Here is a 72,089-nt window from a genome sequence, read left to right on the forward strand (position 1 = left end):
TTTGCCAGTTTCTTCTGTTTCAAATGTAGGCAATAAACCAAAGGAGTTGTAGCAATACCTATGATTTGTCAACAGCAGAAATGATAGTATGATTGTGTATGACAGTATGATTGTTGCAGATTCCCAAAAAATATTGATTTCAGATATGACAGCTATTAGGTCTTTCAACGAGTTAATAGAGAAGCGCACATAGGATTATACCACATATCTATTTTATTTACATTTTGACAACTGTATAGAAATATAATTAGCTTCCATTATAATCTAAATCTTTTCCTTTGAATGATTACAACATTATTTTGAGAGCAAATCCTGTCTTAGTTGATTTGAGTTGCTATAACAAAACACCACAGGCTGGGTATCTTCAACAACAAACACTTATTCTGGATGCTGAAACATTCAAGATTAAGAAGCCAGTCAGCTCAGTGTCTGGAGAGAGAAAGGGGAGGGAGGGAAAGGGAAGGGAGGGGAAATACAAGCTAATGAGGGCACTAATCCCACTCATGAGGGCGCCATCCTCCTGACCTGATGATCTCCCAAAAACCCTACCTATACATATCATTAAATTGGGGGTTGGAGTTGAATTTGGAGAGACACAAATTTAGTCCCTAGAAAGTCCACAGGTCTCACTAATGCCAAAGAAATTTATGGAAAAGGGGGAAACTGCTTAAGACCTAGCCCCAAACCCATGAAGACTGTCCCCACCACAGATTCCTGCGACAACACTGGTACAGGGTCTTCCACTGTGACTCTCCAGGTGCTTTACCGACGTGAGCTCTTCTAGTGCCGTGGGGGGTAATAAATAACCACACACATGCCAAAGGCAAGAAACTCACATTTCTATGTGGCACAAAGGACGGAGCAGGGATGGAGGGACCACAGGTCTGGAGAGTGGGTCTCTGGAACCAAGCCCTCAGAGTCCGTTCTTCAGGAGCAAGTTGCCACCTCCAGCCCCACCTTACAAAGGGCCACCGATGTGTGCACAAAGGCAGGTTGTCGGGGTGCAGATGGAAGATCTCCTTCTCAGAGGCTAAGCCCACCCCGAAACACATCTCCTGCCAGGAGGAGCCTGCTATTCCAGACCAGCAGGTAGCTCTCTCATGCCTCTCGGGAAAAGATGAGGGAATTCTTTTGTGAACATAATTCCAAACTGGGTGAGAGATATTGTTAGCTACTCAATTCCCTACCCCTCACACTAATTAAACAAGCGCTCTGGGTTAATTAATTTGTAGGAAAGGACCATATTGCTGAGCGCTACATTTTTTCTGGGTTTCAACTGCTCTACTTCCCAAGTTGAAATTACTTTGCTGCAACTTTGCTCGCTTGCTTTCACCTTTCACGCCTAGTCTGTTTGCATGTTTTCCTTTTGCATTTTGGGGAAGGGGGGAGTTAAGAGGGGGGAGATAAAGAAAGGTTACTTGATTCTTTGAAGAGAGAAATCCTGCTCATGGATTTTCTGCATTTAATTCATTGGAGAGAAAAGAGCAATTGAGTGAACAGAACAGGAAAGACAAGAAAAGGCAAAAAGGACTTGCTCTCCTCCGAGTGGGGGCAGGACAGCAGCCCCCAATTTCCCCAGGGCAGGCGGCAGGGGACTTTTAAGCCCCGAGAGACCCTTCCAAGGTCAGGCCCCACCCCTCCTGACCAGCAAATTGGGTTACTGGTTTCAAATGGTTCAGAAGATACAAACATGAGCCTGAGCCAGAAACACGGCTGCCTCCTGGTGCCCACTGCCTGGGGCACTTTGATCAGAGGAATAAAAGCTGAGAACTAAGAAATCATTCTGAGCGGGAGCTGAGAGGGAGCGAGCTGATCAACCAGGGAAATACTCTTTGTAACGTGAGCTTGTATTTCTTCTTTCGTCTCTGGGCATGAAGACGGGAGGCGAAATACATGGTCATCGATAACTGTGCGGTAAACGCTCCAAATGCCTGGGTCAGCTCAAGGGCTGCGAAGCGCCATTACATCGGGGGCTGGGGTTTCAACACCAGAGTTCGGGGAGACACAAACATTTAGTCACTTTAGCCTGTGAAGGAGAAAACACCTGCCACTTGAGGGCAAGAGTTGAGTGAAGCCACATAGGCCTGTTGCTCCCCCTCACCGGGGAGCCCTCTGGAAACTTACCCTGACTTGGGCAGGGTAGCAACAGGTGAAGTCCCACAGTCAGAAATTGGGACTTCAGAACTCAGTTCAGTTCAGTTTAAGAAATAAAAGCTGTAGCACTTAATAAATGCTGGACGTGATGCTAGAGAAAATTGGGACCCCAAGCTGAAGAGACAGTAACTAGCTGAGAGGTGCTATATAGACTATCTTCAAAAAAGTCAAGGAAGGCAAAAAGCAGTAGGAATTATTAATGGGATGAATATTAATGGGAATTATTAATGGGAAGTCTTCGTAGCAGAGCTGAAATGTAAGATGGGTTTTGATGTATAAATAGGAGTTCATCGAGAAAACCTGAGATGAGAGTAATTGGCCATGTTGGAGAAAGAACACAGAGATGAGAAATTCCAAGTGTGTTCAGCAGTTAGGGTTGGTTTGTGATGTTTGGGGAAGGAGGGACTCATGATAGATGAAGCTGGGGTTCACGAAAGATCCATGTTCCGTCAAATTTGACTTCCTGGGGATTTTTATCCTGGTGGCATGGTTTTTTGTTCTTGTTTTTTAAAGGTTTATTTATTTATTTATACAAGAACCGGGGTACAGGCCAGATGCGCGGAGGGTGAGGGGATTCACCAGAGACAGAGTGGGGAACAGAAGAGGCAGATTGACTGAGATACACTGCTGAGGGGAGCAGCGGGTGAGACAGGAGAGGTCTGCCGCACCATGTGGGACCCTCACCAGCTGTCCAGGATTGAACTGGTGCTGCAGAGGCTGCGGACAGCTTCACAGCACTGCACTCAACTGCCTGCACCACCAGGGGAGAGTCCTAGAATGTCAGGTCTGAAGGATTCATGGAGATTAGCCCTCACCCCTCAGTAGCAGCCATGGCCCAAGCTCTCTGGTTGCCTGAATCTGCTGCTGCCTAAGCCTTGACCTTCCCCACCCTCTGCATCTAAAATGGGCAGACGTGGAAGGAGAAGAGGGAGATGTAAGGGCAGAAGGACTGAGGGCAGGTTTTGAGGGAGTCATCTACAGCCAGAAAGAAGAGGGGGAAAAAAATAATCTTAACTAGACTCCAGTCAGATGGAGGACGAGGAGGCAGTCAGTTCCCCTGTTCTGCCTGGACCCCTTTCTCCACCAAGTGAGCTCCAGTGTCATGACTTCCATGACCGGGTGACCAGCAGAGCCCAGAGCAGCCTCTGTCATCCACCCTGGCACCTGGCATGAGGCCAAGGCTCTCATGACAGGGACACAGGACAGGGATAGCACTCACCCACCTGAATGGCCATTGCTGGGATGCAACAAGCCAGGGCCCTAAACCAGCAAGACCCCCAAGACCCTGATGGCTCAGCCTCCCCAAGCTCCACCTGTGGATGTCCAGACCTGCCCTGGGCTTCCTGACAGCAGCGTGACTAGACACAGTCACCAAGGGCCCCCAAATCGCCCCTGGCTGGTTTTCTAGGAATAAAACACGTGCATGGCCTCTAGACTTGGCTGGCCCCAGCCTTCCTGCCCACGGTCCCCCTGGGTCGGTCTGATTTCCACCAGTCAAGTTCACACCAGACCCAGGCAGATTCTGGAAAGAAAAACTGGTGGTGGGTGCACTAGCGAGAAAGCGCGTGACGCGTCATCTGCAGGAACTCCCAGGTGATCAGGTTTCCGCTCCACCCTGAAAAGTCACACACGGGCAGAGCTGAGAAAGGAGAGGCTCAGGCCCTGCCCAAGGCCAGAAAAACAGCCCTGGGCGGAGGGAGATGGAGCTCAAGTTCAGGCCAGTGGTTCTTTCTCCACCCCACAGTCATGGCCCCAGGTGGCAGGCGGCTTCCTGCTCCCAGCAGTAAGGCAGGGAGATCACAGGCTCTGCCAGTTCTTCACTGCCTGAGGCTGTGTCTCCACACGCTGCAGCCCCAGCCCTCACTTCTTTCTCTCCCACACGCTGCCCCTCAACCCGCCAGGGAGTTCTACGTGGGCCTTGCTCTTGCCCTTCCTACACTTCCTCAGTGTCCAGCGGGAAGCATGCTCTGGCCTTGCCAGCTGACCCCTCTGCCTGGAACCTTCTGGGTCCCCAGCGGATTTGCCTCTTGCCCCCCTGTCATCTAGTCTGCGAATTGGGGTCTCCAGCTCCATCCTCCTTTGACTCTACCGCCTGCCTCTTCACAGGGCAAGAGAGGGCTGCTGATGGGGGGGTGCTCCACCACCCTAGGCTCGAGGGGCCCTCTGCTCTCAGACCTGAGATTGGCCAGAGGGGACCCTAAACCCTCCTCTCTCTCTTTTCTCCATTAATGTGTTTGATTTATATCTCCCCACTTCCCGCCCAACAAAAGTAAAAGCCACACTTGTGTTCCGGTCTACAGCTACATTCCATACCAGAACAGCAATCGGCCCACAGTACACGTATTTGTTGAACAAATGAATGACTGAAGGGGTGCATGAATGAAGGGGTGCTGTTACACAGCGTCCCTCTGTAGGCAGATTCTTTCCATGTGGGTCCTTGGAGAAGCCAGACCAGCTAGGAAGGATCCTTGACCCGGGGCTCTGGATATCTGGGGCCTGGGATGGGCAACTTGCCCTGTCTGCAAACTTAGTTTCCCTCTTCTACAAAGTTAGGGTCTGGGCGGTGCCCAGCTGCTGAGTCTCTCTGGGCCCATTTCCCGCCCCTACTCCTCACTCCTCCCACACGTTCCTCTATACCCACTGGCATCTCTCCTCGCACAGAGCAGTCACTGGCCCTGTCTTTCTGCCCCATAGGATGGGATCTGAGGAAGGCCCCGATCCAGAGTGGATCTGCCCGCACAAGGGCTCAGGGAAGCGTCCAGGACAAGCCCCCTAGCCTGTCCGCCGTATCTTCCCGCAGGATCAGACACGCTGCTATGGGATGGATGGTCTCTAAAATCTGGACTCGAGGTTTATGTTGCTATTCCCACTGTGGAGATCCAGTTTACTTGCCAGATCGAACTGAAGCTTTTCCCCAAAGAGCCCTGGCCTGGGAGAGCACCCCCAACCATCCGCCTGAGTGGCTGGGATCCAAGCTGAGTCTTGAAGAACAGGAAAGGATATGGCTTGGGAAGAAAAGGGGGACTGGCGGGGATATCAGTGGGCTGAAACGTGTGTGCAAGTCTCCAGGGAACCTCCTTTCTGAGTTGCAAGGTCCTGGGCTTGGGCTGCAGCGGCCCACAAGAAGGTCCAGATGGGCATCCAGAGGACAGTGCGGGGGGCTGGCACACACACCCGGTGGGAGAAAGAACACGGTGTGGAGGCTGAGAGCAGCTCAGCAAGAGAGCGAGGGCAGGAACAAGGCTCTGAACTAGACCTGGGGCCCCACCTGGCTATGGCACCACCTGCTGGCCAGGGAGCAGGCGCGTTTCTTAACATCCCTTCCTGTCTGAAAATGAGACTATTAAGAGCTACCCAGAGGGCCTCCCTGGTGGTGCAGGGTTTTAAGACATGACCTATGAAGCTATCAGCAGCCACTGCAGCATGAGTTCGATCCCCGGCCAGGGTGCAACCCACGTGGCGCTGGAGACCTCTCCTGACTCACCTGCTGCTCCCCTCAGCAGTGTATTTCAGTTAATCTACCTGTTCTGCTCCCCACTCTGTCTCTGGTGAATCCTCTCACCTCCCCCTACACCCCCCCACCCAGCTCTTATATGCATAAATAAATAAATAAATAAATCTTTAAAAAAAAAACAAAAGCTACTCATAGGCTTACTGTGAGTAAATATGACCTAGGCAGAGCCTGGGACAGAATGCATTCAATGAAGGCCAGCTGTGATTATCGTTATTATGTTATTCTTTTCCTCCTGAGCACTACTGCATCCCTAGAACCACCACCAACCAAGACACCAACACTCGGAGCCTCAACACATGTCCGCTGGCCTCCTCGTCCAGACAAAATGCCTCCCCTGAGCCCCATCTCTGGAAATGCTGCAGCTCTCTCAGAAGGTCTATGTTCCAGCCCCAGGGCAGCGGAGCCCCCAGGCCCCGTCTGAATTCCCTGTTATCCTGCCCATGACAAAGGACAAGGCAGCCCTGCATCCAAAGAAACCTGTGCACCCCACACAGGCAACACTCCCTGCACACACACTGGGGGATACTGACTAGCAGCTTTGGGAGTAGAAGGGCACATCTGCCACCCCCAGTGGGGATGCAAAGATTCCCAGACCCTTGGGCTCGGCTCTGATAGCACATTTCTTCCCTGCCTCCCAATTTGCCATCTCTTCCTTCTTTCCAGAAGCCAGATTAGAACCCTGTACCCTGGAGCATCAGTGTCCTGTCCAGAACAATCAAGAATCAGCCTCTTTGGGAGAGACCCACTAGCCATCTCCAGCCTCCAGTTAAGACAATGCTTTCAAATGCCAAAAAAAAAAAAAAGTCATGCAAATCAAGGCCAAATTGAAAATCTGTTCATCACTTCTCTTGGTGCCTAGGGTCCCCTGTTGGGGAGGTTTTAAATGGCTCGGCTCATCTGAAGCCAAGGAAAAGAGAGGAGACAGATGGAGCCATGCATTTTTACAGAGATTCTTAAGAACTGCCCTTGTGGAACCCCCTCTGCCCATCCAGGCTGTGGCGGGAACATCTCGCCCCATGACCTGCTCTTACTAAAAAGATTTCTCTTGCACCTGCCAGCCCAGGCATGTTTTGGGGGGCCTCTCTCACACAGCAGCCTTCAGGAGAGATGTTTCTCACACAACTGACTCAGAAAACTCACAGGCTTGCTTACTGGAAAGTAATCTTTGTGCCACACAATGGAAAACATGGGTTTTTAACAAGAAAATGTTCACTGGTAGAGGGACTTGTGATCAATTGAAATGAGATCACCCAAGAAGTGTAAAACCAGGAGTGAGACCAGACCTGCTCATCACACAGGAGTCCTGTCTCCACGGAAAGCTGGATTTAAAGAACCGTGGGTGTTCCCTTCCCAAGGGCTCCATAGACTGTCTTGTAGGCATTGAACTTGGCTTCAGAATGTGACTCCATGTCTGTGTTTCAAATACACATGAAGGAGTTATGGCCCTCAGAAGCTGCCCTTGGGACACCCACCTCTTTATTCACGGTAGTAATCAGCGTTCTCCAGAGAAATAGAATCAACAGGATGCAAGTAAATGCATAGAGAAATAAGATTTATTTTCAGGAATTGACTCATGAGGTACAAGAGGTGGACAAGTCTGAAATCTGAAGGCAGATGGATAATAAAGGGGGGAATGGTGTGATCCTGAGCCTGGACTCTGCAGGACAGCCTGCAGAAGCCTGAGTGGGCTCCTCTGCCACACTTGAGGAGATGCCAATCTTGTTAGGGGAACTTCAGTCTTTGCTGTTGAAGCCTTCAACTGGTCGAATGAGGCCCACCCACATGAAGGAGGGTAATCTGCTTTACTCAAAGTCTCATAATTCCATAACAACATCTAGCCTGGTGTTTGACCAAACAATTGGGCACCAAGCTAGGCATCACCTAGCCAGGATGGCACTAAGATCACCATCCTATGTGGCAAATCCTGTCCGTTCTCTGGCCATCCCACAATCTGCCCTTCTCCATCCTGTAACTCTGCTGGCACTGTGGGGACACCCAGTTCTGTGTTTATCAATCTGATTCCCCCTCTCGCAATGTAAAAGCACCTTTATCCCCTCCCTGGACTCTTCAAGTTCTTTCTTTACCTGCAAGACCCAACTATAGCTCCACTCCTGATGACTATTTCCTGCCCTTTTTTGAGTCACATGCGTCTCCCACAAGGACCCCTGAATCCCAGCTGTCCACAGCCAGATCCAGCCTTTGATCACCCACCTCCTGAACTCTGCCTTTTCCTGGCCTCATTTCTAAATGAGCAGAACAGCCCACGTGCTTCCACCTCCCACCTAGGGGAGGGCTTGGAAGATTGAAATGGAGGCAGACTCCCATATGGTGGGGTCTCGTTTTCAAGACAAGAATGATGATGGGGGGCCTCCCTGGTGGCACAAGGGGTTAAGCACCGCACTATGTAGCAATCCACACCCTCTGCAGCACAAGTTCGATCCTCGGCCGGCCAGAGAGAAACCCACATGCACAGACCTCTCCTGTCTCGCCCGCTGCTCCCCTCAGCAGTGGATCTCAGTCAATCTGCCTCTTCTGTTCCCCACTCTGTCTCTGGTGAATCCTCTCACCCCCTGCATCTCTGGCCTGTGCCCCAGCTCTTGTATGCATAAATAAATAAATCTTTACAAAAAAAAAAAAAAAGAATGATGATGGAGAGTTTGTATTAAAAAATAAAATCAAAACAAAAACAGGGAAAATGGAAAAACCTGTTGGAATTGAGCTTTAAACAAACCCGGAAGGGAGACAGGTTCAAGAAGGTGACCTCACTGAAGAGAAGTACATTGACTATCTCCCACCCGAGCTAATCTGTGAAAATGAGATGTTCTGGCCTCGCCACAGGAGCTGCTTCTGAAGTGAGATGGGGCTTCCAGCAGGCCTCGGGACCACATTAAGGGAGAACTGAGTGATTCACTCTACAGAGACCTCTCCAAACAGATGAGTTCAAAGTTCTGCTTTTAATCGATTCAGAGTATGATATCACGGGATAGCATTTCCTCCGCAGAGGAGGGCGGCATTGATTAGCAGATAGGAAGCACAGGAAGCCTTGAGGGACGAGGAACCCCCTTCCAGGGCACAGGGGCCGACGTCAGCTTTGAGAGGGGTGCTGACAGCTACTCTGCCGAGATAAAACACAATCCCACTTCAAGTCCCAACCCTGGAAGTCAGGAGGGCCAGGCTCCCTGCTGGGAGTCAGGCACCTTGCAGGAAGGAGGGACAAAGAGGGAGATATGAAAAGCCTGGGGTATTTCTGAAAGGCAGAGTATGGCAAATTCAATGTCTGCTTCATCTCCTTTAATTCATTAATACTGATTTATTAATACTGCTGAGCATGAGACAAGTGTGAACACTCAGTTTTAAGTGCTATGGACATAAAGGGTAGCCTTGAGTCCTGCCTGTAGGGGGCGCACATTCCAGCAGAGAAAAGACATTAAGCAAGTCAGTATAATGATTTCTTACCCAGAGAAATCAGATTGACCACATATAGTTTCTAAGAACCAAGTGATATCATGGAAGTGGAAGGCTTTTCTTTGTTGGGGTTGGCAAGGTGGTGTGTGCGGAGGGATGCACAATAACTGCTTGTCTATAAACAGAAGGCACCCAGGACAGCTTTGTTCTCTAGCCCTCCTGACTCCAGTCGACTTCCCCAGGCTGGGAAAAGCTGGCAGACTGGATTAGAACTCCCCCCGCTGTGATCCCTCCACCCCCATCACTGCCCATGGACTGTCTCATGCTGTACTGAAACTGTCTAGTCGCAAGTCCCACCTATAGAACAGGCAGGGGCTTGGGCACTCGTGCTTTTGCTTCCAGGGCTCACAGGGAACAGGGCACATAGTCGGCCACAGCCCTGTGTGCTGCCTGCGAATGCACGTTTAGAGAAACGTTGCTAATAATGATAGCTGGCATTGTTTGGGCAGCATTATGTGTCAGACACTGCTAAGCACTTGGCAAACATTGGTTCACTTAGACCCTACAATAATCTGAGTTTGGCATTATTTCCCCCATTGTGTAAGTAAGAGACCTGAAGTTCAGGTCAATGAAGCCATCTGCCCAAGGTCACACAGCTTGGGACCAGATTCAAACTCAGGACTTCCCTGGTCCCCAGAAGTGCTGGCCTGAAGCCCCTGGAGGAAAAGCCTGTTCTCTGCTCTAAATGTGCAAAGATGGGGGCTCGATTCACGCCAGATGTTAGGGGGGGGGGTGAAGGAGTTTTGGACACTCGGGACACATGCACAAGGAAGGCAGAAGGATTTGTATTGTCAGGATCTGAAGTTCCCAGAGATGGTGCCTCAGCCGATGGAGCCCTCTGTGAGGGGCTGCAGGCAGCTAGCAGACTCTAGGGGTTTTCTCCAGGAGGAAGAGAAAACCTAAAGCAGACCAGCGGAGGAAAGAAAGAGCCTCTGTTCAGTTCTTATCCTCTCTCAGGTTCATTCAGGATCCGCCCTAAAACTCAGGGTTGCTGCCTACAGGAAGCCCAAGCTGGTCTCTGACCCAGCTGGATCGGGGGCAGGACAGAGAGAGAGCTGGTCACAGTGAGGTCAAAGCACGAACTGGTAGAGGCGAGTAGCCTGGCACGAAAGTGGCAGGAGATTTACCTGCTGTCAGACACAAGCTTTAAGTGGGATGTGCTAAAACACCATAGATAGATCTGGCTGCGGAGTATGCTTCTCCTTAAAGAGCCACTCCAACCTACTGTACTCCCCTGTGGAAAATTAAGAGAGGAGTTGTCATCACCGAGAGAAAGAAAAGTAGCCTTCCCATTTCATCACAAAAACCCAGCAAGCCCACGGCAAATGGTCTTGATTCCTTCCTTCTACCTGATTGATACTGAAGTCATTGTTCACCCTGATGGTGTTCAATACATCACCAGGAGGAACGCCGTGCATCTCAGTATTTCACCCTCCTAAGCCTCCTAGAAAAATGGATGCTAATGAAGAGATCTTCCATGTTTTCCTAAGAAGGCTATCACCTCTGATAATACAGAGTGCTTCTGTGGATCAATAAAGGCAATAAATCAATGCAATTTATTAAATACAAAAAGCACTTTGCCAGGCAAGTGATCAGAAAGAGTTCAAAACAGCAGGTCACCTCACTCAGAGTGGGAAAAGGTGCCGGTGGCTACTTATTATGAACAAAGGCTCAACAAATACATCCAGAGAGATTTATAGCAAGGAACAGGGAAGCCCATAATCACCCATCTCAGTCCTGAGCAGAGCTCTCCCTGTGGGAATCCTCATCAGCACTCCTTAGACAGAATCCAGTTCACCATCCTCTCTACAGAAACACCCAGATTGGCTCCTGGGACAGAGCTCACAAATTCTCAGGTGAATGGGGAAAGTTCCACAGGGCAAAGAAAAGCACCTGGACAGAGAAGAAGGGGCAGCAAATAACTTTCCATCCAGGAGTCTGAGTGCCACCTCAGGAGAGCCCACATCCTACCCTGACCCTGACGTTTAGATGGAGCTGGTTTAACAATTTATTAGAGCAGGCAGGCCACTCGTGCTCACGTGCTCTGCAAGCAAGAGTTCCTAAAATAGTCACTGCATGGATGAGGATGACGTCATCCTTTCCCCAACAAAGGAAAGGCTGGGATTGCCATTTTCTCAGCCCAGCTTCAGCTCCATTCTTCTCTCTCTCCATTCTTATAGCTAAGCTAACTGAGGAGAGAAGGCAGGGTTTTCATGGGGCCATGGATCAGGCTTTAGAAACCCAGAGTCTGGAGGAGAATAAGATTCTCCCTAGGCAGAGAGGTTTTGTGACAAGTCTGACCTTCCATGTGATCCATCCTTTCCTCCATTCATCCATCCATCATTCCATCCACTCACCTTCCAATTCAACCATCTGTCCATCTACCCACCAACCCATCCATCCATCCACCAACTCATCCATCCATTCATCCATCCATACATCCATCCACCAATTTACCCATCCATCCCCTAAATAAATGCCAAGGATTCTACTATGTAGGAGGTTCTGTGGGCATACAGAGGGCTTCTCAAACATTCCAGACAGTAGACCAGTGGAAAAAGTAGAAATTATCTGAGCTCTGCAAGCAACTACACCTGGGTCCTCATCTGACTTCTGTGTCTCTCGGTAAATTATGAAACCTCTCAGTATCTCTGTGGCCAAACCTGGAAAACAGGAAAAACAATGCTTCCTACCAAAAAGATTCTTTGTAAGGACTAAATGAGATAGGGTGCATTTTTAAAAGGATGATAAAACATACTAGCCCTTGTATGTTTGATTGGAACAGGGACAAATTTTCATCTAAATTAATACCTATTTTATAAAAAATCGCTAAACGTCATACTCATAATTTCACATATATTACTACTTGCGATAAATCCAAAACTTAAGCTAAGTTAATACAGTTCATATGAGAAAGGTATTTGGAACACTGTTAATAAACAATTCCTATTCAAAATATTTAAAGAAATTCTACAAATCAAAATAAAGATTAAAAAATAGATGAAAGGGACCTCCCCGGTGGCGCAGCGGGTTGAGCGCCGCACTGTGAAGCTGTCTGCAGCCTTTGCAGTGAGGGTTCGATCCCTGGCCAGGGAGATTCCCACATAGCATGGCAGACCTCTCCTGCCGTGACCACTGCTCCCCTCAGCTGTGTCTTAGGTCCCTCTGCCTGTTCTTCTCCCCGCTCTGTCTCTGGTGAATCCTCTCACCCTCCCACGCCTCTGACCTATATCCCAGTTCTTGTATAAATAAATAAATCTTTTTAAAAAATAGATCAAAGTCTTGAGTAGGCATTCACAAAAGAAGATACTCAAATAACCAAAATGAAAAGATGCCTAATCTCACTAGTAATTAGGAATATGCAAATTAAGGCCACAATTAATATATTATATATTCATATTCATATAATAATATGAATAATATATTCCCAGGATGCCTGCATGAAAACAATGACATTACTAAGTGTTGGTAACCATAAAGAACAATGGGAACTTACAGAGTTGGGATCATAAAGTGGCACAAATATTGGAAAGCTTATTTTTGTCATGACCTACTACAGTTGAACACACCCCTATCTTATTCTCCAACAATTATACTGCTAAATATATAGTATACATAAATGTGCTTTAATAAGCATGTACAAAAATTCTCCTATGACCATTATTCATACAGCCCCAAAATGGAAGCAACACAAATGTCCATCAACAACGGGATAAATAAATAATGGTCTGTATTTGCATGATGGAATACTACACAGCAGTGAAAATGAATTACTCTTAGCTATATGCTCCCCTCATGCAAAGGACTAGCAAAATAACTGACACATAAATCACATCCATTTAGTGTTGGTTACTCTTATACAAATAACATTCATTCCTCTTGATTCCCTGTATTCTGCTCAGGGACCCCTGCCGTCTTTCATCATTTCTCTCCCAATTTGTTTTGTGATTGGGTCTGGAGACTCCTTCTTTGCCTTCAAATTTTGTGTCCCTATTTCAAGAATTCTAATGAAACATCGCCTACTTGGGGCCAAAGTGCTGCCGAAGATGCAATGACATAGCTGCTTGAAATATAAAACAAACAAACAAAACACACACACACACACACGCACACACACCAAAAAAAAAGAAATATAAAACAGACAGGCTGAGCTCTGTGATGTATTAACCACAGAGCACGAAGGGGGATTCTGCTTCACCTGGTGATGGCTGTCTCGGGGAGACCACCAAAGGTTTCCAGCTGAAGGATTGAGTTGTTGAAGTGCTTTCTCAGTTTCCTCCAGATCCTGCAGCAGCGTGAGCGCTGAGGGTGGCCAGATCACAAGTAAACCTGCTGTGAACAGCGAAGGAAGCCCGGGATGGGGCATGCAAATGCATTCAGAATGAAGCAGGGGAAAATGGCTCACAAACCTTAGGAAAAGGAAGAAGATGGTCCAGGGCTTGAGGATGTTGCCTGCAATAGACTTGAGTTGCCTCTGTTCCCAAGAAGCATTGCATTTGGACAGAGAATGGTCATCCACCAGCCCTCCGGAAAGCCTGGTAGATCTTTCATCTGAAGATTGTGATTATGTCTCTATCTGCACAATTTTTGGGGGTGCTAAATTTATATGTCATCATTGCAGCAGCCTGTTTAATTCTAACTAATGGGTGTATTCTTGTTAAGTGACATGCTGTTAGAAATCCTGGTTCCCCAACTGAGAATATCAGCGAAGATGCAAGAAGGAAGCAACTAAATTTAAGAAGACTAAACTCCTGCACTTGAGGCCCTGCTTGGTGGAGAGATTTCAGAAAGAAATACCCCCCCCCACACACAGGACACCTGTGTGGACAGCTCCAGCCTTTCAGCTGTGGGCACAGGACGTCCTATTTGTGAGCTGCCATTTCTGAAAGCTGGTTGACAGGGGCACAGCCCCCCTCTCCAGGCCTCCTACAGAGGATGTGATTTACCATGCACATTATTAATGAGCTTCATCCTAAAGTTATTCTGGCTGCATGTGGAGCTTAGAGGACTTGGGAACACAACTTGGCAGGCAAGAGAGGCTTTAAAATGCAGCACTTCCCCAGCCTGCTAAAGAAAAAAAAAAGTAATATCAAAGAAGAAATCAGAGTATGGGGGGTCAGTAGCAAAAATGGGTTGGGAAGAGTAAAATGGGGAAAAAACATTAAAAATAATTTTAAAGACATATCCATGCTCAGCTCCGTTTGTGTGCGGCTCTGCTCCTACTGCCTTGGGGCCTCTCTTGCATGGCTGTTTCTGCTCAACTCCTGCAGGTCTTTGGGGGTTACCCAAGGCATCTCCAAAAACTCTGCACTGACTTCTGTGAATCTTAGGGCTCTTTCCCTCCTGGACATTCCTTCTACCTTGTAGCCATTTGGCATTTCATTCACTTAATTATTCATCAAAGCAGGTATGGATTCCTTGCTGCGAAGTAATTGTGGCAGATGCAAGTCCTGGGTCTCAGAAAAGGCAGTTTTCCCTGTGGGTATCTTGTCTTTTTCAAGAGGCTGAGCTCTCAAGAGCAGCAAGCACAGTGGGTATGTGGCTACAGTGCCCAAGGCTGGCACATTTTGGGCCTCAGGGAGAAGCCCACTGGAGGACCAAATTGAACTCTGCGTGATGGAGAGGGGCCTTGCTGCCTCCTTCCCACTAACCCCTGGCAGGGTTGCCAATAGCATCAATGCCCATCTTCCCAGAGGGCAGCTGCGAACAGAAGGCCATTCTGTCAAGGGGAAGGCTCTTGGATGCTAACCCAGCTTCTGCTTGTATAAAAATAGAACCTGTAGCACGAAGTCCCTAACATCATCCTGCCCCTATTTTTTTAAAGATTTATGCATACAAGAATTGGGGTACAGGCCAGAGTTGTAGGGGGTGAGGATTCCCCAGAGACAAAGTGGGGAACAGAACAGGCAGATTGACAGAAATATGCTGCTAAAGGGAGCAGCAGGAGAGGCAGGAGAGGTCTGCTGCACCATGTGAGTAGCTCCCTGGCCAGGGATCGAACTCGTGCTACAGCGGCTGCAGCTAGCCTCATAGGCTGAGTCTTAACCCTTGTGCCACCTGGGAGGCCCCATCATCCTGCCCCTTAGACCTCCTATCTGGGGGACTCTGCATCCATAGAACAAAGACAGTGATGGTGAGGGGGGATGAGGAGAGAAGCTCTAGGTGGCTAACGACAGCTTTGAGCTGCATCAGAGAATAGACAGGCATCTGGGAACAGTTAAAGACTACAAAAGACACTGATGAATGGGAAACTTTGTGGGGAGATGGGAGGGAGGCAAAGGGGAGACCTGGGCTCTGCCCTGACCTCTGAAAGGAAAGACACAAAAGGCAGAGCCATGGAAGGTTAATCCATCCTTGACTTCTGCAGAAAGGAGAGTGTCTCATCATGAATCCAAGGAAGAGATCTGAAGCCCTATTCACAGTTGTTCCCAAAGGAGCAGGTGACATATAGTCCTGTCCCTGCGCAGTGCCTTCCACATAGAGCAGCCCATGCAGCTAAGGTCCACTCCATGGCAAAGTGTCGTATGCACTATACACTTGGACCCTCACTGTGCTGCTTTAAGTGCAGGAAAAACTGGCTTCAATATATTAAGGGTGAGTCCCGGAGGCACATGAAATATTAGGGAGGTCACCAGGTGGGACCTGCCCAGTTAGAGACACACAAAAAAGAGAAAATCCAGTCACATCTAAAGGTTCTCACAACCGGTAGGTGTGGTGTGGGAACATAATTCTGAGATGGTATCAACCTCTACCCCAATATCATAGATAATATTGGAAACCAACATCACCTCTATAAAAAATAGTGCAATTAAAAAATAAGATTCTCACAACCACGATTGTAATACTGCATTTACTAAAAGATTTCACATTAGTACGTGTGAAATTAGTTTTCCCCAATCAAAATATTTTCCAGAAGGTTCTGTGGCACAGCAATTACTCCTCAAGCTTCAATGAGAGGCAGGGTGAGTCAGCTGTCAGCTGTCCTGGGGTTTAAAGAAACTGATCCAGGCACAGCAGGTGCTCCAACAGCAGAGGCCAGAAGGCCCATTGCTCTGAGTCCATCTGAGCTCCTGGGGCCTCTTCTCTCAGGAGAATGAGCCAGGAGTTCTCCTGGATTCGAGTGAAGACAATGGCATCAGTCACTCCTTCACAAAGGAATGAAGTGGGATGTCCAGATACAGACTAAACTTCTCACCATCTCAACAGCCAGGCCAAGTTGGGAGATTCAGGATGATGAAAACTCTACTCTCCTGCAAGCTCCCGGCTATGCCCAGATTTCCACAGTCCCTGTTCCTGCACCAGGGAGGAGGGGGCAGCCAATCATGGGTTCCTATCACCAGGGTTTTCTGGCCAACGTGGCACCAACAGGGAGGCCTTGGACCTCAACTCTCATTCCTTCCTCAGTCACTGGGGGGATGTGGGAGGGGAACTTCCTTTCTTTGGAGGAAGCCCTGCTCCAAATCCCAGGAGTTAGTTACTTTCTCCAAGAGAATACTTTGGCAACCACATCACTGCCTCAGTTAAGTGCATCAGAATGAGAGCTGATGACCCACAGTGCATCTGTTTTGAGTCAGGATCTCCTAGCTACATTTGACAAATATCAACAACATGATAAACTTTTCTCTGCACAGACTCAAGCCTAGAGTCTTGCATCCAGCAAAAAGCACCGACCTCCCTTTTCTTGTATGAGAATCTTGATATGTGCCCAGCACCATGCTGTGTGCTAGAGGGGTTCACCCTTCTGTTCCACTCAGTCCCTGAATGGGGAGACAGCACAACAGTTTCTCTCACAGCACCTGCCCTCTGTCAACTTGTCCTCTTCTTTTCTGGAAAGGTTGCAGTCAGGGTTAAATAACAAGTGATTACAAAGTGCCTTTCTCATTGAAATGAGAATTAACATTAATGCAATTATATGTTGATGGCTTAGGTGTTCTGCTGAAATGGATCAACATTTAAACTCTATCACTTAACAAAAAGAAAACCTCCTCCAATGATTTCAACAGCCTGTCAAGAGGCAGAAATGTGCTGAGGGCTCTATTGGGTGTCATTTTTGCAAGACTGTTCTAAGAATTAGAGTATATGTGTGTGTGTGGGTGTGGAGGGGTGAAAAACACAGCTCTCCCAGTTGAAAATGTTTAGTCTCATAAAAGGTAAAGTTGATTTATTTTTATGAAATACTACAAATATGCTCTTAAAGTCACTGAATTCCTCTGTTACTACACACAAAATTATTGCTTTATGGAGCTTTTAGGACCTTCAAAATATAGCGTTGTAGCTAAAACAGGGCCATTCTCCCAAGCAACAGGATTGTAAATGGGATGTTTGAGACAGAAAGAATTCTTTCAGAACAACTGGAAGCAGTGGTCCATTTCTTGAAACCCAGATGGGGTGATTTGAGGGCAGAATAGCACAAGACTCTCCATTCAGACACACCTGTCTCCCCACGCAAGCCTCTCTGAATCAATGTCAGTTCATTGTCAAAACAAAGGGGCCCCTCAAGTCATAGGACTCTGGAGCGGGAGAGACCTCAGTGGTCATCAGGTCAGCCCACCCCTGCTCCTGCTAGGAAGATGCGGTCTAGAGCTGCATCCAGAAGCAGGCTACCTGTCCTTGATGGTATCTGAGGCCAACTCAAGGTCTCTGGCTGCTCACTTGGTACCTTATTCATAAGCCGTGTTGTGGAATGAATTGTATTCCCCTCCAAAGAAAAAAACTGTGTTGGAGTCCTAAACCCCGGTAACTTAGAATGTGACCTTCTTTAGTGATAATACAGATGCCATCAACTTAAAGTGAGGTCATTAGGGTAAGCCTGACCTGACCGCTGTATATACATAAAGGAGAAACTTGGGCTCAGAGGTAGCTACACATTGGGGGAGATTATGTGACGATCGGGGAGCAGACGACCATCGACAAGCCAAGGACAAAGACCTTGAACACGTTTTCCCACGCAGCCCTGAGGAGGGATCAACTCTGCCAAGACAATAGCTTCTGTTGTGTAAACCTCCCCGCTGTAGCTCTTTGTTATGGCAACCTTGGCATAGGAAAGCCCAATATCTGCTGCAGGGAGTGGCACGTACGTCTGTGAAAATGTGCTACTTTATTTCACTCTTCAAATGCTGTGAACATACCTTGACCTCTTTTAAAAAATGAGAGACACAATTTCTTCAGAAGTATCTTTTACAAATATTCATTTTTAAAAGACACGACCTTGGTCAAAGTTTTCGCCAACGACCCCATCAAGCAGATACGACTATCCACGCCACTTAGAGATGAGCACATTTAGACAGAGAGAGGTTGCCAAAACTGCCAAGGAGACACCATTTGTGAGTGGCGGAGCTGAATGCACACCTAACTTGGACTCCAGAGCACATGCTCCTGAGAAGCACGCTAAATAAGAGGTGGCGAGCTCCCCGTCACTAGCCATATTCAACAGAAGTTGGGAGGCAGCGTGAGAGATGTTGTCCAAAATCCCCTTCCTTTGAAGGAGAGGGGCCGTGAAGTAGCCTCTCTGGTGCCACCAATCTTGATGTGCCCGGAATGTACCATCCTTAATTACTGCTGGCCTGGGTAGTCCAGGGAACACTCGAAGAGGAAATAAGATAAGAAGTGAGTCAGGGTTGGCATAGACAGGAAGGACAGCAGCGGAGATGTCAGTAGACAGGAGGAAATTAGGAGGACAAGCAAAGGAGGTGTTCATAAGATTTGGGGTTCTGGGGCCTTCCCAGTTAAAATATGTCCTAGCCCCAGCCCCAGGCCCATCCACCTTTCTGCTGAGAACAGGATCATGTGCATCTCTGAGTTGGGCTCCATCCGCTGTGCAGCCTGATTAGATGGCAGTGAACCCTTTCAGCTTCTCAGTATCATGAGGCATTAGGATAAATGTTGAGACAATGCTCTGAGCTCTTAAATTAGCATTATTTTCCCAGGCCCCAGTTCAGCGCACACACACATAATGCTTCCACCAGGCTACGAGTTAAATTCTGCCAGCTACTGAATGCCCACGGATCTTATATTATCCTTAATGTGAGCTCCCAGCGCACACAGTGGAGAGAGAAGCGAGCTCCCAGAGCAGACCCAAATGTATGCGGAGTCAGAGTCGTCTCTTGAAGGACGGTTTTCTGTCTCTCCCACAGCGCAGACGGCAGACGCGTGTTTGTGATGCAGCAACTGCAGAACATAAAACTTGCTCATTTTCAAGCTAAGTTTTTATTTTCTGTGCTTTCAACAGGTTGCCATGCAGAAACCTACTCAGTACGTGATATTTTCTCAGCTTGCTTCAGAATAGGAAAGACACCCCAAATGGTTTTTCTTAGTCACTAAGAGAAAAAGAGTCAGGTCTGGGTCTTAGCCTGGGAGGCAGGTGCTCTGGGGAGGAGGAAGGATCACCTGTGAGCTGTGTGATGCCAAGTGGTAGAGTTGGGAGCCAGAGAAGCAGTGCAGATGCTCCCCAAGGCCTGGGGTGTTGTCTCAGGATGGGAGATTTAACTGTACATCCTATAAAGAGCAGATCCCATGTATCCACTTATTTCTCCCACTTTATAGTGGGCCTCCCTGGTGGTGCAAAGGGTTGAGTCTCAGCACTGTCAAGCCATCAGCAGCCACTGCAGCACGAGTTCGATCCCCAGCCAGGGAGCTAACCCACAGGGCACAGCAGACCTCTCCTGTCTCGCCTGCTGCTCCCCTCAGCAGTGTATTTCAGTCAGTCTGCCTGTTCTGTTCCCCACTCTGTCTCTGATGAATCCTCTCATCCCTGCATCTCTGGCCTACACCCCTGCTCTTATATGCATAAATAAATAAATCTTTAAAAGTCGTAAATGTGTTACCCTCCACCTGTTTCTAAGACACAGCTTTCATTTCTGCCAAAGGAAGTGGGAATCTCGACAAAATAGGGAAGTGGCACAGGGAGCGTCTCTGCATCTTTGTAGATACTCCAGCTGTTTCCCCCCATAGAGACAACAGCCCTGTCCATGTCCCCCACATACAGAACTCCTGAGCCCAGGACAGCGGCTCCCTTCTCTTTGACAGGCAGGAAGCTCAGAGTTCCCCTTTTGTACTCACTTACTTGTAAGTTCTATTTTCATCCTAGGTTTCTATTGTATTTCTCACCCTATCCCCAAACATTTCATCACTAATTGCCTTGTAATGAGTTCAGTGTGACCACATTGACTTATTATAAGTTGACTCAAACTCTTCTTTGGAAATAGCCTTTATAAATAATAAACAGAAAGTGCTAGAGATAAAATGGGCAGAGGGACTCAGACTGGGCGAAGGACCCTTCCAGGGACTAGATATAGTATCTGGGAGCAGGAAGAGAATATGGAGCTCAATGCTTCATTTTCAGATAAGAACACTGATGTCAAGAAAAGGAACAAGACTGGCCCAAGATCACCCAGCTAGTCAGCAGACAACAGGCTGAAACAGAAGTCATCAGTCATCTCGCTACAAGAGGGCTCTTCCCGGGCCTCCCTGGTGGCGCAGTGGTTGAGCGCTGGATTGTGAAGCTGCCCACAGCCTCTGCAGTGCCAGTTCAATCCCCGGCTGCTGGGCGAGGGTCCCACATGGCGCACAGACCTCTCGTGCCGCCCGCTGCTCCCCTCAGCAGTGTGTTTCGTCAGTCTGCCTGTGCTGTTCCCCGCTCTAGCTCTGGTGAATTCTCTCACCCTCCCACGCTTCTGACTGTACCCGTGCTTGTATGAATGAATAAAATAAATCTTTAAAAAAAAAATAGGGCTTTTCCCTCCCAGCGGCTGGGCAGGGTATGTCCTGACCCTGACGTGGTGCTCGCCACTCTGCAGTGTCAGCACCTGCATCCAGCAAGACTACAAAAAGGCAAAAAGGGAGTTTCCTTTTCTCTCTTTGATACTATTTGTTTTTCCTAAAATTTCGCTTAGATCTCAGTGGAGTTTACTTCGCTTTTGAGCGTTAACTTTTACGGAAGGGAAATAGTATTGATATCACCAGGCACTGCTGGATACGCCTGCCACCAACAAGCAGTGGCCTCAGCTTCTTCCAGAAAACCATGCAGGATGTACTTAAGCATCCAGGGGACACCCTAGTCCCCTGCAGCCATGTGCAAAATACACTGTGTGTCCCCAAAGTCCCAAAAATCTTGTGTCGAGTTTCTTTCCTCCCACTCTGCAAATAACACTTTGGGAAAAAGCACAGATTTCTCTTGAGAATTTGTTGTTCTGCTTGTTCTCAGCTTGAAGTGACAATTCCTTGAGTGAAGAGCCTGCGGCTGTCGTGAAAATAGGGAGACAGAGCGAGCACGCACCTGGTGACAGGGAACATGGGCCAGAGAACATTCAACCAGCCATGACTTGTCCCTGATGCTTTCAAGGCTCCCCACCTTCTCAAGATCAAGTTCACAGAGCTTACCTGGTCCACAAGGCTTCCCTGGCATGCCCTGCCCACCTCTCTGGAGGCGACTCAGCAAGTACTCCTCATCACTCCCTACCCTGCATCTCACCTTCTAGAAACACTCAGTTGTTGGCAGCTTCAAAAGTACACAGAGTGTGTTCTGGCCCCCGAGCCTCTGCCTATGTAGACTTTCAACCTGTCCTCCATCCTCCTGACCCTTTGTCCCACACTGGGCATCAGGACCACTTTCTCTTACCCACATGGCTTGTTTTATTTCTTTTGCAATATAATATTCCAGCTGTTAGAAAAATCTATTTCTTTCTGGAACTTTTCAGCTTCCATTCAAAGTTGAGGGGTCCCAGACAGTGTCCAAAGTAGTGACCCTTCTCTGCAGTCATGAACTCTGGGGCCACTGCCTGGCACTCGGGTTTGCATTGCCATGTCCTCCATGTTAGTTTTTCAGAGAGGGACAATACTCAAGTCCTGCTCTAACTACAGGAGCTTCAGTCTATGTCCTTTTCCACCTCCGCAACTACAATGGCCAAGTATCTTGGGACTTAACCCATCATCATCTCTCCTCCACCCTAGGAAATTTGGAGTCACTTAAAACCCAAGGGTTCAGCTGGTCATGGCAAAACTAGGGTGTGGATGTAAGGCAGAACCCAGGACATCTGAAGGTTTCTGTAAGTGTTGAGATGAATAAACATAAGTGCACAGGGTGTGACCCAGACGTTTCCAAGGACTGAGCAAAAATCCAAGAATTACATGTTGTTTATAGATCTTCCCATGAATCATCTGAAAAGTATGTATTTAAAAATTCTCGGGCATAACTCTTCACACAATTACAGAATCACAGGCAGCTAGGGTTCATGCACAATCTTCCATCCACCCACCATTTTTAGATGAAGCGACCAAGACCAGGAGGGGCGAATTAAGACACTCAAGTTTCTGAGCTGAAGTCAGAACCTCTGCCCCCAGCCACACACACACCCCCCTCCCATCCAGGGACCTGGCCTCCTTCCATACGTCTCTACATTACACAGAGGGAAGGAATCTCCACTCCTGCCACGAGGCCTAGAACAGCTGCACTTCTCCCAACTGGGGCTGCAGCAGTGAACACATTAGAAGGGCTGCCTGACAGCAGCAGCAAGAGCTTCTCCTTCCTCCCAGCATGACTAAGAGACTACGCATGGGCTTCAGGCTGTCTGCAGGGTCTCATCCCCACTCTGTCTTCACCCCGCAGCCCATCTCCTGCAGCAAGACACATGGCAGACTCTAGGGGCCACCCTCATCCTTCCATGCCCAGTGGAACAGGATAACAAGGGCATCAGGGACTGCAACTGAGAAGCTTTCACAGTTGAGTGCAAACTTTCTTCATGTACAACTGTCTGCCAGTCTTCGTTTGCTGAACCTCCCTATACCTCCCAGAGACTGAGAGCTCTTTTTAAAAGGCTTCCTTTTTTTTTTGGAACCGTTTTAGATTCATAGTAAAACTGAAAGGAAAGTGCAGAGATTTCTCATATACTTCTTGTCCACACATAGGTACATAGGTAGAAAGGCCTCCCCCATTATCATCACCCCCAGCAGAGTGATACATATTTTATGAAGGATGAACCTGCACCCACGCATCATGGTCATTCAGAGCCCATAGTTATCATAGGGTTCACTGTCAATGTTGTACATTCTGTGGGTTTGGACAAGTGTGAAATGCACGACTCTATCACCATAGTGTCATACAGAGCATTCACAACCCTAAAAAAAATCCTCTGTGTTCCACCTATTTACTCCTCCTGCTCCCCCAACTTTTGGCAACCACGGAAATTTTTGGCTCTCCTCATAGTTTTGCATTGTTTAGCATGTCATAATTCATAGAGTTGGACTCACACATTACATAACCCTTCTAGACTGGAGTCTTTCACTTAACAATAGGCATATGTATTTCCTTCAAGGCTTTTCCTGGCTTGATGGTATGTTTAGTTCTAGTGCCGGATGATATCCCTTTGTCTGGATGGACCACAGTGTCAATATCCACTCACCTTATGAGGGCATCTTGGCTGCTTCCAAGTTTTGGAAATTATGAATAAAGCTGCTGTAAACATCTGTGTGCAGACTTTTATATGGACATAAGTTTTCAACCACGAGGGTAAGTTCTAGGGAGTACAATTGCTGACTCATATGTTAACAGTAGTTTTGTAAGAAACTGCCAATCTATCTTTCAAACTAAAATACCAGTTTGCATTCCTACCTACCATGAACGAGAGTTCCTGTTGCTCCACATCCTCACCAATATTCGATGTTGTCAGTTTTCTGAATTTTGGCCATTCTTCTGGGTGTGTCAGGATATCTTGCTTTAATTTGCATTTCCCTCGTACTATGACATGTTTATCTGGCATCTGTAGATCTTCTTTGCTGAGGGGTCTTCTGAAGTGTTTGGCTCTTTTTATGGAGTTGTCTGGTTGTTTTCTTATTGTGGATTTTTAAATTTCTTTGTATATTTTGGATAACAGTCATTTATCAGAAATACGTTTTGCAACCCAGAATTTTAGATTCTGCAATTTATAGACAACAGAAACATGTAAAATCTGTATGAGATCTTCAGACTTCAAATTCGTCAGCCCAGGGAGATGGATGTGAACTAAGTGGAAGCCTAGCGGGGAGTTTGACGAGAGATTTGTTCTTATTGAGAAAAGGCAGTTGCTCTTAGGGGGATCATCACACAGACCTTAGGTGTTGATGCACACAGTCCCTGATACCTACAGACACCACCCCATTCAAAGGCTTTAAAATCCAACAACATTTGGCCAGAAGTAGCCTTAGGAACAGGTGTCACTGGGGCAGCAGTAACATCTGGTGTCTGAGTACCTGTACTTCATAAGAAATATCTCATTATAACCTCAAAATAATCTCATGAAGTAATACAATTGTGGTGGGAAGAATAATGCCCTCCCTTTAAAATGTGAACCTGGGATATATCATCTTACACAACAAAAGGGACTTTGCAAATATTATGTTAAAGATCGTGAAGTAGGGAGATGACCTAGATTACCAGGTGAGCACAGCGTAATCACAAAGGTCTTTAGAAGAGGGTCCAAGCCAGAGGAGATATGAGATAGAAACAGTGGTCAGAGAGAGCTGACTTCTGGCTTAGTTGGGAAGAACTGTGGGTCCAGGAAGACAGGCACACTCTAGAAGCTGGAAGAGGGACAGGTTCTCCCCTGGGGCCTCCAGAAGAAGTGCAGCCCTTTCACACAATCTTAGTCCTGTGAGATCACTCTGGACTTCTGATCTGCAGACCTGGAAGATCATAGATTTGGGCTGTTTTAAGACACCAACCATGTAGTGATTTGTTACAGCAGCAATATGAAACTAATGCAACTCTCACTGTCTCCATTTTATAAACAAAGACACTAAGATGCAGAAAGGCAAAATAACTTGCCCTAAACTGTAAGCCAGGTAAGTGGCAGACCCAGGACTTGAACCCAGGTAGTTTGATTCCAGAATCAGCTTTCTTAGCTACAAAACTCTACTGTTAACACCACTAATGAATCCATAAATACATAAATGAGCAAATAATAAAGATTTGTCCTCAAGGTGTTGGAGCTCAGAATTAACATAAAAGATGACATAGGAATGATGAAAGAGAACCCAGAAAGTATACAACACAGATAAAAAATTGCAATTTCCTTTCTAGAGAAGTTACTATATAATAAAACAATCAAGGTTTTGATGATGTGAATGCAAAATGTTCCAGTTACTATGAAAAAATATTCAAGGGTATCTCAAAAGGCTAAAGACAGTATTACCATATGACCCAGTAATTCTACTCTTAATTACAAGTACACACACACAGATTGGGGGGAAATAAGGAATTGAAACAAACACTGGTAAAGCAGTGTTCACCGGAGCACTACCAACAATAATCAAAAGGTGGAAATAGACCAAGCATCCATCAACAGATAAATGGATTATCAATTTTATATATACATCTGATGGAATACTAGTCAGCCATAAAAAGGATTAAATGCTACCACATGGATGAACCACAAAGCATTAACTGTGAGAAGCACCACATAACAAGCCCTAGGTTGTGGGATCCTATTGAGGGGAAATAGCCCGACCATGTAAATCTATAGTGATAGAGAGCAGGTTGGCAGGTGTTGGGCTGGAGTGGTGAGGAGAGGCAGAGAATAGGAATCGCTTAATGGTCATACAGCTTCATTTTGGGGTGATGAAAAGCTCTGGAACTAAGTAGAAGTGGGAGTTGAACAACGCTGTGAATGTACTAAATGCCACTAAATGTTCCTTACAATGGCTGATTTCACATTCTGTGAATTTTATCTCAAATTGAAAAAAAGGAAAATGGCAAAAAATAAGTTCCAAGGAAGTCTTTCTAGAAGCTGTGAGACTGAGTCTGGGCCTTGAATGATGATGACAATTAGACTAGGAAGAGGTGAATAGTGAGCAAAACAGGAGCGCAATTCCCCTTTAATTTCACACAATTGACATTCTTGCATCCTGTCAATTCCTGCGCTCTCTGCCCCAGACTCACCTCACTTAACCCCCTCCAGAGCCTCCTCGCAGCAGATTCCACAGGGACTGCCAAGGCACACTGCATGTTCACAGATGGTTTTATATGCACTGGGTGAGGAAGAGTGCCTTCTGAAGAGCAATGTGCTAATATCGGACAAACTGGGACAAGTTCCAAATGACTCAGAGAGCCACACAGCACCCAAGTCAGTCTAGGGTTGGTCAGGAGACATGGGTGCCTATGCATCGTGAGGCCCCACCCCCAGTCCCTGGAGGCTGTGTCCTGTAGCCCACTCATGTGACCTGCTGGACCCTTCCCATTCCTGCCCCACAACCCCAAGGCCCCTGTCACCACTCCAGCAAAGCTGCAGGGGTCTAGGAAGGGCTATCTGCTTCGAGGATATAACAAAATCCAGCTTTTTTCAGTTATTAATTGCAGGCTGTGGGATAAAGGAGATGCCAATGGCCCCTCTCAAAGAGAGGGGTACTGTGGGGCCGGGTACTGGGCTGGGCTCAGCCCACCTCAGTCAGTAGAGGCAGTAAAGATCCTGGGTCAGTCCCTACGACATTCTCACCACCAATTCAAAGCCTATATTGTGCAAAAATGAAGAATGATGTAAAAAATTTATAAATAAATTTTAAAAATAATAATAAAGTAAAAAAAAAAAAAAAAGACCCAGGGTCTACTTACCCTCAGGGGAGGGATGTGAGGAGGGCGTGGAAACTCTAGGAACAACCATGTCCACCGCAGTTCCCGACTCCCAGCTCCAAGTCACTTCTGTGAGAGCCGCCAACTGTCAGCAGTCACACCAGGGCGCCTGCCCCCTCCCGCAAGCCTGGCCCATCAGTCACAGCGGGATGGAGCTTGGGTGGGGAGGAGTAATAAGCTACATTCTGTTCTATTTACAAATTGCATTCAACCCTGCGGAGAAACGTGTTTCCATGTGCCAAGTGTTATTGCCACTCGAGGAAGGATGTATGTGACTGATGGCTTTGCCTGAACCTCGCAAGGCGGGGCCAAGCCAGCACCCCTGCCCCAATTCCTCACGCCATATACAGAAGCTGGGATCCCAGGAATGGAGTCCATCTCCTCCCCAGCCCAGAGCGCTGTCCCTGGCCTCCTTCAACCCCCTGTGTCACATGCACAACCTATCACCTGTGCACAGGTGGTGTTTTCCATCGAGCCCCATCCTGTGGTTCACGCAAGGGGTAGAGATGGTCTCCATCCAGAACTCTCATCAAACATGCCATGGCACCTGCACGCATGTACGTGGCCTGACCAGACGCTGTGCATTTATATTTTTGCTTCTGTGTCACCAATCCTGCAGGCTTTTCTGGCCTCACAATCGATGCAGACATATATTAAAATTGTTAACATTTATTGTGTCCCTGGCACAGGGCTGTGCTTCATACACGCTTTCTCTAAACCTTGTAACTATCCTGCAAGGCAGGAATTCTCTCCTCGGGAGACAGTTAAGGGCAAAGCCATGGCCACACCCTCAGCAACTTCTCTCTCCAAGCCAGGTCAACCAGGCCCCACACTCAACTCCCCCCCCCCCCCGCTCCACTAAAATCACCTTTACTGATGTCATCTGCATCCTCCATGTTGCCCGATCCTCCTTGGAGCTCAGCTTACCGCACCTGAGCACCCGCACATCACACTGGTTTCCTATTTGGCTCCACACTCCTCAGGCTACTCTGTCCCCAGCTCCCCAGGAGTTCAGGGGAGAAGCTCTGGGGCCAGACTGCTGGGCTTACACCCTGAGCAACTCCTCCACCTCTCTGTGATCTTGAGCAAAATATCTAAGTCTCACATACCTCAGTTTACTTCAGAGGGTAGCTGTGAAAATAAAGTAACCACGCTCACCCCCCGCCCTTTGCAGCTATGCTTAGCACTGAGACAGACACCAATAAAGCCACGCTGAGTATTTACCGCGATTACTGTGACAGTCCATGATTACACCATCTCTGATTGTGCATTTCCACAGCGCCGCGGGGCTCTGCGCACCTCACTCTCACCCAAGGCAGTCTCATTCATCTCCATGATCTCCAGTGTCATCTGTATGTTGCCTTCCCCAAATTCACATCCCCAACCCAGATCCCATTTAAGCTCCAGACTCATTTATCCAATCGCCTACTTGACACATCCATTTGGTCGTTTTGCAGGCATCTCAATTGACATGTCGAAAGCGGAGCCCTCCCCTTCCACTTGCCTCCGCGTCTTCTTTATCACAGACAAGGGCACCCTCCTCCGTGGGTGACTTCAGTCAGACACCGTGGGCTCGTCCTTGACACTTCTCTTTCTCTCACCTCCCACACCGACTTCATTACCGTGAGCGTCTGATTTCACCTCCAAAATAAATTCTAGCTCCATTTGCGTTTTTCTGCTTTCTATGGCCATCACCCCAGTCCAGGTGCTTTATCTCATGCCACCCCATACTCCTTTCCTCGCAGACAACAAGGCAGATGCAACTGATGGTGGGGAGGGCACCTTAATGTTTTCAATGTAAGTCCAATCATGAAGTCAATCTCTGCTTAAAATTCTCCAGTTGCTTCCCCCGTCCATAAGAGAAAAATCAAACTCCTCAACATGGTCCTCAAGGCACTTCAACATCTGGCCTCGCCCGCCTCATCTCAGCCTCTCTTCCAGGTGACTCTACTTCTGCTCCCCAGACCAACTTCCCTCCCTCCTGTGCTGGGTATCACCAGCTGCTCCTTCCCCGCCTGCAACTCTAACCCTTCTTGTGCTCTGGGCTGCTTTGCCCAGAACAGTGAAGCTGACGGAGCCCTGCACAGGATGTTTTTCGGTGTATTAAATAAAATGCACAGGATTACAAAGCCAGCCAATGACATCAAAATATTATTTAAAAAATACATGGGTGGGGCCTCCCTGGTGGCACAAGGGGTTAAGTCTCAGCACTATGAAGCTGTCTCCAGCCACTGCAGCACAAGTTTGATCCCCGGCCAGGGAGGTGACCAACAAGGCAAAACAGACCTCTCCTGTCTCACTCACTGCTCCCCTCAGCAGTGTATTTCAGTCGATCTACCTGTTCTGGCCCCTACTCTGTCTCTGGTGAATCCTCTCACACCCTCCCATACCTCTGGCCTACACCCCAGCTCGTATATGCATAAATAAATAAATCTTTTAAAAAAAAATACACATGTGACATGCCACCATGGTAGGGAAGCTTGATAGTGTGCGTGGGGGAAACTGTGTGCATGGGGACAGGAGGTTTATGGGAAATAGTTGTAGCTTTTGACTCAGTTTTGCTTCCCTAAAACTCCTCTAAATAGCAGTCTGGTAAGAAAACATGTGTGAGACAGCAATAACATATTACTTCTCCGCCAAAGTTTGAACTAGCAAGACGGGTCAAATAAGCACCTTAATTTCAGCATGAGGTGAAAGCAGCTTCCATTTCTATGGCTGGCAATGTCACACCTGCCCCACTGTCACTACCAGTGAATAAGATTGACTTTCCCTCCAGGTAAACGCCTGGTGCTACCAATCATTCTCTCTCATTCTTCCACTAACTCCTACTCACCCTTCATCCCCAGACGCCCTTCCTCACACCCCAGAGCCAAGTAGGGAACCTCTTGTTCTGTCATGCAATCTCACTATCCCCTGGTTTTATATCTCAAAGTGTCTCTCCAATTATAATTAGGTATATGTTTGCTTGCACGGTAAGTAGTGATGTCACCGGATTGGAAACTACATGAGGGCTGGAAAAACATGGTCCTATTCAGTGACAGGGATGTAGAAGGATTTGAGTCAATGAGGGAATGAGTGACTTGTCCATCACTGCAGGCAGTGGAGCCTGGTGACCATAAACCATCTCACTCCACAGACTTTGTTCCTTCCCTGCATCTCTTTGAGCAAAACATGTTGCAGATGATTTCTGCTCCTCACACACTTTCTTACAGCATCTTTCTCTCTACTTATGGAAGAAATTTCTATGCAACTATATGAACCTAGCCGATGGAGAGGCTGCCTTTACCAAAAACATTTGTATTTTCAATGATAGCTTTTGTAAAAAGAAGGTTAAAAAATGGACTTCATATTTTCAAGTTATTTTTGTGAAAATTTAACAAGTTTCATATCTATTAAGGGCGTAAGAATTAGAAGAAATATGAAGACAATAATAATGACATTTACTGAGCACTCTAAGTGCTTTTCACATATTAGCTCATTTAATCTTTAACACATCCCAGTTTGGGAGAAGGAAGCAACGAGTTGAATGAGCCAAAGCAAAAAGGTTTGCCCTCTTCTTCCTTCACAGCATGTAAACCCATGTAAAATTTTCCCCATGCACCCAAAGAGCCTAAGATTTCATAACCAAGACACGAATACAGATCAGTCCTCAAAGGGGTGACGCTTGAACCCATTTGCCTCAGCTAATGCACTGCCCGGGATTAATAAACTGGTCTACCACCATGGGAATTTAAAGCAATGATAAAAGTTCAAAGTTCAAGATTCAAAATCATGCCAGGGGGTTGGGGGGACAGTGGCCATCCTATTAGGGAACCCAGAGTCACAGGCATGGCAGTGGAAAGGCAAGTAAGGGAAGGGTGTGTTCAGATCAGGACATGTCACACTAAAAATACTGTTTTGACCCTAAGGATTATTCTGCAAGCAATTGGCATCGATGAGCTTTCTGCAGTCACTCCTTCTACCTGAAAATATAAATTCCTATGTCAAGTGCCCCGACCATTCATTTTCCCTACCAGGAAGGGAAAAATGACTTCATCAACAGACAAGATGGCACCAAGGAAAAGTCTATGCAAACAAACCTGTCTGGCTAGCCATTACAGCATTCGTTTTCCTGCAGTTACTGCTCCCAAAAGCTCAAAGCCCCTTTCCTCTGTCCGGTCACTTCTTTTTAAATGTACTCCTTTTTCCAAATGAGGTAAAGTGTCCAAGCCTAGTTCTTTCTTTGGGGGGTTTCTATTCTTCCTATGAAGCCACCCCCTTTGCCATGTAAACCTTTTAACACGGGTAAATCTGTGTGCATTTTCTCCTGCTCATCTATCTGTTGTCTTCTTTTTTTTTCTTTCTTTCTTTCTTTTTTTTTTGAAGACCAAGGTGGGAATATGAAAGGATAGGGGACAATTGTCTTCCTTCACTGATGACAGTGGGGATACCAAGTACCAGTTCAGAAGAGTCAAACCTTAAAACAGTTTTAGTTGAGTTAGGTTATAAAAGGCTGAGTTAAAAGTAGAATCTGGGGCCTCCCCAGTGGTGCAGCGGTTGAGCGCTGGGTTGTGAAGCTGCCCACAGCCTCTGCAGCACCAGTTCGATCCCCGGCTGCTCCCCGGCCACCAGAGGAGGGCCCCGCATGGCGCGCAGACCTCTCCTGCGCCCGCTGCTCCCCTCAGCAGTGTACTTCGGTCCTTCTGCCTGCTCTGTTCCCCGCTCTGGCTCTGGTGAATTCTCTCATTCTCCCGCGCTTCTGACTGTACCCAGTGCTTGTATAAATAAATAATCTTTTAAAAAAAAAGTTTATTAAAAAAAAGTAGAATCTGAATGCAGTGGCAAGATTTCACTAAGGTCTGGGTGAAGACAAAGGTGGGAATGAGGCTCCAGATTAGAAGGAGAACCTGTTTGGAGTGAAGCTGGGTCTAGACTTCACTGGCGGCAGGCCTCTGCTGAAACCTGACGGGTGGGTTATATATTAGAAGTTGCTGATCTGGTTTGGAGTCAAGAATTTAAAGTTATTGTCAGAATCCATGTCGCTATCAGAAAACGGATTAGAGGATCAATTGAAAGCAGTATTAAGGTCCAAATTCAGATCTTAAAGAATGTTCTTGAGGTTTCTGACAAAGCTCAGGGGAGGATGTGTAGCTAGCCTGCATTTGGGGTAGTGTGAGGCGGTGACGTGTGTTAGCAAGGAGTACATGAGAGTCTGGGAGGCAGCTGCACAATGCAGAAGGCAGCTGGTGGACACACCTACTCAGGCAGCTTCGCCCCTGAGCCCCTAGGCTTGCTTGTGGCCGTGAACAAGACACATTCAGGGTTTACTCTGAGCCAGCCCTTCCGCCTGGCTGGTTCTCATCCTGCTCTTCAGCCAGCAACCCCAGATCCCTCAGAGAAAGCGAGGGGATGTCCCAAATCCAAGCTGAACTAGCCTGTCAGGCTTTAGTGAGTAGAGAAATAGCCTTAGTTAGTCAACTGAGAAGACAAGAGATGGCCCTGATACCTCAAAGGCAGAGTAGGAGACAGGTCCAGGCCTGATGGGTGGGATGTGCCTGTGCACTCACTCCTCTGCGCTCCATGTGTGACCCTCCCTCCCTCCCCCACAGCCCCTGCCCAGATAGCCCCACTGGTCCTCCTGCATCACCCCTTTCCCAGGAAGTTGGACTTGGAGCTGAACAACAGCTTCTAGGGCACTAGAGAACAAGGACGTGGTGAGTACTGAGTCCCATACCAAGAGAATAAAGAGAAATTTGAGCTAACAGAAAGTGCTTGGCACAGGGCTAATGTCACCTGGACACCCAGCCCCTCTGCTCCAACAGTGATGGGTGTATCGGGCCCTCGTTAGTGGTATCAAGCTGCAGAGTCTGGTTACAGTGATCTGACCGTGGGGATTGACTTCAGCCTTGAGTATAAGGACAGCAGGAGAACGGCCCCACGTGAGGAAAGCACACCCACCCACCAGCACCAAGACCCGGAGCACCATGTCTCTTTTAGGAGGTCTCATGCTCACAGAGGGTCTTCTCCACCTCCTTCCCACGACAGAATAATCTGATTTGTACAATGACCCACTTTTTTTTTTTCATAAAAATTTCCTGGAAACACTGGAAAAGGCAAATCATAAAAGAACGAAATTTTTCCATGGAAAACATGATGATTGGAGGTCACTCTTTCCCAAGGCCAGAATATAAGAGACAAGCACCAGTGATCTAACTAGAAAGATCAGTGATCGCTCCAGTGAGACAGGCTACTGGAGGATCACTGTCGAATCTGTAAAATGGTGGCGCAAGGGCAACCCCACCCCACAGGGGTCCTTGGGTAACAAGGGCAGGGAACCACCTCTGCGAAAGCCAGAGAGCTCCAGCCACCTCTGTGACCTTTGGCGACATCATATGGGAGATTCTCAAAACACAGTGACCTGGGGGAATGGCAGCGGGTGGACAATCTGTACCCCCCGACTCCCAGAGGGCTGGACCACCTCCAGAGGGGGGGTCCTTTGTCTAATTGACCTCACAGTCACCAAGTGCTCTTGCCACCAAACCTGCATTTGTCCTTTCCTAATTTGGGGCCCTTTCTCCTTGTTGTTCCTACACTGATGACTGAAATTAATCCCTGGCATTTCCCAACAGCTAAATCATCATAATCAAACTCTGCAGCTGCCAGATCTGCTGACTCAAACCCCCTATGTATTCATATGATATTTGCTGGGTAATTACAGAATAGAGGTAATTATATTCATGACTCCATTACTTTCATAATTCCAGAGACCCAGAAATCACTTTAAAAAAAAAAAATCCTCACAGGCACAGGGCCCAGAGATGAAATTCCTCCAATAACTACCTATCCCATCACTTATCCTGTTGGGCCCCTTGCATAATTCTTTCTCCACAACCTTCCCACTCAGCAGTAGCCACTCCTGAGTTCCTCAGTGAAGACACAAGGAAGATGGTGCCACACAGACCACCGCGTGGCTCGGTCCCCGGGGACCTGGCATGGTCTACACCAGGTGCTTTATTTACAGTCACACCAGTTATTGTGCAAGTTCATCCCTGAATTCTCAGGGGCTTAACTCAATGAAACTTTATTTCCTGGTCAGGTTCTAGTCCGATTCAGGTGCTTCTTGCCAGGCATTTTCCAGGTCTCATTCAGGGGCCCAGGTACCTTCTATCTCGTAGCTCTGCTCACTCTAAGTCCTCAACATTTTATCCAATCATCTGACAGGTAAGGACAGACTTTCTAGCTGCCTTGGTCCTGATATAAGGTCAAAGATTCTGCTCCATCCTTCTGGGCAACAGCTTGTTAGAAGGTTGCCAGCCAAATGCAAGGTGAGTAATGGTGATTGTAGCCACAGCCAGCTACAGCCCTAAGCTCTGGGGAGCACACACCCTTGGTGACTAGCTGACCACTTGTGCCAACAATGTGGCATTTGCAGGGCATCTAGGGTATTTGTGAAACCACAGACACTGCTGCAATCCAAATTAAAGTGCCAAAACCAATATCCTAAAAAAATGACAGAGAAAAGTCACCATCTCCTGCTTACGGCTTATGTGATGTTTGCATTAAAAAAAAAAAAAAAAAAAAAACCCTTTCACAGTCATCTGCAAATGTGTGACCCTGTAGCCACAGTGGGCTGGGCACCTGGTCTGCTTTTCCAGCTTCATCCCCACCCTGTCTGTCATGCTGCTGCAGACAGAAAAGCACCTCAGAAGTCTCCCATCACTAATCCATGTTAGAGGCTCTCCCTTCCCACGCATGGGAAGCTGCTTGCTCCTCTGGAGCTCATGTAGGTCCAGTCATGGTGAGAGATGCCAGCAGGGATTCTGGTCACAGGCCAAAGGACCAGGCAGGGCACAATGGCCTGTGGAAACTGGACCAAGAGGGAAGTTGGGAAGGCTACACTCAGGAGTCAGGAGGCAGCTAAGGTCTGCTCCCTGGATGTTTGCCCAGACTTTGAGGGCAGCAAAGGGGGGCAGTAGCAGGCCAGAGGGGAGCACAGCAGGGTGACTACTGGGTGCTGGGGAGGCTCATGGGGGGGCTCTGGAGAAGCCTGTAGACTTGGGACTCCCCAGGGTTGAGCCCATAGTTGGTGGCCTCAGGGAACATGTCTGTGAGCAGATTTTGTGGGGAAGGAGGGGTGCGTGCTGAAGTGAAGAGGACAGGCTGAGAGAGAGGCCAAACAGAGGCTCACAGCAGGGTGTCCATGAAGCCGGCACCCAGGTCAGAACAGCCCCCGACCTGAGTATCCTGCCCAGCAGATGGGAGGTCGCCACCCTGCGTGGAGAGCTGGAATAGTCAAAGGGAAATCTTGGCAGTTTTTAAAACTCCAACCTAATGGCTGTTCTATATTTCCCATTCTGAATTTTCCACTTCAGCAGTTTTCTTTTTGTTTGTTCCAGAAAAGAGATAGAATTAAGTTTTACAGGGCTTTTTACACTTGGAAACATCTACAACAAAACGCAGCTTTCCCCGGAGCGGCCTTGGCGGGTGGTCAGAGCAGCCCAGGCGGGAGCCCCCGGGGCAGACTTCCAGACGAGGGCGTCCCGTCCACCCCAGCTCCCCCGGCCGGGCCCCCCTCTCCCAAGCCCATCTGTGCAGGGTATTTTGTGTATATTTTATGTAGTATTACATTTTTTTTCAAATGAAATATTTAGAACATATATTAGTCATCAATTCTAAACAGCAGGTTTAACTTCCTTGCTCCTTTTTTCCCATTGAATTTTTTTTCCATTTTTCCTATTTTTCCATTGAATCTGCTCATGCCCATATCCAGAGCCTCAGCCTCTGGTTGCTGCCTGTTTCCAGTTCATCTTGTCGACCCAGAATTCAAGCACCCCCCACCCTCAGACATCCTGAGCACAGTTGAGGCAAGAAAGGCTGGGGACCGACAGCGCGCGCCCAGGCGAAAGGTGCCGCTGTCTGTTCAGAGGCTCAGGAAGCCTCTCTGCCCTCCGGTCACACCTCGATTTTATTCGCTCAGGGAGGTTAGTCCTTAGTGCACAGCACAGGAGGACAGCTAATTGAGCAGCAGACAGGCAGCAGTGAGAGGGGAGCAAGCAAAAAATCTAAGGAAGGTGACAAAACCTCTAAAAGCACAGTTGGCTGGAGAGCTAATGCCTGAGCAAACCAGGCAAGGCTTTGCAGGAACTGAGGGGTCTGGGAGGAGGAAGCTAATCTGAACGGACAGAGGAGGGCAAGCCAGCCTGGCCAAAATCCAGAGGAAGCCGGTGTTTGTGTTGGGAGAGTAGAGGGAGAAGAGGCCCTGGAGGCCAGGCAGGAAAGGCCAGCCATGGTGGACCACAGGGAAGAGAAGGGTGAGTGTGTGGGGAGCTGTGCCTGTGAATGGGGAACAGGCAACAGAGACTCCTGGTTCCCTGGCTTCTGAGCTGGGACACCCAGCTGGCCTGGAGAGCCCATGGCAGTCAGAGGCATCATCACATCCACTCCCCCTCAAAATGGCAGAGCCAGGACGGACCAGGGACATCGCCCAGCTCCACTCCCTGTTTTACATCAATGCCTCAGAGACCCGGATGCCGGAGGGTGACAGGCCTGTGTTCTGACAAGAGGCTAGAGGGACAGCCAGGGCTCCTCCCAGCCCCTCCTTCTAGCCCTGGAAGGCGGCACCGGCAGCCTCTGGCTTCAGCCCCCACCCTTCCTGTGGGGTGTGGGGTGTCCAGCATCCCTCCTTGCCCTGTGTGGGAGTCGGTGGGCTCTCCCATTATCCTGAGCTCCCCGCACACTGGCCTCAACCATTTAGCCTCCACAGAGGCAGGGAGCGGGGCGCCTGCCTGGCTGGGGAGTTGGGAAGCGCCGTTAATCATGCTTTCAGAGCACTTTGCGATGCAGAGATGAAAGACGTCTGAGGAGAGCAAAGTACAGCCATTACAATCTCCATCTTCCTAATTGAGGAAAATGAGGTTATTTCCAAATCCTCTGTGATGCGATGGGAAATGTGCTCAATAGGTCCTCATGGTGGCGTCCCTCACAGCGCTGGGCCCCGGACCCCGGCGAGCACCGGCCACTCTGCTCCGGGTGAGCACCCCTCCACTTGGACGCACCCCAGCTGCCCAGGGTCACCCCCGATGCATCAGCCCCGAGAAGGGCAGCTAGACAAAACATCAAAGTCAGGTGCCTTCGTGCAGCACGAAGTCCTCTGCGCTGAGTAATTGGAACAAAACGACCCAGGTAGTCTTGCTGTAACATCAAAGCTGCGTCTAATAACCTCGCAGATGAATTCAAGAGTGAATACATTCACAGCCACTACTCAAGTTTGAAGTATGCCGTGATTTTTTTCAGCTTCAGAACCGAGCAAGAAGAAAAAGAAAAATCACTGGCCCCAGCTCTCTTTGTTAACCAGCTTCCTCCCCTCTCAGTCTGCAGCGAAAGGCCTGGACTCAAGGCCTCTAAGTAACAAGAAGTCAGTCCAGCAACAATGATGAGGATGGAAAGACCAAGAATGGGATTCGGGTGAAGGGAGCTAAAACCCTGTGGTTAACAAGCACGTGTGCGTGGGTCGGGGAGACTCTGTGAGGCCCAGGGCACTCTGACCCAAGCATCAAGGCCACAGAGGAGGGGCTGGCCTTCCTCTGTCTGCAAGGAAGAGAGCCTTTATTTCTAATGAATGAATAAAGGGGTGGATATGTTTCCAAACGAGAGAGCTCCCGAAGAGAGGAATCCAAATTTAGGTAACAGGGATGATACAAAAGGCCTCTCCCTGCTGGCACCTTCCAGGAGCCAGTGATAGGCCTCCCATTTTGGGACAGACCTCAGGGATCACAGGCAGTGTGAACCAAGTCTGGGCTCATGCCAGCAGCCAGGACATCTGCTTAGAACACAGCCTCAGAGTCACACCACCTGACACCTGCCATGTCCACCTGCCTGAAAGACTTGTTTAGAGCCACCTCCCTTTTCCTCGTGACACAGCCAAATCCCTGGGTCCACAGATCCTTGTCAATCTTAACTTTCTGCCCCCCACGCAAGACAGGGTCTGCCACCAACACATACACTGTGACCCTCTTCTCCAGCCACCACACTGGAGGATAACATGCCCCGTGTAATTCCATCTCCAACCCATTTCATAGTTGAGAAAACAAAGGAACTAAGGATATAGCTGCCCCTTTCAGTGAGAGCCCATATGGCGTGGTGGTTGCCATAACAACTGATAGCTGCCTCCTCTTGAAAACTCTAGGGGTGTAGTTCTGTATCACCCTTACACCGGTTCTGCAATGCAGGTCCCTGAAACCCTGGTTTACACTAAGAACACCCACTGGGCTCATGTGCGGCAGGACAGCCTGCAGCCTGGTCCTAGAACTCGTGTCCTTCCCTACATACCCTATAGCCCCGGGCACCCTTGTGTTCTGTGTATGAGTGCAATTGTGTTGCCCCCAGAGATGTTGAGTTCTAACCCCCAGTGCCTGTGCATATGACCTTAGTCAAACTAGGGTCTTTGCAGAGAATCAAAGTTAAGATGAAGTCGTTAGGATGAGTCCTAAGTCAAAATGACTATGACATCCTCACTTAACGTCTTGGATTTGTCTTTGGAAAGTATCTTTGGATACTTCTAGCAAAAAGGAAGCCAATTTCACCATAGGCTGAGTGATATAAGCAAAAGTTAAGTTCTGATAGCATATTTCTTGTCACAAAATCATCAAACTTGTAAATAAAGACTCAAAACACTTGCAACATTGACAATCCGTTGTGTTCACTCATTCAGTTTCCAACCAGTTACTCCAGTGCAGGGTCTGAGTGACTGATGTCTACCTAAGCAGCTCAGAGAGCAAGGCAGGGCCAGCCCTGGACCGGATGCCCTTCCGAGGCAGGGCTCACCAGTCTCGGGGACTGTGACAATGGAGAGGCACCATCAACCACATGTGTGCAACTATAGGATGTGGGCAGATGCCAAATCCCCAGAGAAAAGTCCCATAGACCCGGGGAAAACATGCAACCTTCACAGAGCCTCCCGTGCTGGGCACCAATGTCTTTCTCTCATTATCACAGAACAAAACAATGGCAAGCAAAGCAAATTATTAAGTACCTACTATGCACCCCTACTGAAAGGGATCCTGACAGACACCCAGGGAGGTGACTATGTGAAGATGTGGCCACAGTGCCCCGGGACACACCCTCAAGCCAAGGAGGGCCGGAGATTATCAGTACCCCGGAAGCAAGGACAGAGTCCAGAAGTCTCGTCACAGCCTCAGAGGGTCCTTGAACTTAGACTCTGGCCTCCAGAACTGTGAGACAAAAAAGTTCTGTTGTTATCACAAGTACCTGGTTGATTGTAAATTTTCAATCAATCTTTGCAGGTCACCCTGCAAAGGAATACATCCCCATCATAGTCACCCCAACCTTTTTGCTCTCATTGCTTATGCCCAGGCCTTCCCAGCCCAGGCAGAACCACGAGGAGGATGCAGAGACTTGAAGTGCCAGGCTCTGCTCCATGCTAGAAAAGGGTGAGGGGTGAACTGGTTTCTGGGTACTCTAATATACACCCATTTATTCCAGGTGGTGCCTAACACACACATACCCCGAGCATCTCCCCAGGCACAGAGTGGATTGAAGGGTCTGGGCCAACCTTGGCACAGTGTTTCCTGAACCTGCCACCAGCCAACAGTAGCACCCTCCCTCTCCCTCTCAGGGTCAGCAGCTTCCAGGCTGCCAGCCAGCACCCTGGGCTGGGTCGCACACCTCCACCCCCACAACCCACACATTGCCTTGGGTGCCCTTCCCTGCCTCATCAAGGTGATAAATTGCCCTGTGGCCTGAGCCTAAGGCTGACCATGCTCCCCAGAGCCAGGATGTTTTGAGTGCAGGATGCCAGGTCACCCTAGAGGGCACCCAGCTCATTGTCTTCAGAGGGCCCAAGAGCCTCTGCTGACTCCCTGACCCACCCTTGGAATCACCTCATTTCACACACCCTGTGACCTTTAACCACAGCTTTGCCTTATCTGTCCACCCGAACGCAGGACGTTGAGCATTCCTAGTCTTCACCGCACAAGGCAGACCCTGGAGGTCCTGTCTGCTGCAAACAAGACCCAGGCCATGGTTCTTGAGGCAGAGAATCTACTGGTCTCAGGGTCAGCCTAGCAGGGCTAACTGGAAAGTGGGCTCCCTCTCCCCACCGAGGGGAGGCTCCCCTGCTTTCGGGGTTCCTCTAACACCTGCTGCAGGGTTCGCTGGGGCCTGGGCAGATCGGGGAGGAAGCTGGCAAGATCAGACTTTGGGAAGAAGGAACATCTGGTCCAAAGTCACCACTCAGGACAGGATTATTCAGGGAGTTCACCAAAAGTTAGTAGATCACGTGATTTTGACCTAAGCTTTCAATTTTGGAGGTTTTCTTTTGGTTTAAATTTTGTGATTTTTTTCTTTTCTGGTAAGTTGCTATGAATAGCATCAACTAACTGATGTGGTTTTGTGTCACTGCTTTTACCTATAAAGGATCTTTCTTTAAGCAATTCAGTAATATTGCATCCTATATAAAGCACAGTTACTTTTTTCCCATTAATCCATATCAGATTTTATCATTTGCTCAATAGATATTCCTGTATATCCCGCTCCACTTCCTCGAGTGAGGGCTGGAGTTCTGTCTGCTCCCGCTCCCTGCACATAGGGTGTGGACATGTGAGTTGAGTAAATTAAATGCAGGGGCGGATGATGAAAAATCTCCTCCACTAGATGAAGTATTTGGAGATTTATCAACAACTCTAGGGCACCTCTCCGGGTTACCTCTCAAATGCACATGATTTAGGAGGGATTAGAAGAAACTTGAAAATCTCAAAGAATTCAAGAAAACAATTAATGTCTTAGAAAATAGGATTCCTTAAGGTAGGTTAGGAATGTGGTCATACAGTTTTAACAAGAGACAACTGAAGAGACAAGAATACTTTCAGGAGCTTTGAAGCCCAGCATGAAATTATCCACATCTAATCTACTTTGTCATTGTTTTATTATTAAAATAAAGCAATTGCTTCTTCCTATCAGTCTCCTTCCCTGTGATCTCTACTCAGCAGCCCCCCTTGCTTAGTATGCCTACTTAGGGACCATCAACTCAGAGAGAGAAGTCTTTGGTAGTTTCTCAGTGGTTCCCTGACTTCATTGTCATAGCATCACAGACTGGGGAGGAGGGGGAACCAGGGGATACAGGGGGCATGGCCAGGTAACCAGGTAATAACCAGCCGCTCACCCACCCACCACTCACTCACACTCTGCCCACTGCCCCCAATGCCCTCCTCCATTACACAGTGAGCCCTCTTACATCTTCCCCATTGCAAACCTACCCTCACAGCTCTGTCCCCGTAACCCTAATGTATACCATGTTTGCTCCTGGTGTGACTTCCTCTGCCAAGAAGGATCTTGCCCTACCCTACACCCCACCGCCCATAAGCACCCTATCCTTTAAGGCCTAGCTTGTGTCTAACTCTCTATGCATCCAACCTCTTTCCAGCTCACAGGCAGAAATTCAAACTCTAAGAAACTGCATCAGGTATAGCTGGGATATTCCCAAAGCATTTAGATTTGACTGGCAATGTATATTTTCACACGGACCTACTTTATCCTCACAACACCGTTGTAAGCTTTCTGGAAGCCCATGTGCAGAGCACATGGTTAACAGTCAATAAATATTTCCTGATCTGAAGGCTGATCAATCCCTTGTGATTCTGAGAGTAGAGTAGGAGGAATTGAAAGAAGATGCACGTGGGTGAAACATAAGAACAATTCTAACACTTTACTATTTGCATACTTCTGCCTCTTCTTATTTCTCCTGCATTCTGGCAGATAATCCAAAATGCCTGAGAAGCACATAATGCAAGTGTGTTAATGAGTGCGGCCGAAACTACATTGCCTTTATACTGAGCTCTTTGCAGGTTTGCCAGGAGTATGACAGCAGTTTGATGTCACTGACACCCATATGTCATCAGGGCCCACCTTGGTCTGCTTCACTTGGAGACACAGTTTGTGCCACCTGCTCATTCCCCTGTTGAGCTTCCCTTGGAGTTTCCTTGTGGCTTGGCCCTTCCCCGCTGGGAACTCCAGGGCCATCATTTATCTTGCTATCAGGGCCCTCCACTCTGGCTCCATCGGCCCGACCTTGGAGACTCAGTTGACACAGCTGGGTCCTGACATGAATAGCTGTGACATACTCACTAGACCCTAACATGCAGCCAGAGAAGTCCCTGTGACCCTGGGTGTCCCCATTGCTACCCTTCCCAGGACATGAGAGGCAGAGGGCCCCCCACACTCCTTTCCAGGTCTTCCCTTTGTCCTGCAAAGGTTGAAAGTGCAAGTAGGCTCTGCTGTGGGTAGCTAGAAGGAATGATCATGTTGGGGTGCTGCAGTATGGCTTCCCTACATTTTTTTTAATTCCATATCCTTTTTATTTAGTTTTTCACAATATAGGATTTCTCCCCTCAGGTTTGGTCACCACAGTTTTCCCAAAACACCCACAGTCCTCCATTCTAGTCCATTGTGTCTCCTCCCTGACCCCTCCATTTTTTAGTCTGTCCCCTCCCTCTCCCTCCTACTTGCCTCAGATCTGTGGTCAGCTTTCAAGAATCGTCTTAAGGTTTGTCTTTGTCTGATCCTTTATTTGGTTTCTCTATAGTCCTCATATAAGTAAAACTATATGGTGTTTATCTTTCTCCTTCTGCCTTACCTCACTTAGCATGATCCCTTCCAGCTCTATCCATGCTGCCACAAATGGCCTAAGTTCATCTTTTTGATGTCTGAGTAGTATTCCACCATGTGTCTGTACCACATCTTCTTGATCCACTCATCTGTTCTGGGGCATTACTGTTGTTTCCATATCTTGACTAGTGTAAATAGGGCAGCTATAAATGTGGGAGTGTGGGTTTCCATTCAAATTAACGGTGTTGTGCTCTTTAGATACTCAGTAGTAAAAGTGCTGGGTCATATACCAGATCCATTTTTAGTCTTTTGAGGAACCTCCACACAGCTTTGCATAGGGCCTGGACCAGTCTACATGTTCACCAACAGTGTAAGAGGGGTACTGTTCTCCACAACTCCACCAACACTTGTTCTGCCATTTTCAAAGGTGTGAGGTAATATCTCATTGTGGTTTTGATTTGCATTTCCCTGATGATAAGTGATGATGGACATTTTTTCATATGTCTGTTGGCCATAAGAAGTGCCTATTTAGTGCTTCTGCCCATTGTTTGATTGGGTTGTTCCAATTTCCTAAATTTCAAGAGAAATAATAAGCCCAACACAAGAATCTTAGTGTTTCTCCCAGTGTGAGAGTGGGCCCACCATCTTCCAGAAAAGAGGCCATCTCAGTTACTGACCTGAGGCTGGACTCAGCCTCTCATTCAGGCATTCTGCTAACAGAGCAATCCTGGGGCCATAGTGCTCTCCAGGCCCGGACTGATTCAATCTGGAATAACCCCACTGGTGCTTTCAGCAAATCACTCCTGGTGGGGACCCTCCAGGCCCAATTCATTGGGACAAGAAAGCATTGAAATTTCATTATTCTTGAGATAATCTCAGACAGACAAACACACATACAACCATCACACCCCCACACACATTCTCCTCCCAGGATAATATAATTATTCTCAGATCCAGAGGACAATATAACCTAAATCCATATAAGAAAGAAGCATTTTCCTAAAGACTATATTATCTAGAAAGATTATTCTCCTGACGGCCAATATCATGCAAAATTATGGTCTTTTCTCCAGATTGCAGACTGTATCCAGGGTCCAACAGTGTGTCAAAGATGGTACATTTATCTCCCAGAGACCCTAAGAACAGTGGCTTATCAGGCCTCACTACATAGTAGAATCACTTGAGGAGCTTTGAAAAATTAGCCACGTCAGGACCTTACCCCAGACCACAGATGGGGCCCAGGCATGGCTGAGAATCACTCTTGTAGAGCTTTGAAAGTCAAGTTTCCTTATCTTACAAAAGGAATCTTTGACTTAGGGTTGCACCCCACCCACTCTTTATTAACAAATAGGGGGGACATTTGAGGGTTATTTCTTGCACCCCACCCTCCTTGTGTTGAGTAATCCTCTAGAGACAGTAAAAAAAATAGGTGGATTTGAACTTTCAGATGTACAAAGAAGATTAAGATCTAATCCTATTATTGGCTATATTGCATCCCCCCAAATTCAGTGTTGAAGTCCTTACCCCAAATATCTCAGAATGTGACTAGAGAAATAGGGTCTTTAAAAGGAAATTAAATGGAAATTAGGTCTTTGGGGAGGGCCCTAATCTGGAATAATGGGTGTCATTAGAAGTGAAATTTTGGACAGGTGCTCAGGTGGTACAGAGAAGACAGCCATCTTCTGAGAGGCACCAGGAGAAACCCAGCCTACAGACCCCTGGATCTTGGACTTTCAGCCTCCACAACTAAGAGAGGATGGATTTCTGTTGTGCCCCTCAGACAGTGCCTTATTTTGTGGCCCAACAGGACCATTACAGAGCCTTTCTTCAAGGATTTAGCAGCAAGAATTGGAGGTCCCAAGAGGACTCACAATGAACGAGTGAAGAGACTCAACCTGCCTCCAGGAAGTTGTGGAGATTTTTCCAAAGCTAAAAAGCACATAGGTGTCTCTCTTTTGTCAGGAAGGGAAAAAAAAAAAAAAAAAAACACTACTATGTTAATAGCGCCCAGGTCACTTGCATCCCCAGGGGCCTAAGAACGTTAACTCTGTCCCCAAAGCTTCTTCTGGCTCCCTCAGAGCAGCTTGCTGTCCCAGAACCTTGATCTGACAGAGGCCTCCATTCCCTGCCTGTCAGAGCTGCCCCTCCTCACTCTCCCGAGTTGGTTTCCATTCAGATTGTGTTCTGAAGCTCCCTGTGTGGGGTGTGAAATGCATGAATGCTCTCAAAGGAGCTGTCTTTATCCCAGAGTCTGAAACTGTGACCAAAAGGGCATCTTCACCTGTGAATTAGCTTGATTTTTCCAGCTGCCATTGCTGACTCCCCGTCAGAAGACCCAGCCTCCACCCACGGCATCTCTGAAAACTGGGGAGACATTCTCAGATGAGAGCAGGCTGCTGCTGCTACTGCTGCTGCTTTTTGTCCACTCTTTTTTCAGGCAAATTGAAAAATGCCCTTCCAAAGAACTGAGTTGTCAGTATAAATGTCTAAATGAACCTTTATTAGAACTATAAAAAAAAGACTACTTAACATGTAATTGGACCATTCTTCATGCTTAAACACACTGTTAAAATCATGTCAATAGCTAAGTTAGAAACCCACAGGAAAAGGCAAACATTTTATCTGCAGGCTCCATTTTTATGGCCTGGTAAAATGAGATCACATCCATCTCTGTGTCATCCAAAAAATTATAGATAGAAATGTTCCCAGGTACCTCTCTGTGTCTTTCAAGCTTTCCCCTCAGATTTACTGAAATGAGCTAATGGAAAAGTTACTCCACCCAGAGCATTCCACAAACACTCCCTGCAGAAGGCAGCAGAAGGGAGCTGAAGGCCCCCACTCTGGAGCGGTTCGTCTCCATTACCGCCCCTAATCCTAATGTTCATAGCACTGTTTATTATCAACCAGTTTATAGATCTCTAGTTAATATTTGCTTAGGGCTTATGTTGATTTCTCAACACATGCAATATTCTGGTTTCATCTTTATCTTTAAGGATTAGATTGGATCGAGCTGCCTTGTAGTAATTTAGTTTTTCTCTTATGCCTTACAGTTTTATGTTCTTGTAATAGCACCAGCTTTCCTTCTTTTATTTAATTAAATATATCTTTATTTCACAACTACAGCATTTTTGTTTCAAGTTTATTTATTTAACAGCTGGCAGGGTGCTGCTGTTTTGTAGAGGGAACCACGCTGGGTATTTTTAGAAATTCAGAAGTTGGGAATGCACCAGCTGAGAAGATGGAAGAAAAATCTGAACTTGGGAGATGAATGCTTGGAGATTAAACTTGGATTGCTTTGGTTGCCATGATGGAACGCCTCAGATTAAGTCCTTGAAACAAAAACAGAAACAAAAACAAACAAACAACAACAAAGTATGTTTAAAAGTATGCTCGAGAAGGAAGCGCCGAGGCCATCTTTGCCCTTCTACACAACAGCTGGCTGCGTTCCTTGGCTCAGCCGGCTTGGGAACAGCAGACACAGCTCGCGCCTGGGGGACGTTGCTCTGTCCATAGCACCCACAGAACGCGCTGCATGGAAGGCTCTCCAGCCATCTCGGTCCCAGGGGACCTGCCCCCTCAACAGTCCTGTGGACACAATGCTGGATCCATACAAGCCATTAACAGATGAGTGGAGCCCTCAAGCTAAAGGATGAGGCTGAAAACTGTTCCAGTATGGATGGGAATGTCCATGAGGGTCACAGCCTTCCTCATCCTGCTGACCTCATGAGGATCCTTCTAGACTTGAAGCAACAGTCATAGTTTGACCAAACTTTGGAGTGAGGGTGAGTGAAGAAGGAGCCTGAAGCCTAAAATGTACTGGGGTGTTTGCTCTTGGGGATCAGGCCAAGTCTGCACAACACTCCTTAAATTTTGTGTGCTGGCCTTGCTGAACACACCCTCGCCTGTGGTGCCACCTGGAACTATTGCTCCTGAGGCCACTGCTGCACTCAGGGTGCAGGTAGGAAGCGGATATGCCCTTAGGTTTCTCTTTGCTCCTGCATCTGCCATCCTTCAGAAGCATCGGCTGACAACCCTGACCAGGAGTTTCTGCCCCAGGCACTTCCCAATGAGAAACACTCTCAGGTCCTCACTTAGAAAAAACTAGGAAGATTCTCCGGTCTTTCTGATCACCCTTTTAAGTCCTGATCTTGCTGACTCTTCCACTGCAGTACCTCCCCTTTTCTCTAGGGCCCAGCGTCCTGCTTTTGATCAGCCCTCATCACCTTCCAGCTGGTCCACTGTGCAGTCTCCTGAATAGTCCTGTGCCCATGGAGTGATCAGCCCCAGGCCATCCTCTACACAGTGGTTTTCAGTGTCAATGTCACCTAGAAATCCGAATGCAGATGTTCAGGCTCCATTGCAGAACCACTGGAGCAGAAACTCTGGAAGTGAGATGGAGCAATTGGAGTACTAACATGCCTTCATGTGATCCTGACACACATTACAATTTAAGAACCATTGCTCTATGGTACCCAGATAAAGCTGTAGTCTATACCTTTCTAGTTTGAAAATCGTTTCATTGTCTTCCTTAAGATGAAGGTTAAGTCTGCTAGCCTAGCATGCCAGGGACTTTGTAATAGATCCCATCCTGAGCTCTGGTGACACAGCTTCCTGTCCTCTGAGCCATATCTCATGTTCTGCTCTCCAGACTGGCCCCCGGAATGTGACAGCTTCCCCCTTAGTTACCTTCTGTTCTCCAGAAATAACATCCCTCTGTCCACTCACCATATTATTCTTAAAAGAATGTCCACAGCAGAGTTGGGAGTCCTGGGGAAGGATTGGTCATGCAGAAGCAGTGGACAAGGCTGGCAGGGAAGGGAACCGCAGGGTGCTAAGTGCCTACCGCTGACAACCCTCTTGCTAATTCCCCCACACTGTCTCTTTGGATATTCACCAAAAGAGTCTATGAGAAACTGATAAAAGCTGCAAGGCCAGTGCATCAATCCCCAAGAGTGAATGCGAAGAAAGAACCTTCTGGGAATAGACAGTGGATTAGCAACAAGTGTAAAAAAGGTGAACAATGGGAGAAAAGACCAGAAGTCAGTCCCCCCTTCACTGTCCTAGGATCCTCACATCCATCTACCAGCCCAGGGTGCATACTGAGTGTGGCTCCATGCATTTCCCTTCTTTGTTGACTGTTGTTGAAGCAAGAAAGTCAAAGGGCTCTTAGCCTTAGGCTCTTGATCCAAACACTCAGATGCACCATTTTTGCTGAGTCAGGATAAGCAGTGCTGGTGGGTGAGAGAGCACAGCATTAGATGCTGGGGGCATTCAGGTTTCCCTGACACAGCTCTGGCACTGGCTCATCATGTCACTTGACATAAGGCCACACCCCGCCCCACCCACTGTCAGACCACAGAGCCTGGTCTTTGCTTGACGGTGCTCCCGAACATGAGGTCACTGAATTAGCCTTTCTGAGAGCCCACCTCACATAGATGCCTAAGAACAGTACACAGCCAGGCCAATCCCCTCGGCGCCCAGCAGGCTAAGGTAGTCACCTTAAGTTTCAGTGACTGCCGACTAGCTGCCATCAAAGCACCCTTCAGGTCCCAAACCCTGCCAGGTGCCACCATCGCCCCAGAATCTCCGCTTGATCCCAGCATGAACCCTGCCTCTGGGAGAGTGTGGGGGAGGGGAGCTGCCTTTGAATTTTTGTTCTTACAGTCTGAGGCTTTCAAGGGTGTTTTGCCTTTCAGATTTATTTCAGCAAGTTGCTGTTAATTGTGTTTTCAATTAGTTATGTTTAAAACATCTTGAGATTTGGGCAACTGAAATTGCAGTGCATTAATAATTATTAAACAGGGGTTCTAATCCATTATTTATTGAATAAATTTTTAATACTAATGCAGAATCCATTGTCACTGCCACCATGAGTTTGGCCATTAAGGAAAAAGCTGACGAAAGAAAACTAAAGCTCCAGGATTCTGAAATGAAGGCCTGTGGAGAGAGCTTCCTGGAAGAAGGAGTGGCAGCTGTTTCTCTTCTAAGTCTATTTAATCAAGGCTTTGCTGCCTAGAGAGAGAAAGAGAGAGAGAGAGAGAGAGAGAGAGAGAAAGAAAGAAAGAGAGAGAGAAATCCCATCTAGTAGGTACTCGGTAAATGTTTATGCAAAGAGCCAATGAGTGAATGGGTAAATAAATGAATTTAAAAAGAATTAAATTAAGACAGACTCTTGAAGATCTAAGATCCTTTCTATTTAACCATTAACAAATGATTGCAAATCATTCCAAGAATGAAGTGTCCATGGAGGATAAGCCAGTAATCCCTCCCCTCTCAGTCTGACAGAGCATCACATATAAATTTAAATATAATTATAATAAAACCTGGTAATCCAAGGTGACACAGACACCCACCTGAGGGTGACCCTGGCTGAGCAGTCAGAGGGGGCTTCAGTAAAGACACGGTGTCAAGTGCCAGATGCCCAGTTTTCCAGACACAGAAATGAGGCGAGTGAAATAGCAGTTGTGTTGGTGGCTCACACAGGAGGCACCCAAGTGCGCACGTTCAAGATCATGCCTGCTAAGGAACGAGGAAGCGAGGCTTGAAGGGAGGAGGGACAGGAAGAGGGCTTTGTAGGCCACACTAAAAAGTTGGTTTTCACCCTACAGGGAAACCCACAGGAGGGAGTTCAACAAGGGACTGATGGGTCAGATTTTTATTTTAGGGGAAACTGAGCAATTCAGGTTGTACTGACTAAGCTAAGCCACATGCTGAGGTAACCTGGCTAAAGTTGCAGGGATGGGTGAGAAGAAGGGGCGAAGGGTGGGGAACTGATTTAATAAGAGGCAGGGATGACCCCAGTGCTTTGGTCATAATCATAGTGGTTTTGAATAAAGAGGCTGAGCTGGGTTGGGCTCGGCTGGGCTGGGTTAGGCTGGGTTAGAGTTAGGGTTAGGTTGGGGATGGGGAATGACAAATATGACAAAAAGCTTTGGAAATGTAAATTTTGAGGTAGCTTTGGGATATCCAGGTGGAAATCCAGCAAACAATGGGCTATATAGGTCTGGAGGTCAGCAAATATAGGGTGAGTATTAGAGAACCATTCATGCAAGGACAGTGATTTCAAATAAATTCAGAATATACTACACCCAACACAAGATAGACAAACCTTTGCTATGAAGATTCATTAAGAATGATTATCTTTAGAATTTTAAAGAACTAAATCTAAACATCCAGGAAGTCTAATGTCTCTAATTAAGGCAAAAAAGATACAATGAGAAAATAAAACAGTGGGATAAAAGGAACTTTTTAGAATTCACACCAGTCTTACACTCAACCTAAAACTAATGGAGCAATCAGTGACTATTACAAAGCACCACCTCTAAACCTTTAAGAAGTGGAGGATATAAAAATTACAGCATACAATCCCCTCTCAGCCCTATCAAAATCCCTCAGTAGCTTTGACTCTCAACTCCACTTTTCTACCTCCTTTCCAGAACTTTCTCTGACCACTGAAAACTAGTTAACCTCTCTTCCTCTGAGCACCTTTAACCCTGCAAACTTCTGACCTCTTTTGGCACTGAGTACACACGGCCTGAGATTGCTAACTTGTCCTGCTCTACCTGACACCCCACACATTCAACTGGCATAGTTCAGCTCCTGAAAGGAGTCAAGTGCGACCCTAACACCACCCCTTTCTTTCCCCACCCCCCACAGCTTCTAGGAAGGCTCAGTGCAGGGTTGAGCACAATACACTTTGTTCTGATAATATCCGGGTCCCCAGGAACACTATCAGCCCTAAGGGGCCTCCACTTTCCACCCTGCCCTACCTCCATGGTGTTTCAGCTTGGCCAACTGCAGAAATAAGCATATATTACCTGTTCCCTGAAGGCCAGGGTTTAAAGCCCTTTGGGTCCATGTCCTCACACTTCCTCCATCATTTCCAGCACCAGCAAACTCTGAGCTCTGGGCTCATGCAACCATTGCTAACTGAAAAGGTGATAAAAGGAGGCTGGTGAGATGTGATAGATTCAGTACCCATCTACCTTCCATCTCAGAGACATTCCTGGAAAGACTTTAATCACTCAGAACAGACACCCAGAGGATGTAAGATATAATTCCTGGGCTAGAAAAAGTACAAATGAGAGGTACAACATCAAAAGATAGGAAGTGGCCTCACCACTTCAGAAGAGGTGTGTCTAGACCAGCAGACACCGAAGTAAGGTCTGCAGGAGCTGACAGGCAAGCACTGAGCCAGCCTATGGATGGAGCCAGGGAGCTATCTCCATCCTTCCAAGCATCTTCCACCACCCCTCCCCATCATTCACCGCTCCTGTAAGGAATGTTGTTTGTTGTTGTTCTTCATTCTCTCTACTTATTTTTCTGCCTGCTTTCCAGAAGCCCCTTGAAGCCAGGAACCAGAATGTTTTGCCTTTGCATTCCCTACAATGCCTAGCTAAGAGCTTGGTACATGGCAGCCACTCAAAAGTTGTTGTTGAATGAAGGAATAAATGAACCCTATATTTAAGAACCATTATTTACTATGAGATAGTTGAGGATTTTATAAATGAGCTTCAATCCCTTCTAATCCATCATCAAGTTGGCAAGAAAACATAAAACAAGATGGTGTCAAAAACTACTAACTGCGATGATGTGACTCTCTAAACCCGTTCTGCACGCCCAAGGACAAGGGTCACGCAGGGGAGAGGCAGAGGAGAGCTCGAAGGCCATTGCATCGCCGTGAAGTTTTTAAATCGTGTCTGCTATTTGGGTCAGTGTCTTCCAGGAGGGACTGGAGATCCATTAATAACATTTGGATTTTAGGGAAAATCTTTTTAAAGGAAAATATTGTGCCTTGTGAATATTCTGTGTCCTTGGGGAAAAGCAAGCCAAGGAAAGAAAAACTGCAGCCAGCCGGCTCAGGAAGAATTGGGTTGGGGCCAGGAAATCAAAATGAGAATGAATTTATAGCATTGGTGTTGCTAGAACTAATTATCAGGAAGATTTTTGTTACTTTTTTTTTAAGAAAGGGCGGGAGGAAGGAGTGGTAGACTTCATTAAAATTACACCAGTCAATGAACAGCAGGATTGGAATATTCCTTTTTTTATTTCCAGCGACGGGTTGTAGTATCATCATGTTACTCAGGGGGGCAAGTCACTGTCATATTTGACATGTAAATGCAATGACTTTTTAAAATAGCAATGACATAAACAGTAAAATATGGCATGAACTTGAAGACCAAAGGTTCTGACTCCCACTATAGCCTTGCACAATCACCTTGCAGCAGCATCATGTTACTCACTGCGGCAAGTCACTGTCGTATTTGACATGCAAATGCAATGACTTTTTCAAATGACAATGACATAAACAGTAAAATATGGCATGAACTTGAAGACCAAAGATTCTAATCTAACTTCCACAATAACCTCGCATGGTCCTTTCCTCCAGGTGAGAAACTGAGGGGCCAAGTTAACCAGGGCTAGATTCAGAACCTCAGTCGGGGGTTCCTCTGACTTCCATACCTGGGCTTTTCTCCTCTGAGTGACTTGGAGAACATTCTGGTGTCAATATTCCCGTAAGTCTGGGAAATAGTGGTGGTTCTTTGTCCCAGGTGACAAGTCCCAGCTCACACAGAAAGTCAGAGCTATGGAGACCCTCACATCTTTCCAGGAGGGACTTGATCCCATTCTTAGCAACCTGACACGCCCACTTTCTCCAGGCATAGATTCATGCGGAGCTGGCCCCTCTTGGAAGTCACAGAGGTTTAGTCTGGAACAGAATGGCTTAATGACCCCATCAAAGGGTGCTTCATAGCTGGACTCAGGAATCACAGCGAGGAACCACACTTCTGAAATTATGAAACCCACAAGGGGCAGCTTCAATGACTATCCCAAGAATGCATCTCTAACTGTGTGATCTCTTAGCAGCTGTGGCAGCAGCACATTCACTGTGAGATGGGGATAAAGAGCAGTGAATGTACAGGCTTTTTGTGAGTGTACGTGGAGGGAGGTAAGGAAAGAGTCAGCTGAAGCAGTTGTGAAAGCCGCCACCACTCCCCAATCTTAGGAAGACCAACCTGACACTTCTGCCTCTTCCCTCTTTACCACTGACCTTGACCTCAAGGACTGAGTGAGAGGGAAGGCAGAGCTCCAGCACTCAGTGTCTTAACCAGGGTTCTCAAGAGAAATCAGTAGGGCAGTAGCCACATAGATAAGAGATTTATTATTGGAAAGGCTCCTGCAGGTATGAATACCAAGAAGTTGCACAAACTGCCACCTGCAAGCTGGAGAAACAGCTAAGTCAGAGGAATAATTCAGTCCAGGTCCAAAAGATTGAGAACTAGGGACTCTGATGTCCAAGGGCAGGAGAAGATGAATGTCCCAGCCTGAGGAGAGAGAATTTGCCCTTTCTTCGCCTGCCTTTTGTTCTATCTATCCCCATGGATCAGATGATGGCATCGTGGTGAGGGTGAACCTCAGTCTACTGATTAGAAGCATCTGTCTTGCAGAAACACACACACACACTCACACACACACACACAAATAATGTCTTGCCAGCTAGAAGTTCACATGTGAAATTAACCATCACACTCAGGCTGCCCTTCAACCTCACAATAAAGTCACAACCAGGCTCTGCCACTTTGTGTGGTTCCTGAAGCCGGGAAATATCTGAATCAGGGGGTGCTGACTGCATCATGCCCCACATCTTTGTGCCCACCTTGCCCTATGCAGACAATGGAAGCATGTCTTTTCCCGTGACCATATTAAACCTCCTAACTTCTCTTTCCTCCTCTGCAGCTAGTAACTTAAGTCCGCTTGGTGCTAACTGACCCAGTTAACACAGCCTGGCCGGGAACAGGCTGACTGTGAACATCCTGTCCTGCTCTCACTGAGGATGCGGCCCTCGAAGCACAGGGACATTACACATTGCCTTACTGTCTAGTCCCTTCTGTGCTGAAGTGTTCAGGCTGGAGACCTCTGGACCCCCCAAGAGGAGCCCAAACCACCTAAGTATGACCTCACCTGTCAAATGATTCATCTCCCCCAGGCCTGGGTAGATGAGCAAAAGGCCTATCTTGTTGGTAAAGGACTGATGCTTTATCTTTCAGAGAACCACACTCATTTATATCTATTTATAGGTGAAATGATGTGATTTATTAGATTTGCCTCAAAATAATATGGGAGGAGCTGTGAGCAAAGGGTGTGGATGGGGCAGGTTCCACCTGAGTAAGTTGCATGGGGACGAGGTGATAAGTCCATGGGAGGGGGCTCCCCTAAAACACCTGTCTGCCTTTGCTTGTGCTCATAATTCTCCATACAAAAATGGAGAATTCTGAAGGGCATAGTTTAAACCAGAAAAGCTGAAGGAAATAGTCCTAAAAAGCACATTTTTAAAATAAATACAATTCCAAGATGTACTTGGTGCCTCTCTCTCCGATTTGGCTGCTTATTCATAGCTTAACCTGATTTTTACTGCCAGTGTTCATCAGAGGACTTCCTTTTAATTTATCCTAAATCTTTATTTCAGAAAGTCCCTCTAGATTGTTCCTGAACTGAAAGCCAGGTTGACATCAAAAGCCGTTTTTGGCAACTCGTGCACAGCCTCCTTCCACCTCGCCACGAGGAGATTGTTTTCTTCCTCGGCCAATTTAGATAATGCCATGACCCTGCCATTCTCTCTATTTCCTCTTCCCCTGGCTGTCCTGATCCGCTGTGCTCAGGCCAAAGCCAAAAAAGAGACGGGAGCAATCACCAGCCTGCTGTGACTCCCAGTCCTTCTGGAAAATGTTCTAATTGCCTGGAAAAACATAAGAATCTTCTTCTCCACTGACCCACACCCACATATAAACTGCTGCTGGGACCCTGGGGCCATATCCCCGGGGACTTCTGTTTACCAGCCCACAATATGGCCAAATTACAGGCCTGAGCCTCAGAAGAAGGGGTCTCAGAGGGAGCACTGGCTCCGCAAACTCAATTCTGTTAAATCTCCTAAGAGGCTTCCCTGCCCGGCTCAGCATTTTTCTTTCTACACCTAGCTAAGCGCTCATTCTCCCCACCCTATATCCACATCCTCTGACACCTCTCTGTTCTCACTCTAGCATTTTCCAGCCATGAGGGTGTGACTATCTAGAGCACCCCATTGCAAAGAAAACATTTCTAAAATTGGTTTCCATGCAAATGAATCGGGTTGTAGTCAGAGAAATGAATGCCTGCGTGCACAGGCCAAGCGCCTGGTCTGTGGGGATGAGGCGTGTAGGCTGGACCCTGGGAACATGACCCACACGTCCTGGAGCAGGCCAGGCTGGTGGTGCTGACAGTCAGCTGGCGCACAGATTTAACATTAGACAAGGTTCTCATTCTCCCCACCCATAAGAGAGGCTGACTTAGTGAGGGAGGCTGGACTTCTCCCCCTCACTTGTTAAAGATATAGAAACTGAAATTCAAAAAAATAAAGAACTTTAATGTCTACAGTCCTCAGAGGAGATCAGAGGCACAGCCTTGAAGGAGCATTGCTAAACTGGAGTTTACGTCACTGAAGTCATGATTAAATTGGGCACTGATTCCAATTTCATCCCAGCCCCACCAAGGCCTTCCACCAAAGAGATGGGAAAGTGGGGTGTTTCTGTCTTCAGAATCTCGGTGTCCCTTTAGGTGTCTCAGCAGGAGAGCTGGAACATTACCTCAAAGTTACCTCAAATTTATAAGGTGTCCTTATCCTTTTCAAGGAACACTTCCAGGTCCTATTGGACCCTCACAGCCACCCTGTGAGGAAGGCGGAAGGGGCATCACTGCATCATTCAGCAAGTCACCTGCAGTCAGACAGAAGCCAAAGACACAAGGGGTTCTGAATCCTGGCGGTGCCTACACCTTTCCCTATGAGGCCTCTCGGTCCCAAGACACTCCTCTGTAAACTGAGGTATCACTCCGATGTCTTTGCCTCTCTCCCCACTTTTCTCTTTTCACTGTCCTCATAGGAATGAGGATAGTCTGCAAGTATCTGCCCTTTCATAGTGCCCTTTCTCTACTGACCCACACTCACATATAAACATGCCTCGTCCCCACAGACCAGGCGCTTGGCATGTGCACGCAGGCATTCGTTTCTCTGCTACAACCCAATTCATTTGCACAGAAACCAATTTTAGAAATGTTATCTTTGCAAGTATCCAGCCTGCCACCTGGGCTGGGGTGGGGGTGGGGGAAGAGGGTGGAATAAACCACAAAATGAATGCAGTCAGAAGTTATTTTGGGGGGAGTTATCTGCACGAGTGCCCCACTCATACATGCATTCATACAACACAGTTTTTCCTTTAAAAAAAAGTCTTCTTACATGTCCTTTAATAATATGCTTTTGTCTTATTTGTGTTTTAGACTTTCGTTACTGTAATTAATTCTTGCCTATCTTGTAGGGCTTTGTTGATACTGCAAATGGTGATTTATATTCTGTCTTCAAGTTTGTTACTTCTGATACAGAAGGACGCTTTATAATTTTATGTCTATCTTGTTCTATAACTGCACTCTCTTACTGGTTCTCAGAATTTGCTGATTATCAAGGTTTTTATAAGAAAGTAGTTGCAATTTTGTATCTTCCTTTCAATCAGCTGGTGTGTGTGTGTGTGTATCTTTGTTCCTGTGTGTTATTCTGTCAACCAGGTCCTCCAAGTGAGTGGGAATATTTACCTTATTCCCAATCTTAAGGAGAGTGTAAAGGGAGGTGATTGTGTGTGTTACTGAAGGTTTTTATATAAGACTTTTATCAAGTTGAGAAAGTTTCTTTCATTTCCCTATTTTTCAGTGAGATTTTTATCATAAATAAATGTTAAGTTTCACCAAATGCCTTTGTTCCGCAATTATTGAAATAGTGCTGTGTTTTCCCTTTTGTTTAATATTGTGGCAAATTAAACTGATAGATTTACTGATGTAATATCCACTTTTAAATGTGCAAGTGAAATAGCTGGGTCTCAGCTTATCTGCTCCAGTTGGGATGCTAGGAGGGAACACTGTGTGGACCGATTAAAGCTCCTTCTGAACAGCTTGACTAGTCAAAAAAAAAAAAAATGCCCAGGAATTCAATTTAGGAAATGAGTGGCCACAATCCTTGAGAAAAGGGGAGAGAGGCAAACTGGCCACGTATCTACTAAAAATGGAATTCTTGGCACATGCACCTGGCAGAGACGCTAGTAAGAGGTAAAAGAGACAGATAAGGCCTTGGCAAGCTCATGGGCTAGTTGAAGAGAAACAGAAAAAAGTTTGAAAGCAAATGGATTGAAAAAAATTTTGCCAACCACCATCTAAAATACTGATATTCTGTATATCAGATACTGACACCATAAGCTACAATGTTCATGACATCTTTTTTTTTTAATTTTATTTATTTTTGCATAGAAGAACTAGGCTGCAGACCCGAGGTGTGGGGGGGCTGAGAGGATTCACCAGAGACAAAGTAGGGAGCAAAACAGGAAGATCTACTGAAATACACTGCTAAGGGGAGCAGTGGTAAAAACAGGAGAGGTCTGCTATGCCATGTGGGTCAGCTCCCTGGCTGGGAATCAAACTCAGTCATTTTTGGTGATAGCGCTGAGAGTCAACCCCTAGGTCACCAGGGAAGCCCAATGTTCACGATATCTTAAAGCAATAGCATTTAAGACAAAAAGACACACTGTTTAAGACAGGGCTTAATATTGGCATAAAAGTAGACAAACAGATCAATGGAACAGAAAAGACAGACCAGAAGCAAGCAACATGGACACAGTTGCTTAGCTTACAACAGAAGTGTCAGTGCAGAAGACAAATATTAGTCTTTTTAACAAATTGTGCTAGATCAATTGCATATTCATTTGGAATTAAAAATATGCTTAACTCTTATCTCAAAGTATAGGCAAAAAATAATTCCAGATAGGCTATAAATCTAAGTGGAAATGATAAAACACTATTGCTTCTGAAAAAAAAAAAACGAATATTTTTAAGATCTTGTAATAGACAAAGGTTCTTTACACAAGATATTAAAAGCATTAATAGAAGGAGAAAAGATTGATGAATTTGACTGCATTAAAATTAAGAGCTTCTATTCATCACAAGACACCATTAAAAGAAATGTTTTACAATCCATGTACCTGAAAAAGGGTTTGTGTCTAGATATATCAAGAACTTCACATCATAAGAAGATGATCATACTCCATAAAAATGTAAAAGAGATGTGAGTAGTCATTTCAGATATCCAAATAGATGCATGGAAAGGTCATCTGGGAAAAACAAAGTTAGAACTATAATGTGATACTGAAACCCATCTAGCAGAATGGCTAAAATGTAAAGAACAGATAACAATAAATGCTGACAAGGATGTGGAGAAACTTCAACTCTCATTCACTGTTGGTGGGAATACAAAGAGCTACAACTTCTTTGAAAAAGTGTTGCAGGATCTGCGAAAGCTTAACATTTTTGGCATTATATGTCAGAAGACTCTGCCTACCACAGGGCCATCGTGAGTATGTTTTCTTCTAAGAGTTATATATTTTCAGCTCCTAAATTTAATTGTATGTTCCATTGGAAGTTACTTTTGGGGTATGATCTGAGGAAGCAATTAAACTTCATTCTTTTGCATTGGCTATATATGTTGGTCTCAGAACCATTTGTTGAAAATATTCATTATCTTGATCAATTTGTCAAAAATCAATTAAATATAAATGTAAGGTTTTATTCCTGTACTGTAAATTCTTTTCCACTGACCTATAGGTCTGCCTTATTTATATCAGTACCACATTCTTGTGATTATGGTGGCTTTATGATAAGTTTTGAGCTCAGAGTGTAAGTCTTCTAACTTTGATCTTTTCAAGATTGCTTTGGCTATTATTGGCTCTTTTTATTCCCACATTAATTTTGGGTAAATTTTTGCAAAGAAGTCACCTGGGATATTAACAAGGCTTGAGATGAGTCTATAGATAAATTTAGGGAGTATTTATATCTTAACAATATATTTTATAATATTCAGAGTGTAAGATTTTCATTTCTTTTGTTAAATTAATTCCTAAGAATTGTACTCTTTTTGATGGCATTATAAATGAAATTATTTTTGTAATTTCATTTTTGATTGGTCATTGTTAGAGTATGAAAATACAAATGATTTGGCACATTTATTTTGTACTCTGAAAATTTCCAGAACTCATTTATTGGTTCTAAGAGGTGGTAGAGGATTTCTTAGAATTCTATATAAACAAGATAATTTCATCTGCAAATAGCAATAGTTTTATTTCTTCCTTTCCTATCTGATGCCTAATTGCCCTGTCTAGAATTCAATAATGCTGAATAAAAGTGATAGGGGTAGACATCCTTGCTCCTGACTTTAGGGTGAAGGGAGTTAGTTTTTCACTCCTAATTATGATTTTACCTGTATTTCACAAATGACTTTTATCAGGATGAGGAAGTTCCATTTATTCTGAGATTGTTGAGTATTTTTATCATGAAATGGTGTTGGACTTTGTCAAATACTTTCTATGAATTTGTTAAGGTAATTTTATATTTTTCATTTTTTATTCTATAGGTATGGTGTATTGCATTAATTCCTATGTTGATCCAAGTTTGCAGCTTTTCGATAAATCCCACTTGGGCATTGTGTATAATCCTTTCTATGTGTTGCTGGATTCAGTCTTTTAGAATTTTGTGCAGGATTTGGCCTCTAAATTAATTAGGAATATTTGCTGGTGGTTTTCTTCTCTTGTGATTTCTTTGTCTGGTTTTGATATCAAGGTAAGACTGACCGCACAGGATGACTTTAGAAATGTTTTCTCTCCGCGTTTTTAAGAAGAATTTGCTTCCTGTTTTATCATATCCAGCCCATTATTATTATTCCCTATGAATCATTCTTACTGTACAGCTTCTTTACTCTTTGAATATAGCTTCCTATAGTTACTTGAACTATATATTCATCATAATTGCTTTAAAGTCTTTGCTAAGTGTGACATCTGAGCTCATCATGAGCAGTTTCTGTGACCTGCTTCTCTCCCATATGGAGTATCTCTTTTTACTTCTTGTCAACTCTCATGACTTCTTTTTTGTTGAAAACTAGGCATTTTAGATAATATAGTGCAGCAATTCTGTATACTGATCTCCTCCTCTGGGGCTTGTTGTTTGCTATTTATGTGTTTAGAGAGTTGACTGGATTGTTTCTGTGCTCTATTTGCTCCTAAGAATGTAGCCTCTGATGTCACTGGTCAGAGGACACAGCCTTGGGCATGCACACTGTCACTCTGGGATGGCTGGGATTTTATTTGTGCTTGCTTTGTCTCTTTCTCTGATCTCTTTAAATCAGCTGCCTTCATTGCTATCAGGACCAGCTATTAGCCTCCACTAATTGTTGGCTGATTGTTCTATTATTTTTGACAATGCCCTGGGGCATAAATTGCTCCAAAGTCTGTTGCAATTAAATTGGGGTTCCTTTGCAAGAGCAATCTCTGAGGCCAATCATTGAGGTTTCTGTCAATCCCAGGAGGATTCTTTTTAGCTATCTCTTTCTGCAGTTCTCTCCGGTCAACTTCTAGGTAATCTAAGGCTTAACATAGTGCTCTCAGGAAACTCCCAATCTCCTCTTAGATGCTTATCATAGTTTCAAAGAACACTACAATACAAAAAAAGTCAGTTTTCATGAGGAGAGTTTCAGAGCTCTGTGATCTTATGGCCTGTCTCTCCCAACAGGCACCCCTGCTGCACAGCTGGGGCAGGGGTGATTCCTACTTCTCTCAGAGTCGCACCCCTGCTCTGTGAGCTTCATTAGCATCTCGCTAGATTGCGGCAGCAACCTGCAGTCTCTGCAGTTTTCCTTCCCTGAAATGGAGTCTTTGTGCTATAACCAACATAGGCTGAGATGACTGGGATCCTCTGTCTCTGGTCTTCAGTGACTCGGGTAGATTTTTGTGTCCTTCAAGTAGGTTCCAGGTTCAGGACGAGAGGCCCACACTCCTCAGAACTCACCCAGAATAGAACCTCTGGAATATGAAGACGTGAGGTGGGGGTACACGGAAAAGTGTAGGTTGTCTGCCCCTCCCTGGAAGGCAGCATACCCCTGACCAGGAGCCAAATGAAGATGGAGACTTGTGCTCTTGGTTACATATATCTGGGAGGACGTCCATTATTCTGAGCTAGTAGAAATGGAAGGAAAGTTAACTTTCTTGAATAAATATTTCTCCACCTGATGTATGCCCTGAAGATAATTTCCAGTGACTTAAATGTGTTTTTTTTTTTTAATAAATAATTGTTGGGGCCTCCCCTGGTGGCTCAGCGGTTGAGCGCTGGGCTGCAAAGCTGCCCGCAGCCTCTGCAGCGCTGGTTCAATCCCCGGCCACCGGCTAGCATCCCACATGGTGCGCAGACCTCTCCTGCCACGCCCCTGCTCCCCTCAGCAGTGTATTTCAGTCTGTTCTGGTCCCCACTCTGGCTCTGGTGAATTCTCTCACCCTCCCGTATTTCTGACTGTACCCCGGTTCTTGCATAAATAAATCTTTAAAAAAAATAATTTTCGGAGTTATGTTTCTTGCTGGAGAGAGGGTCCATAAAGCTACTCACACCACCTTTCCAGACCTCTCTGTACAAGTCACTTTGGGGTTACTTGGTTGTGGGCTACAGCTGGGAACTTGAGTCCTAGATCACAGAGGATCATGGGAGCCCCCCCGCCCCAGTGTGGGAACTCCTACTCTGGACATTTCTCCCTCATCTAGTCATTTTTAGGTCTGTGTTTAATTTCTAGAGGAAGTTGCCAGCCTTAATTCACACTAAAGAAGGTGTCATTGGCTGGGAGCTGCATAATGTAAAATCTTGCTAGTGGAATTAGCCTTTGAATAGGAAACCCCTATTCATCCCAAAGGCATAATTCTCTAGCTGAGGAACTTCAGGATCCATTACTAGTCAGACCAAGAAATATTAGACCGGAGAAAAAGGGGTTCTTCTGGAACATTAAGTGAGGTTATTTCACATGTTCCTAAAGCCTCTGGAGCCAGACATTCTGACTAAAGAATTTGTAACATGTCCCCAGATCAGAGGAAGCACGCTTGCTCAGTAAGCACAGCTGCTCTCCATTTGGTTAATGATAGCCCATTGCAAATTTGGTGTGTGCAAACAAAAAAGACAGTGGGCCTCGCTCTATCTAACTTGCCCAGGGAGCCCTCTCTGCCTCTGGCTTCCTGGCGGCCTCTGTCAGAGACAGAGTGTGTTGTATCTGGTGCAGCAATGTTGGGCTATGACAGGTGAGTGCTGGGTGTGGACACTGGGTTACAATGTGATCTGGCAGCATTTGGCAGCAGACAGGCTAGTGAGTGGACTGCAGAAAGATATCAAGGGCTGTGCCACAGCTGGAGCAGAAAGGAAGAAGTGCTAGAAATGGGCACACACTACAGACTCACAAATATCAGGCACGTATGACTCCGACATCATTTACTTAGGCATTGCTACACATATCAATGATCAATCCAATTTTCAGCCAATTCATTGCTGACTTACTCACGACCCCATAATTAGGAGAAAGCTAAATTTTCTAAACAGCCACTAAGTTGCTGCCCCAAGGGGGCCTTCCTCTTTTTTTTTAACACTTGGGCTTCTCTGTCCTCTTGTCAGCTGTTACACCCCATTTTACTCAAAACACACAGGAAACAACAGAAGTTTCTCCCAAGCATTCATGCTATCCTGGAGGTTTTCATGCCTGTCCCTCTGCTTGAATCCAATCAGCAGACTGGAATTTGGAATTTTGAACCTCTCATAGGAGCAAGGGACAGCCCATCTCTCGTGTCTGGGCCTAAGGGCTACACTAAAATCCATGGAGATTGATAAGCAGGAAGCAAACTCTGGAGATCCAGATGCTGAGATGATTCTTCTGGTCTTTCCTCTTTGAACACGGGGATTTCTGTCTGTTTCACTGCTGTCTCGCTTCATCCCACTCAATGCTGGCAAAAGTCAGTACTCAAATATTGATTGATTGGCTGCTAAACAGGCTGTTCTTTTGCAAACAGAGATGATTTCTGGGTGTCACGTTTCACACAAAAGATATCTCATATGCATTTTTAATGAAGTCAACTAAGAGTTCCTGGAAGTGGCTCATTCCTTGCCAAAGCACCTCCCCAAATTCAACCACACTCTGCAGCTCTCTATACCTACTGGTCAGAATCACTCCAAATGCCCTCAGGTTGATGAGGCAGCTGTCATGATCTCCCAATTACTATCACTGTGCAAATGAGACCAACAGCTTTTGATTTATTTCAATGGATATGAGAGGCTATTGTGCTGATAGCCAAGGACCTGGTGATGGACACTAAATGAAACACCCCACTTCAAGCCAAAGTTGGCTTATAAACCTGCTTCTGTTCAGCAGTCTGAGGCTCCACACTGTGCCTGTATACAAGTACATTGAGAGAAAGACAAAGAGGAATGGGGGACAGTAGAGGACAGTAGAGATAAAGAAAGAAGAGAGAACAAAGAATTCTCATCTCTCAGTTCTGTGATCCTCATCACCTTTTGTCCCTTCACCTGTACAGCATCCCTTTTCAGCAGCATCTGGTGGTGAAGACTGAAACAAGACAAGCTCAATTTCTTTATGTAGCTCCCAGATAAGAGAATGGAAAAAAAGCAAAATATTACTTCTCCTGCAATTTCAACACAGAAAATAACAGCTGCTAATAAGGTCCTGAGGCCTAAGGTGCAGCTTTAGTTGCTGGGTTCTGGAAGAATCGGCTGAATCTAGTAATAGAAAATCAAAAGTCAAGATATAATTATCCAACACTGGGTTGACTAGGTAAATTAGTTTGTATGGAAGAAATTCTTATAGGGAAATTTAATTAAGTAGACTCGGAACTATCATGTTATCATTGACAACTGTCAAACGTGCATATGTCAAATGTCATATTATATATATATATATATATATATATATATATCTGAAGGAAAAAATAAAATTTTGAATGGTGTCCCTTCCCTCACACTACAAGGCCCACAGTCCATAGTCTGGCATTCAAGGCCATCAAGCTCAACCTCGAAATTACCGTCTAAATCTCATCTCTCAATACAAGTACATAATATGAGTACAAGTATACATACAGTACTCATTATTTCCTCACAATCAATCCCCACATCCTTGCCATTTGCTTCCCTGACCATGTTAAACCTGTGCCTCAAGGCTCATTTCAAATGTTACACCATTTTTGAAGATATCTCCTGTAATCTCTCACCCGTCTTGAAAGAGCATATCTGGATGGTCACTCACCAAACTCTACAGTATGAGTCATAATAATAGTAGTAGAAGTGGAAGCTTACAATAAAACTACCTAATAAATATTAAATCCGTACTATTTTCAAGGCACTATTTTCAATATTAAGTAATGCTTAACATCCATTGATTCATTTAACTAATTATTTTCACATTTGTTTTATTTCCCTCAATCTCTGATGTCAGGCTTCAGTCTAAAATGATGACTTTCTGCTGGAACCATTAGTGTTATGCCTAGACACAGTAATCGATAAATGCTTATTGAATACAAATAAATTGATGTGTCAATGCCTGAATGTAGGAATGGATGAAGGACTGAATGAATGAAGCAAAATGACTGAATTTTCATAGGTCATTGGACTGGACTCCTGTATCTGTACTACATGATTTGAGTCCTTTTCCACTCTGGAGCACACTGCAAAGACTCACATACAAATCACAAACTCCTGCAGGTTGTGATATAGGAATGGGGTGTATTTTGTTTTTTATCCTAAAGAGGATTCCTATTATCTAGTTCTCTAAATCACTCACTTCTTCAACAAACTAGAAAACAGTATAATAAGCTTCTACCTTCCCTTTTCTGGCTCACTCTTCCAGCTCTGGCACCCATAACCTTTATGCTCCCCTGTCTCACAGTATGTGATGAATTAATTCAAACATACATTGGTGTTTCTGAGTACACCTCCCCTTCCAAGAGTGCTTATGAGACTTGAAGGGCAATGCTTAACTCAAGGGAACTGTAGGAATGATTTCTAGTAGTAGTGGGGAGTGAAGAAAACATAACCAGGGCCTCCCTGATGGTGCAAGGGGTTAAACACAGCACTATAAAGCTATCCACAGCCTCTGCAGCACAAGTTAGATCCTTGGCCGGCCAGGGAGCAATCCACATGGTACAGCAGACCTCTCCAGTCTCTCCTGCTGCTCCCCTCAACAGTATACTTCGGTCAATCTGCCTGTTCTGTTCCCCACACTCTGTCTCTGGTGAATCCTCTCACCCCCTGCACCTCTGGCCTGTATCCCACTTCTTGTATGCATAAATAAATAAATCTTTTTAAAAAAGAAAAACATAACCAACCTTTATTGCATGTTTAGTCTCTTCCAATATTGACCATACACTATCATATTTAATTTCAGAATAATCTTATTAAATAATTTTAGTAATAATAATATACTATATGCCAAGATATTTTTAAGAATTGTACCTATATTGTTTCAATTCTCCCATCAATACTATGAAAATGTACCATTTTCTCCATTTAAAAAATTTAAGTTACTTGCGCAAGCTAGGAAAGTTTAGAGCCAGAACTGAAATACAGTCCTTTGAAAACACTCTGCATCTTCTAAGGACAGTAGTTTTCCAAACCTTAACATAAAGAAAGATGCCTTTATACATAGAATTCAAGTTTTGATATTCAATTCCAAAGCACAACTTTTCAGATAAGGTGATCATTTAGAGCAGAGAAAGTATCCTTCCTGGAGTTTCTCTCCTCACAACACATGTGCCTTTAAATAAGGCCATTCCTGAGAATGGACATCATCCTCCTGTGTCCTACTTAACCTCCTCAGACTAGAGTTTTGCTTCTTCCTCACGGCTCATACCTCTGTCCATGGTGCTGAATTTAAAGACCAGCCTAACTGACACAAAGGGAAAACAAAGTAATTTGAATTTAGATTGTAAAGGATTTTAAATACAATGCTGGGCTGGGTATTGAGAATCAGTAAAGTCTTTTTCATCCCCTCTGTCTTAACCCAAAAATCTCCCCTCTCTTCCAAAAGCTTTAAGTTAAATAGGGAAAAATAAGTGAGACTTCCAATTAACAAGAATTATTCAAACAATTATCTTTGCAATTCCATAATTTTAAAGATTCCATTATATGGAAATAAACTGATGAAAAGGGAAAATGAGAAAGTCTATTTCATAAACATCACCCCAGAAATAAACACAGTTCAAATAAAAAAGAATCAAAGACTAGAAATCTTCAGGTGGGCCTGAAGCTACAGCACTGGGTTAATGGAGGGTGCTGAGCCTAGTGCTGAGAACAAAGGCTGGAGACAGAATATGTCTTTATATCTGGTACAGAATTGATTTTCAAGCCATAAAAATGTTAGTTAAGGAAACACTGACATGAAGTAGGGAAGGGTGAGTGGAAAAGAAGTTGGAAAATAGCAAGTGCAATTTCAGGCTTATGAGAAATGGAATTAAAGTTAAGAGAAGGAAGGCAATCTATTGTTGTCCAGAAACTGGCAAACAGCACAGCCACTGCATCATTATAGAGCCAACGACCTGCTGTGTTCATTTGTCTCTGAGCTGTCTGACCTGGGAGCTTGGTGATTTATCTACTTTCCACAGCTTCAGCTGGGCCAGGCCAAAAGGATAACTTGGAGAAAGGGGTGGGGTAGGAGTGGTGACTCATAAGCACCAAGCCAATGAACTCCATATGTCTTGTGTTAGAGAGCATGTTCATAAATCAACCAATATCACACATTTATTTCACACCTACTATAAACAAATCTCTGTGTTGGAAAGATGCTGTTCATACTATGATTGAAAATGGCAGATCCATTGGCCTGGGAGAGCTTACAATCTAGTGGCAAATATTAAGTACAAATAAACCAAATTAACAATACATGCTAGAAAATGGCTAGAGACAGTAAGAGCAAACAGAATACAGAGTAGGACTGTTAACTGACATATCAAAGAAAGCTTTGGAGAAATGGTAGCACCTGAACTGAACTAAAAGAGCAGGTAAATTTTGCCCAGGTAGAAAGAAAGAAGATGAGGACAAAGCAATTTGCAAAACCTGCAATTTGCAAGAATGCATTATTTATGTTTTTGTTAAGAGTAACATTGGCTATCCAAAGTCAAATTTGTGACCCAGAATCTATTTATGGGTAGACAGTCCCCAAGCACACCGTGGCAAGGAAGAGAGTTGAGGTAGCATTTGTACATCTGTACTAGATTGAACCACTTCATCAAAAATTGAACGACTTCCAGTATCCAAAATTAAGCTTCTAGATTTCTGACCACAGTAGAATAAACTATAGCAAAAAATCCAAGTTAGGCATTCTTTCACCTTATGTCTCAAAAAGTTCTCTATGAAGTTAACCAGGTCCTATCCTGGTTAAGATAGGACCTCTTCTTCAGGCTGGTGATGTACGCACAGCCTAGCAAATAAGAAAATATGGTAATGACAGTTAATTCTGGCATGAAGAATAAGAAATTCATAAGGATTCTTAAAAGTCAGAAAGATAGAATTTTGTCAACCTGTCTTGGATTCAATGACGTCATTACCAAATTGCCATCTACCTATGCATATTACATCCTCTTTATAAGTTAGACTACCTCAGAGTGCATAACAGTGCAATAAGTCCTTTCAGGTCACTCTCCCTCCTCTTCCTTCCTGATTGAAACTGTCCTCCTAAAGTTCAGCTTTCTCTTTGCTTCCATGGAAAGAAAGGCAGAAGTCTTAGAATTTAATCTCAGATATTTCCAATGACTAGTTCAGCAATGTTAGGTGATGTATTTGACCACTTACAACCTGTTTCATTACCAACAAAGTATGGGTAATATTAACCTCTTTGTTTATATTTGTTAACTATTTTGACAATCATAGGATATAAGGAGAGTGCTTTAAACACTGCAAAAACATGTAAACTGTTTATCTTTAAGGCAATGATGGGATGGATGAAAACATGTAGACTGTCCTCACCTACTCCCTCACTGTTTCTCTTCTCCCTGACCTGTCAAACACACCCCCCATGCTGTGATCCAGACCTTCCTATCTCTTCTTTCAGTCTCCCTCTATTTTGCCACTAAAAGACAACCATAAGAAACTCTGTAGGATATCAACCAGGAGGAGAGTTGAACTGAATTCAGCTAAATCAATAGCCAGAAGAACCGAAGACTACTTTGTTGATCTACTGAGAAACATCTCAATATTGTATTTAAGAATGAGGTCTCAGAAGTCATAGTTTCTGAACTAGAAGATTCCATCTTCACCACTTACACTTGCTCTTTGACCTTAGGTAAATTGCTTGACCTTTTTGTACCTCGTATTCCTCAACCGTAAAGCAGGGATGTTCATTGTGGAATCTACCTCACGGGCTTTTGTGATTTTTACATGAAATAATATATGTAAATTATCTGAGAAATCATGAATATAGAATAGATATTTGGTCTAATTTTACATACTTAGAGGTGGCAACAAGAAATCAGTAATTCAAAAAATATTCAAAGATTAATTGGAAATTTATTTTCTCCAGAAACTGGGGATGCAGGGAGAACAAAGCAGAGATCTACTTAGATTTATTAGAGTCTAGTGTGGAATATAAACAAATAAATAAGAAATTATAGCAGTGGTAAGTACCATAATAGGAGAAAATAAAGGATGCTATGAAAACACAAAGGAAGAGCATCTGGGGAGGAAAGACTATAGTGAAAATCAGGTGATATGGGCTGACTATTGTCATCCCACAATTCACATGTTGAAGTGCTAACCCTCCAGTGCCTGGTAATGTAACTGTACTTTGAAGTAGAGTCTTACGGAAGTAATTAGGATTAAATCAGGTCACTAGAATTTGCCCTGACTCAATATATCTGGTGTTAAAGAAAAAGGAAATTAGGATACAGTCACAAAAACACACAACACATGAAGATAAAGAAGCAGAGACCATCAACAAAGTAAGGAGAGAGACCCTCTAAAGAAACCAATCCTTGACACCTTGAACTTAGATTTCTCACCTCCAAAAATATGGACATAATATCTATTGTTTAAGTCACTCAGTTGGTGGCACTTTGTTATGGCAACCCTAGTAGGCTAATGCATGGGGTGTGGCAATGGGAGTCTTCAGAGAGACATGACAACACGTCTGAGACTGGAGTTCAAGTATGAGAGATTATTTGGGTGAGGGAAGATGGCCAGGGGACAAAAGAGAAAGGTCAAATGCCACTACTTCTCATGATAAGGCCTTTCATATATCTGTATTCCAAGGTTTCTGGGTGCAAAAAAGGTTGGTGAAGAGATGGACTCTTGCTTTAAACAAACTAGATTAATGCAAGAGTGGAGATCTTAATGAAGGAATAACAAAGCTATCTCTTCTTGTATTTGGTACTGAATATAATTTATCTTTATTGATGTCATGGAGTGGGAAAAATTAAATTCCCAGTGTAGTCTTAAAACATGCAGAAACTGCTAAACTATACAAGATAGTCATTTGGAGGGCAGATAACAAGTATATGATCTTAAAAGGACAGAGAATATTTGTACATGGGCTTATAGTTGAGGTAGGCTAGCAGATAAATACAGAAACTGGATATGACAAATGTTTTGGAGGGGAGCAGCAGTGTATTTCAGTCAATCTGCCTGTTCTGCTCCCCACTCTGTCTCTGGTGAATCCTCTCACCCCCACACCTCTGTTCTTATATGCACACACCCCAGTTCTTGTATACATAAATGAATAAATCTTTTAAAAAGAAAAAATCTTCAAAGGTCATTAAGCAGTCTGCATTCCATTTCCAGTACATCCTCCCTGAAGTTAATGAGGCTGAGTGGAGTCTTTGAAATGCATCTACACTGCATGAGCACCCAGAAGTGACAAAGTGAGGTCAACATCTCACCTGGAGAGTTAGAACAAGTATTTCAAGTGTACTGATCCATTTCAGCCGTGGGACACTGGGTAAGTTAACCAAGTAAACATTATTTAAGCATTGACTTAGGTTCCCATCTCAAGATGGTACTGCATTGAATGCGAGAGTCAAAAGAATTAGAGAAAAGGTATAAGGTCTAATGCTTGGTAAGTAATTTTGCCTGGCACAGAGTGGGCATGGATAAACAATAAGTCACTGTCTAATATTTTAGGGGGAAAGGAACTACTTCTCACTTTGGAGGCTACAGAATGGCATCAATGAAATCAAGCTCCCTCACCCTCTGAATTTTGGACTACATAAATACATCAGTAACAAATTAACATCTTTAAGCTCTGAGCTCCCCAGACCAGACAAACAAAAACTGGCAACATCAAGTATCTCCCTTCTACTTTCTGAGTTGAGCAAGCTAATGTCAAAAGGACCTAGTAATGTCAAATAAATATATTTGAGCCTGTCACTGGAAAGTTCCTAATAAGGTTTCCAGGTGATTCATTTGGTGATAGGAGGCATCTGACTCCCTGAGCCTGCCCTTGCACACATCCACAGAGTTGATGGACAACTAGCCTCAGATAATGCTTTTTCAGAGCAATCCAAGTTGTTCTTCACACGGCAATGAAAACATAACAATTACTCCACTGAGAAATGCTGAGACCCAAAAATAACAATTATATTTTCTTCACCAAGACAAGAGAGCTGGAAAGAAAAGAACCAGTATTTGTCTGGGAAAAGAGATTTGCTGTTTCTCAAGCCTGTAAGAGGTAAACAGCAGAACCACCAGATCACCCCGGGAGCTCAAGTCGGTGGGTTCACATGACTGTACAGACATGCAGTGCTGCGTTACAGGGTAATGTCCCTAAGGTGAAGGACTGCAGACAGAGCATGTGGTATACTCCGAGCAAAGCTGGTGGTCACATCTAGCTGGACTCCAAAAGTTGAGACTTTGGGAATCTGACCTTGGAACTTCTAGAAGTCCAGATAGAGAATTGAGGACAGCCCACCCAACACAGATGCAAGTCTCTTGTGGGCAAGGTCATTCATCTGTAGTATCTTCCAAACACATCCCCACTGCTTCCCTCTTCTCCCACACAGACTCTTGCACCATTCAAGGTACTGCATTGTTGAAATGATGCTTTTAAGATTCTTCAAATGTTCTGCCTCCCTTCTGAAGTTCCTCAAGGGCATCAGCAAGCCATTCTCTGAGAAAACTGATTCCTGTTTGCATCGACTTCAGGGAACAGTGAACCCACAGGGGAAAGTCCTCCTCTGTGACATTGACCAAGACAACTTTCAGGCGCGGTCATAGTCACTGAGTTTGCTCTTGCATATCAAACTCCTGTTTGGTGGGCTGATCTTTTAAAATCTGCTAAAATGACATGCAATTTGCTTTCCAAAGTGTGATATTTGTAAGAAATTCAAAACACAAAAATGAGGAAGATGGAATTGGTTCTATTGACCCCCAGGTATGGATTTGCCGACGATGGATGCACAAATGCCAATGCCCTCTGAACATTTCCCTTCTCACTTCACAATGGCTTTTCTCAATGCAGATTAAGAAATTCTAAATGGGGGGAAAGAAAGGTCTTTTAAAGATACAGAACTCCCCTAACCACAATCAGAACCTGAAAAATAGCACAGGCTCATGCCTCTAAATCACAAGCTTTTTGATTTAAAGACTTGCTGCAGCATCAGGTTCTATCTGCTGCTTCTAATGTGTTTCCAGAATAGTGAAGTTCACAGGAAAGGTCTTAGAATCTCAGAACACCTCCTTGTATGTACCTAAGCAGTTCTGGAAGTCCTAGAGACAGACAAAAAGAGGAGAGTGTTCTCTTCTGTTCCCCATCTTTTATGGATATTTTCTCCCTTCCAAACTCCACGTACACGCTCACACTCAATGCATGCTCAAAAAGAACAGGAAAATTCTCACCAAACCTGACCCTATTCTTGATCTATTTGCTTAAAAGAAATAGAGGGAAATTGCAATTAGAAATTGTACGTGTTAACTTACAGTCTGTATTAGTTAACTATGCATTTGTTAGCTGTGAAATTAGTAAGACTTCATTATAAAAAAATTAAAACTGTGTGATGTAGAAAGTAAAAGTCCTCATGTATGTATAGTTTATGAAGATTTCACAGATGGAACTGCTTTAATTCTCAACATCTTGAGCTGAAGCTCTGATTTACCTTCTCAAAAACTGTGTATGAATAGAAAATTTTTAGAAAATCATCTAAGAAAATGGTAACTGTAGTTGCTTCTGGAAATGGAGATGAACATTACCCTTCATATTATTTAAAGTTTTCAGCCCAGCATGTATTATCATTCAAAAGCCAAGATAAACTAATCAGACTATTAATTTGCTAATTAAAAAAAAACACTGATCTTGTCAAAAAGACATCTAAACCCAGTTCATGAAAATTAAAGTTCTTTTCTGGTTTAAGGGTCTAAAATCTCTTAAGTGTCCTTACTAGTTTACATTTCCAATGACTTCTGCTCCAGGTAAGCGGATTCTTCAGTGGGTTTTTTCTTTATTCACCTGTCTCTATAGATTTTAAAGTATAGTTTTGCTCTGTGACCTCAGTCTCTGATGGTTCAAGAAAAGTCATTGATTTTCAGTTTGTTCAACTTTTTTTGAGTGTGGTAAGGATAGGAATCATGACTTCCAAGTTTCTTACATGCCTGGAGCTAAAGACAGAAATTCCTTGACTCATGTTTCAATATTCTCATCTGTAAAATAGAAAACACCGTGCCCAGGAAGGAGATCTCAAGGGCAATGAAATAATACAGAGAGAGGGCTTCCAGGAGGATCATGAGTCAGAACTTCCTATGCGATCTATTAACTTCTCCTTCATTTTATCAAAGCTGATTACTTTTTTGTTCTACACCTTCAGAATCTTAGAGACGTATGCGTCTTTGTCCATGAGGATTTCTGAATTAAAA

This window comes from Talpa europaea (genome assembly GCF_964194135.1).
Source record: "Talpa europaea genome assembly, chromosome: 6".
Lineage (NCBI taxonomy): Eukaryota > Metazoa > Chordata > Mammalia > Eulipotyphla > Talpidae > Talpa > Talpa europaea.